This window comes from Oncorhynchus kisutch, unplaced genomic scaffold, assembly GCF_002021735.2.
Source record: "Oncorhynchus kisutch isolate 150728-3 unplaced genomic scaffold, Okis_V2 scaffold1534, whole genome shotgun sequence".
Lineage (NCBI taxonomy): Eukaryota > Metazoa > Chordata > Actinopteri > Salmoniformes > Salmonidae > Oncorhynchus > Oncorhynchus kisutch.
In genome coordinates this window covers 1-53,984 of record NW_022263479.1, presented here as the reverse complement: position 1 = coordinate 53,984, position 53,984 = coordinate 1, and the positions used below count along the sequence as shown (strand labels likewise).

The 53,984-nt window shown below is 41.1% G+C and overlaps 33 non-coding genes across 33 annotated transcripts; all 33 read left to right on the top strand.

Moving 5' to 3' along the window:
- Nucleotides 1-1,649: 1,649 nt before the first annotated feature.
- trnat-ugu (transfer RNA threonine (anticodon UGU)) lies at nucleotides 1,650-1,721 on the top strand. The gene has a single exon. It is a non-coding gene; the product is annotated as a tRNA-Thr (tRNA).
- A 1,373-nt stretch (nucleotides 1,722-3,094) lies between these two features.
- On the top strand, nucleotides 3,095-3,166 carry trnaa-cgc (transfer RNA alanine (anticodon CGC)). Its single transcript has one exon. It is a non-coding gene; the product is annotated as a tRNA-Ala (tRNA).
- Nucleotides 3,167-3,701: 535 nt separating this feature from the next.
- On the top strand, nucleotides 3,702-3,773 carry trnat-ugu (transfer RNA threonine (anticodon UGU)). The gene has a single exon. It is a non-coding gene; the product is annotated as a tRNA-Thr (tRNA).
- A 1,395-nt stretch (nucleotides 3,774-5,168) lies between these two features.
- Nucleotides 5,169-5,240, top strand: trnaa-cgc (transfer RNA alanine (anticodon CGC)). The gene has a single exon. It is a non-coding gene; the product is annotated as a tRNA-Ala (tRNA).
- Nucleotides 5,241-7,250: 2,010 nt separating this feature from the next.
- On the top strand, nucleotides 7,251-7,322 carry trnaa-cgc (transfer RNA alanine (anticodon CGC)). The gene has a single exon. It is a non-coding gene; the product is annotated as a tRNA-Ala (tRNA).
- A 535-nt stretch (nucleotides 7,323-7,857) lies between these two features.
- trnat-ugu (transfer RNA threonine (anticodon UGU)) lies at nucleotides 7,858-7,929 on the top strand. The gene has a single exon. It is a non-coding gene; the product is annotated as a tRNA-Thr (tRNA).
- Nucleotides 7,930-9,336: 1,407 nt separating this feature from the next.
- On the top strand, nucleotides 9,337-9,408 carry trnaa-cgc (transfer RNA alanine (anticodon CGC)). The gene has a single exon. It is a non-coding gene; the product is annotated as a tRNA-Ala (tRNA).
- Nucleotides 9,409-9,943: 535 nt separating this feature from the next.
- On the top strand, nucleotides 9,944-10,015 carry trnat-ugu (transfer RNA threonine (anticodon UGU)). The gene has a single exon. It is a non-coding gene; the product is annotated as a tRNA-Thr (tRNA).
- A 2,013-nt stretch (nucleotides 10,016-12,028) lies between these two features.
- trnat-ugu (transfer RNA threonine (anticodon UGU)) lies at nucleotides 12,029-12,100 on the top strand. Its single transcript has one exon. It is a non-coding gene; the product is annotated as a tRNA-Thr (tRNA).
- A 1,405-nt stretch (nucleotides 12,101-13,505) lies between these two features.
- Nucleotides 13,506-13,577, top strand: trnaa-cgc (transfer RNA alanine (anticodon CGC)). Its single transcript has one exon. It is a non-coding gene; the product is annotated as a tRNA-Ala (tRNA).
- Nucleotides 13,578-14,112: 535 nt separating this feature from the next.
- trnat-ugu (transfer RNA threonine (anticodon UGU)) lies at nucleotides 14,113-14,184 on the top strand. The gene has a single exon. It is a non-coding gene; the product is annotated as a tRNA-Thr (tRNA).
- Nucleotides 14,185-18,907: 4,723 nt separating this feature from the next.
- Nucleotides 18,908-18,979, top strand: trnaa-cgc (transfer RNA alanine (anticodon CGC)). The gene has a single exon. It is a non-coding gene; the product is annotated as a tRNA-Ala (tRNA).
- A 535-nt stretch (nucleotides 18,980-19,514) lies between these two features.
- On the top strand, nucleotides 19,515-19,586 carry trnat-ugu (transfer RNA threonine (anticodon UGU)). The gene has a single exon. It is a non-coding gene; the product is annotated as a tRNA-Thr (tRNA).
- Nucleotides 19,587-23,647: 4,061 nt separating this feature from the next.
- Nucleotides 23,648-23,719, top strand: trnaa-cgc (transfer RNA alanine (anticodon CGC)). The gene has a single exon. It is a non-coding gene; the product is annotated as a tRNA-Ala (tRNA).
- A 535-nt stretch (nucleotides 23,720-24,254) lies between these two features.
- trnat-ugu (transfer RNA threonine (anticodon UGU)) lies at nucleotides 24,255-24,326 on the top strand. Its single transcript has one exon. It is a non-coding gene; the product is annotated as a tRNA-Thr (tRNA).
- Nucleotides 24,327-25,731: 1,405 nt separating this feature from the next.
- trnaa-cgc (transfer RNA alanine (anticodon CGC)) lies at nucleotides 25,732-25,803 on the top strand. Its single transcript has one exon. It is a non-coding gene; the product is annotated as a tRNA-Ala (tRNA).
- A 535-nt stretch (nucleotides 25,804-26,338) lies between these two features.
- Nucleotides 26,339-26,411, top strand: trnat-ugu (transfer RNA threonine (anticodon UGU)). The gene has a single exon. It is a non-coding gene; the product is annotated as a tRNA-Thr (tRNA).
- Nucleotides 26,412-27,815: 1,404 nt separating this feature from the next.
- Nucleotides 27,816-27,887, top strand: trnaa-cgc (transfer RNA alanine (anticodon CGC)). The gene has a single exon. It is a non-coding gene; the product is annotated as a tRNA-Ala (tRNA).
- Nucleotides 27,888-28,423: 536 nt separating this feature from the next.
- Nucleotides 28,424-28,496, top strand: trnat-ugu (transfer RNA threonine (anticodon UGU)). The gene has a single exon. It is a non-coding gene; the product is annotated as a tRNA-Thr (tRNA).
- A 1,405-nt stretch (nucleotides 28,497-29,901) lies between these two features.
- trnaa-ugc (transfer RNA alanine (anticodon UGC)) lies at nucleotides 29,902-29,973 on the top strand. Its single transcript has one exon. It is a non-coding gene; the product is annotated as a tRNA-Ala (tRNA).
- Nucleotides 29,974-30,509: 536 nt separating this feature from the next.
- trnat-ugu (transfer RNA threonine (anticodon UGU)) lies at nucleotides 30,510-30,581 on the top strand. The gene has a single exon. It is a non-coding gene; the product is annotated as a tRNA-Thr (tRNA).
- A 1,403-nt stretch (nucleotides 30,582-31,984) lies between these two features.
- Nucleotides 31,985-32,056, top strand: trnaa-cgc (transfer RNA alanine (anticodon CGC)). Its single transcript has one exon. It is a non-coding gene; the product is annotated as a tRNA-Ala (tRNA).
- Nucleotides 32,057-32,593: 537 nt separating this feature from the next.
- trnat-ugu (transfer RNA threonine (anticodon UGU)) lies at nucleotides 32,594-32,665 on the top strand. The gene has a single exon. It is a non-coding gene; the product is annotated as a tRNA-Thr (tRNA).
- A 1,404-nt stretch (nucleotides 32,666-34,069) lies between these two features.
- On the top strand, nucleotides 34,070-34,141 carry trnaa-cgc (transfer RNA alanine (anticodon CGC)). Its single transcript has one exon. It is a non-coding gene; the product is annotated as a tRNA-Ala (tRNA).
- A 537-nt stretch (nucleotides 34,142-34,678) lies between these two features.
- On the top strand, nucleotides 34,679-34,750 carry trnat-ugu (transfer RNA threonine (anticodon UGU)). The gene has a single exon. It is a non-coding gene; the product is annotated as a tRNA-Thr (tRNA).
- A 1,405-nt stretch (nucleotides 34,751-36,155) lies between these two features.
- On the top strand, nucleotides 36,156-36,227 carry trnaa-cgc (transfer RNA alanine (anticodon CGC)). The gene has a single exon. It is a non-coding gene; the product is annotated as a tRNA-Ala (tRNA).
- Nucleotides 36,228-36,763: 536 nt separating this feature from the next.
- On the top strand, nucleotides 36,764-36,836 carry trnat-ugu (transfer RNA threonine (anticodon UGU)). Its single transcript has one exon. It is a non-coding gene; the product is annotated as a tRNA-Thr (tRNA).
- A 6,187-nt stretch (nucleotides 36,837-43,023) lies between these two features.
- Nucleotides 43,024-43,095, top strand: trnat-ugu (transfer RNA threonine (anticodon UGU)). Its single transcript has one exon. It is a non-coding gene; the product is annotated as a tRNA-Thr (tRNA).
- A 1,398-nt stretch (nucleotides 43,096-44,493) lies between these two features.
- trnaa-cgc (transfer RNA alanine (anticodon CGC)) lies at nucleotides 44,494-44,565 on the top strand. The gene has a single exon. It is a non-coding gene; the product is annotated as a tRNA-Ala (tRNA).
- A 482-nt stretch (nucleotides 44,566-45,047) lies between these two features.
- Nucleotides 45,048-45,118, top strand: trnat-ugu (transfer RNA threonine (anticodon UGU)). The gene has a single exon. It is a non-coding gene; the product is annotated as a tRNA-Thr (tRNA).
- A 5,682-nt stretch (nucleotides 45,119-50,800) lies between these two features.
- trnaa-cgc (transfer RNA alanine (anticodon CGC)) lies at nucleotides 50,801-50,872 on the top strand. The gene has a single exon. It is a non-coding gene; the product is annotated as a tRNA-Ala (tRNA).
- A 534-nt stretch (nucleotides 50,873-51,406) lies between these two features.
- On the top strand, nucleotides 51,407-51,478 carry trnat-ugu (transfer RNA threonine (anticodon UGU)). The gene has a single exon. It is a non-coding gene; the product is annotated as a tRNA-Thr (tRNA).
- A 1,401-nt stretch (nucleotides 51,479-52,879) lies between these two features.
- trnaa-ugc (transfer RNA alanine (anticodon UGC)) lies at nucleotides 52,880-52,955 on the top strand. The gene has a single exon. It is a non-coding gene; the product is annotated as a tRNA-Ala (tRNA).
- The last annotated feature ends 1,029 nt before the right edge of the window (nucleotides 52,956-53,984 follow it).

The window sequence follows — 53,984 nt, the reverse complement described above, 5'->3', positions numbered from 1 at the left end:
TAGAACAGCGTAAAGAAAGGTCATTGTATGATATGGCCACTAGACCTGTATGCTCTAGTCGGCTGGCCCTCGCTACATATTCGTCGCCAGACCCACTGGTTCCAGGTCATCTTTTTAGTCTATGCTAGGTAAAGCTCCGCCTTATCTCAGCTCACTGGTCACGATAACAACACCCACCCGTAGCACGCGTTCCAGCAGGTATATCTCACTGTTCATCATCCCCAAAGCCAACACCTCCTTGGCCGCCTTTCCTTCCAGTTCTCTGCTGACAATGACTGGAACGAATTGCAAAAATCGCTGAAGCTGGAGACATATTTCCCTCACTAACTTTCAGTGTTGCCAACTTAGCGACTTAGTCGCTGTATTTAGCAAGTATTCAGACCCTCTGAATACTTGCAGACATTTTCATTTTACTCACTTTTTGTCTCTTCCACAATGTTATTCCTCACTCCTACAGTGTCCATCACAATTACATGCACATGGACAATTATGCAAATTAGGTGATGACATCATTTAGCAACTTCTAGTGACTTTTAGGACAGCCAATAGCTACTTTCCTTACTGAGGTGTTGGCAACACTGCTAACTTTAAACATCGGCTATCTGAGCAGCTAACTGATCGCTGCAGCTGTACAAAGCCCATCTGTAAATAGCCCACCCAATCTACCTACCTCATCCCCATATTGTTTTAATATACTTTCTGCTCTTGCACACCAGTATTTCTACTTGCACATCATCATCTGCTCATCTATCACTCCAGTGTTAATTTGCTAAATTGTAAATACTTCGCTACTATGGCCTATTTCTTGCCTTACCTCCATTTGCACGCACTGTATATAGACTTTCTTTTTTTTCTTCTATTGTGTTATTGACTGTACGCTTGTTTATTCCATCTGTAACTCTGTGTTGTTGTTTGTGTTGCGCTGCTTTGCTTATCTTGGCCAGGTCGCAGTTTGAATATGAAAACTTGTTCTCAACTAGCTTACCTGATTAATTATAGGTGAAATTTAAAAAAATAAGAAAAAACCATTTCTTTCCCAGAAAGGGGATGTAGCTCAGTGTAGAGCGCATGCTTCGCATGTATGAGGTCCTGGGTTCAATCCCCAGCTTCTACTTTCAAATTTTTGCAGTGGCCCATCTCCTACTTTCCAGAATGTTGAATTCTCAGCGGAAACGAAGACATGCTAAATAATTTGCTCTTGTAATCTGAAGAACATGTGTTCAATCCCTGTTCGTACATTTATGTAACAGAAGTGGCATGGGTTGCCAACTTCAATTGCATCATTTTCAAAACTGAAGTTCATGGGTTAGATGACTGTCCATACTTGCGTGTATTTAGAATTGCTGCTATCATTTCATTGTAGTTTCAATGGAGTGGTGTATATATAAAAGTACATTGTATTAATATTGCATTTTATCTGCAAATAAAATTGGATCGAAGCTCAGAGGGGGAGTGCATGCTATTTTAGTACTTGGTTCAATCCCAAGGTTCTCCACTGAGTATTTGTGTGCCAAATTCACATTACACAACTCCTACTTTCCAGAATGTTGAAATTCTCACAGGAAACAGAGATGTTATTTGTGTGCCAAATTCACATTACACAACTACTTACTTTCCAGAATATTGATAAATATCTTTCAGTATAGAGTGGCATGGTGGCCAAGCGGTAAGGCGTCGGTCTTGTAAACCGAAGATCATGGGTTCAAATCCCATCTGTGCCTTACTGAAGATAGCTGGTACCATGGGAAGGTTCTTTCACTGGAGGACTTTGAAGAAAAAAAAGTTCTCAAAATGGCAACCCTGCTATTATATAGTAAGGGGATGTACCTCTACGGTAGAGCTAATACTTGAAATGCATGCTCTCTGAAGTTAATCCCCAAATTTTCTGATGAGTATATTTAGTTGTGAAATTAGCTTTTGCACAACTCTACTTTCCAGAATGTTGACATTTTAAGAAGGAAATAGATGTGCTAAGTCATCTGTTTTTGTAAACTGAAGCACATGGGTTCGATCCTGGGTTCAAGCCTTGTTCGACGTTTATGGAAGCTAGATGATATTATGGAAATGTACTTTCATTAGAACAGTGTAAAGAAAGGGTCAATTGTATTGATATGGCCACTACGACCTGTATGCTCTAGTCGGCTGGCCCTCGCTACATATTCGTCGCCAGACCCACTGGTTCCAGGTCATCTTTCTAGTCTATGCTAGGTAAAGCTCCGCCTTATCTCAGCTCACTGGTCACGATAACAACACCCACCCGTAGCACGCGTTCCAGCAGGTATATCTCACTGGTCATCCCCAAAGCCAACACCTCCTTTGGCCGCCTTTCCTTCCAGTTCTCTGCTGACAATGACTGGAACGAATTGCAAAAATCGCTGAAGCTGGAGACATATTTCCCTCACTAACTTTCAGTGTTTAGCAAGTATTCAGACCCCTCTGAATACTTGCAGACATTTTCATTTTACTCACTTTTTGTCTCTTCCACAATGTTATTCCTCACTCCTACAGTGTCCATCACAATTACATGCACATGGACAATTATGCAAATTAGGTGATGACATCATTTAGCAACTTCTAGTGACTTTTAGGACAGCCAATAGCTACTTTCCTTACTGAGGTGTTGGCAACACTGCTAACTTTAAACATCGGCTATCTGAGCAGCTAACTGATCGCTGCAGCTGTACAAAGCCCATCTGTAAATAGCCCACCAATCTACCTACCTCATCCCCATATTGTTTTAATATACTTTCTGCTCTTTGCACACCAGTATTTCTACTTGCACATCATCATCTGCTCATCTATCACTCCAGTGTTAATTTGCTAAATTGTAAATACTTCGCTACTATGGCCTATTTCTTGCCTTACCTCCATTTGCACGCACTGTATATAGACTTTCTTTTTTTTCTTCTATTGTGTAATTGACTGTACGCTTGTTTATTCCATCTGTAACTCTGTGTTGTTGTTTGTGTTGCGCTGCTTTGCTTTATCTTGGCCAGGTCGCAGTTGAATATGAAAACTTGTTCTCAACTAGCTTACCTGATTAATTATAGGTGAAATTTTAAAAAATAAGAAAAAACCATTTCTTTCCCAGAAAGGGGATGTAGCTCAGTGGTAGAGTGCATGCTTCGCATGTATGAGGTCCTGGGTTCAATCCCCAGCTTCTCCATTCAAATTTTTGCAGTGGCCCATCTCCTACTTTCCAGAATGTTGAAATTCTCAGCAGGAAACAGAGACATGCTAAATAATTTGCTCTTGTAATCTGAAGAACATGTGTTCAATCCCTGTTCGTACATTTATGTAACAGAAGTGGCATGGTTGCCAACTTCAATTGCATCATTTTCAAAAACTGAAGTTCATGGGTTAGATGACTGTCCATACTTGCGTGTATTTAGAATTGCTGCTATCATTTCATTGTAGTTTCAATGGAGTGGTGTATATAAAAAGTACATTGTATTAATATTGCATTTTATCTGCAAATAAAATTGGATCGAAGCTCAGAGGGGGAGTGCATGCTATTTTAGTACTTGGTTCAATCCCAAGGTTCTCCACTGAGTATTTGTGTGCCAAATTCACATTACACAACTCCTACTTTCCAGAATGTTGAAATTCTCACAGGAAACAGAGATGTTATTTGTGTGCCAAATTCACATTACACAACTACTACTTTCCAGAATATTGATAAATATCTTTCAGTATAGAGTGGCATGGTGGCCAAGCGGTAAGGCGTCGGTCTTGTAAACAGAAGATCATGGGTTCAAATCCCATCTGTGCCTTACTGAAAGATAGCTGGTACCATGGGAAGGTTCTTTCACTGGAGGACTTTGAAGAAAAAAAAGTTCTCAAAATGGCAACCCTGCTATTATATAGTAAGGGGATGTACCTCTACGGTAGAGCTAATACTTGAAATGCATGCGCTCTGAAGTTAATTTTCTGATGAGTATATTTAGTTGTGAAATGAGCTTTTGCACAACTCTACTTTCCAGAATGTTGACATTTTAAGAAGGAAATAGATGTGCTAAGTCATCTGTTTTTGTAAACTGAAGCACATGGGTTCGATCCTGGGTTCAAGCCTTGTTCGACGTTTATGGAAGCTAGATGATATTATGGAAATGTACTTTCATTAGAACAGTGTAAAGAAAGGGTCAATTGTATTGATATGGCCACTACGACCTGTATGCTCTAGTCGGCTGGCCCTCGCTACATATTCGTCGCCAGACCCACTGGTTCCAGGTCATCTTTCTAGTCTATGCTAGGTAAAGCTCCGCCTTATCTCAGCTCACTGGTCACGATAACAACACCCACCCGTAGCACGCGTTCCAGCAGGTATATCTCACTGGTCATCCCCAAAGCCAACACCTCCTTTGGCCGCCTTTCCTTCCAGTTCTCTGCTGACAATGACTGGAACGAATTGCAAAAATCGCTGAAGCTGGAGACATATTTCCCTCACTAACTTTCAGTGTTGCCAACTTAGCGACTTAGTCGCTGTATTTAGCAAGTATTCAGACCCCTCTGAATACTTGCAGACATTTTCATTTTACTCACTTTTTGTCTCTTCCACAATGTTATTCCTCACTCCTACAGTGTCCATCACAATTACATGCACATGGACAATTATGCAAATTAGGTGATGACATCATTTAGCAACTTCTAGTGACTTTTAGGACAGCCAATAGCTACTTTCCTTACTGAGGTGTTGGCAACACTGCTAACTTTAAACATCGGCTATCTGAGCAGCTAACTGATCGCTGCAGCTGTACAAAGCCCATCTGTAAATAGCCCACCCAATCTACCTACCTCATCCCCATATTGTTTTAATATACTTTCTGCTCTTTGCACACCAGTATTTCTACTTGCACATCATCATCTGCTCATCTATCACTCCAGTGTTAATTTGCTAAATTGTAAATACTTCGCTACTATGGCCTATTTCTTGCCTTACCTCCATTTGCACGCACTGTATATAGACTTTCTTTTTTTTCTTCTATTGTGTTATTGACTGTACGCTTGTTTATTCCATCTGTAACTCTGTGTTGTTGTTTGTGTTGCGCTGCTTTGCTTTATCTTGGCCAGGTCGCAGTTGAATATGAAAACTTGTTCTCAACTAGCTTACCTGATTAATTATAGGTGAAATTTTAAAAAATAAGAAAAAACCATTTCTTTCCCAGAAAGGGGATGTAGCTCAGTGGTAGAGTGCATGCTTCGCATGTATGAGGTCCTGGGTTCAATCCCCAGCTTCTCCATTCAAATTTTTGCAGTGGCCCATCTCCTACTTTCCAGAATGTTGAAATTCTCAGCAGGAAACAGAGACATGCTAAATAATTTGCTCTTGTAATCTGAAGAACATGTGTTCAATCCCTGTTCGTACATTTATGTAACAGAAGTGGCATGGTTGCCAACTTCAATTGCATCATTTTCAAAAACTGAAGTTCATGGGTTAGATGACTGTCCATACTTGCGTGTATTTAGAATTGCTGCTATCATTTCATTGTAGTTTCAATGGAGTAGTGTATATAAAAAGTACATTGTATTAATATTGCATTTTATCTGCAAATAAAATTGGATCGAAGCTCAGAGGGGGAGTGCATGCTATTTTAGTACTTGGTTCAATCCCAAGGTTCTCCACTGAGTATTTGTGTGCCAAATTCACATTACACAACTCCTACTTTCCAGAATGTTGAAATTCTCACAGGAAACAGAGATGTTATTTGTGTGCCAAATTCACATTACACAACTACTATTTTCCAGAATATTGATAAATATCTTTCAGTATAGAGTGGCATGGGGTCCAAGCGGTAACGTGTCGGTCTTGTAAACCGAAGATCATTGGTTCAAATCCCATCTGTGCCTTACTGAAAGATAGCTGGTACCATGGGAAGGTTCTTTCACTGGAGGACTTTGAAGAAAAAAAACTTCTCAAAATGGCAACCCTGCTATTATATAGTAAGGGGATGTACCTCTACGGTAGAGCTAATACTTGAAATGCATGCGCTCTGAAGTTAATCCCCAAATTTTCTGATGAGTATATTTAGTTGTGAAATGAGCTTTTGCACAACTCTACTTTCCAGAATGTTGACATTTTAAGAAGGAAATAGATGTGCTAAGTCATCTGTTTTTGTAAACTGAAGCACATGGGTTCGATCCTGGGTTCAAGCCTTGTTCGACGTTTATGGAAGCTAGATGATATTATGGAAATGTACTTTCATTAGAACAGTGTAAAGAAAGGGTCAATTGTATTGATATGGCCACTACGACCTGTATGCTCTAGTCGGCTGGCCCTCGCTACATATTCGTCGCCAGACCCACTGGTTCCAGGTCATCTTTCTAGTCTATGCTAGGTAAAGCTCCGCCTTATCTCAGCTCACTGGTCACGATAACAACACCCACCCGTAGCACGCGTTCCAGCAGGTATATCTCACTGGTCATCCCCAAAGCCAACACCTCCTTTGGCCGCCTTTCCTTCCAGTTCTCTGCTGATAATGACTGGAACGAATTGCAAAAATCGCTGAAGCTGGAGACATATTTCCCTCACTAACTTTCAGTGTTGCCAACTTAGCGACTTAGTCGCTGTATTTAGCAAGTATTCAGACCCCTCTGAATACTTGCAGACATTTTCATTTTACTCACTTTTTGTCTCTTCCACAATGTTATTCCTCACTCCTACAGTGTCCATCACAATTACATGCACATGGACAATTATGCAAATTAGGTGATGACATCATTTAGCAACTTCTAGTGACTTTTAGGACAGCCAATAGCTACTTTCCTTACTGAGGTGTTGGCAACACTGCTAACTTTAAACATCGGCTATCTGAGCAGCTAACTGATCGCTGCAGCTGTACAAAGCCCATCTGTAAATAGCCCACCCAATCTACCTACCTCATCCCCATATTGTTTTAATATACTTTCTGCTCTTTGCACACCAGTATTTCTACTTGCACATCATCATCTGCTCATCTATCACTCCAGTGTTAATTTGCTAAATTGTAAATACTTCGCTACTATGGCCTATTTCTTGCCTTACCTCCATTTGCACGCACTGTATATAGACTTTCTTTTTTTTCTTCTATTGTGTTATTGACTGTACGCTTGTTTATTCCATCTGTAACTCTGTGTTGTTGTTTGTGTTGCGCTGCTTTGCTTTATCTTGGCCAGGTCGCAGTTGAATATGAAAACTTGTTCTCAACTAGCTTACCTGATTAATTATAGGTGAAATTTTAAAAAATAAGAAAAAACCATTTCTTTCCCAGAAAGGGGATGTAGCTCAGTGGTAGAGTGCATGCTTCGCATGTATGAGGTCCTGGGTTCAATCCCCAGCTTCTCCATTCAAATTTTTGCAGTGGCCCATCTCCTACTTTCCAGAATGTTGAAATTCTCAGCAGGAAACAGAGACATGCTAAATAATTTGCTCTTGTAATCTGAAGAACATGTGTTCAATCCCTGTTCGTACATTTATGTAACAGAAGTGGCATGGTTGCCAACTTCAATTGCATCATTTTCAAAAACTGAAGTTCATGGGTTAGATGACTGTCCATACTTGCGTGTATTTAGAATTGCTGCTATCATTTCATTGTAGTTTCAATGGAGTGGTGTATATAAAAAGTACATTGTATTAATATTGCATTTTATCTGCAAATAAAATTGGATCGAAGCTCAGAGGGGGAGTGCATGCTATTTTAGTACTTGGTTCAATCCCAAGGTTCTCCACTGAGTATTTGTATGCCAAATTGACATTACACAACTCCTACTTTCCAGAATGTTGAAATTCTCACAGGAAACAGAGATGTTATTTGTGTGCCAAATTCACATTACACAACTACTACTTTCCAGAATATTGATAAATATCTTGCAGCATAGAGTGGCATGGTGGCCAAGCGGTAAGGCGTCGGTCTTGTAAACCGAAGATCATGGGTTCAAATCCCATCCGTGCCTTACTGAAAGATAGCTGGTACCATGGGAAGGTTCTTTCACTGGAGGACTTTGAAGAAGAAAAAAAAAGTTCTCAAAATGGCAACCCTGCTATTATATAGTAAGGGGATGTACCTCTACGGTAGAGCTAATACTTGAAATGCATGCGCTCTGAAGTTAATCACCAAATTTTCTGATGAGTATATTTAGTTGTGAAATGAGTTTTTGCACAACTCTACTTTCCAGAATGTTGACATTTTAAGAAGGAAATAGATGTGCTAAGTCATCTGTTTTTGTAAACTGAAGCACATGGGTTCAATCCTGGGTTCAAGCCTTGTTCGACGTTTATGGAAGCTAGATGATATTATGGAAATGTACTTTCATTAGAACAGTGTAAAGAAAGGGTCAATTGTATTGATATGGCCACTACGACCTGTATGCTCTAGTCGGCTGGCCCTCGCTACATATTCGTCGCCAGACCCACTGGTTCCAGGTCATCTTTTTAGTCTATGCTAGGTAAAGCTCCGCCTTATCTCAGCTCACTGGTCACGATAACAACACCCACCCGTAGCACGCGTTCCAGCAGGTATATCTCACTGGTCATCCCCAAAGCCAACACCTCCTTTGGCCGCCTTTCCTTCCAGTTCTCTGCTGACAATGACTGGAACGAATTGCAAAAATCGCTGAAGCTGGAGACATATTTCCCTCACTGACTTTCAGTGTTGCCAACTTAGCGACTTAGTCGCTGTATTTAGCAAGTATTCAGACCCCTCTGAATACTTGCAGACATTTTCATTTTACTCACTTTTTGTCTCTTCCACAATGTTATTCCTCACTCCTACAGTGTCCATCACAATTACATGCACATGGACAATTATGCAAATTAGGTGATGACATCATTTAGCAACTTCTAGTGACTTTTAGGACAGCCAATAGCTACTTTCCTTACTGAGGTGTTGGCAACACTGCTAACTTTAAACATCGGCTATCTGAGCAGCTAACTGATCGCTGCAGCTGTACAAAGCCCATCTGTAAATAGCCCACCCAATCTACCTACCTCATCCCCATATTGTTTTAATATACTTTCTGCTCTTTGCACACCAGTATTTCTACTTGCACATCATCATCTGCTCATCTATCACTCCAGTGTTAATTTGCTAAATTGTAAATACTTCGCTACTATGGCCTATTTCTTGCCTTACCTCCATTTGCACGCACTGTATATAGACTTTCTTTTTTTCTTCTATTGTGTTATTGACTGTACGCTTGTTTATTCCATCTGTAACTCTGTGTTGTTGTTTGTGTTGCGCTGCTTTGCTTTATCTTGGCCAGGTCGCAGTTGAATATGAAAACTTGTTCTCAACTAGCTTCCCTGATTAATTATAGGTGAAATTTAAAAAAAATAAGAAAAAACCATTTCTTTCCCAGAAAGGGGATTTAGCTCAGTGGTAGAGCGCATGCTTCGCATGTATGAGGTCCTGGGTTCAATCCCCGGCTACTCCATTCAAGTTTTTGCAATGGCCCATCTCCTACTTTCCAGAATGTTGAAATTCTCAGCAGGAAACAGAGACGTGCTAAATAATTTGCTCTTGTAATCTGAAGAACATGTGTTCAATCCCTGTTCGTACATTTATGTAACAGAAGTGGCATGGTTGCCAACTTCAATTGCATCATTTTCAAAAACTGAAGTTCATGGGTTAGATGACTGTCCATACTTGCGTGTATTTAGAATTGCTGCTATCATTTCATTGTAGTTTCAATGGAGTGGTGTATATAAAAAGTACATTGTATTAATATTGCATTTTATCTGCAAATAAAATTGGATCGAAGCTCAGAGGGGGAGTGCATGCTATTTTAGTACTTGGTTCAATCCCAAGGTTCTCCACTGAGTATTTGTGTGCCAAATTCACATTACACAACTCCTACTTTCCAGAATGTTGAAATTCTCACAGGAAACAGAGATGTTATTTGTGTGCCAAATTCACATTACACAACTACTACTTTCCAGAATATTGATAAATATCTTGCAGCATAGAGTGGCATGGTGGCCAAGCGGTAAGGCGTCGGTCTTGTAAACCGAAGATCATGGGTTCAAATCCCATCCGTGCCTTACTGAAAGATAGCTGGTACCATGGGAAGGTTCTTTCACTGGAGGACTTTGAAGAAGAAAAAAAAAGTTCTTAAAATGGCAACCCTGCTATTATATAGTAAGGGGATGTACCTCTACGGTAGAGCTAATACTTGAAATGCATGCGCTCTGAAGTTAATCCCCAAATTTTCTGATGAGTATATTTAGTTGTGAAATGAGCTTTTGCACAACTCTACTTTCCAGAATGTTGACATTTTAAGAAGGAAATAGATGTGCTAAGTCATCTGTTTTTGTAAACTGAAGCACATGGGTTCAATCCTGGGTTCAAGCCTTGTTCGACGTTTATGGAAGCTAGATGATATTATGGAAATGTACTTTCATTAGAACAGTGTAAAGAAAGGGTCAATTGTATTGATATGGCCACTACGACCTGTATGCTCTAGTCGGCTGGCCCTCGCTACATATTCGTCGCCAGACCCACTTGTTCCAGGTCATCTTTTTAGTCTATGCTAGGTAAAGCTCCGCCTTATCTCAGCTCACTGGTCACGATAACAACACCCACCCGTAGCACGCGTTCCAGCAGGTATATCTCACTGGTCATCCCCAAAGCCAACACCTCCTTTGGCCGCCTTTCCTTCCAGTTCTCTGCTGACAATGACTGGAACGAATTGCAAAAATCGCTGAAGCTGGAGACATATTTCCCTCACTGACTTTCAGTGTTGCCAACTTAGCGACTTAGTCGCTGTATTTAGCAAGTATTCAGACCCCTCTGAATACTTGCAGACATTTTCATTTTACTCACTTTTTGTCTCTTCCACAATGTTATTCCTCACTCCTACAGTGTCCATCACAATTACATGCACATGGACAATTATGCAAATTAGGTGATGACATCATTTAGCAACTTCTAGTGACTTTTAGGACAGCCAATAGCTACTTTCCTTACTGAGGTGTTGGCAACACTGCTAACTTTAAACATCGGCTATCTGAGCAGCTAACTGATCGCTGCAGCTGTACAAAGCCCATCTGTAAATAGCCCACCCAATCTACCTACCTCATCCCCATATTGTTTTAATATACTTTCTGCTCTTTGCACACCAGTATTTCTACTTGCACATCATCATCTGCTCATCTATCACTCCAGTGTTAATTTGCTAAATTGTAAATACTTCGCTACTATGGCCTATTTCTTGCCTTACCTCCATTTGCACGCACTGTATATAGACTTTCTTTTTTTTCTTCTATTGTGTTATTGACTGTACGCTTGTTTATTCCATCTGTAACTCTGTGTTGTTGTTTGTGTTGCGCTGCTTTGCTTTATCTTGGCCAGGTCGCAGTTGAATATGAAAACTTGTTCTCAACTAGCTTACCTGATTAATTATAGGTGAAATTTTAAAAAATAAGAAAAAACCATTTCTTTCCCAGAAAGGGGATGTAGCTCATTGGAGAGTGCATGCTTCGCATGTATGAGGTCCTGGGTTCAATCCCCAGCTTCTACTTTCAAATGTTTGCAATGGCCCATCTCCTACTTTCCAGAATGTTGAAATTCTCAGCAGGAAACAGAGACGTGCTAAATAATTTGCTCTTGTAATCTGAAGAACATGTGTTCAATCCATGTTTGTACATTTATGTAACAGAAGTGGCATGGTTGCCAACTTCAATTGCATCATTTTCAAAAACTGAAGTTCATGGGTTAGATGACTGTCCATACTTGCGTGTATTTAGAATTGCTGCTATCATTTCATTGTAGTTTCAATGGAGTGGTGTATATAAAAAGTACATTGTATTAATATTGCATTTTATCTGCAAATAAAATTGGATCGAAGCTCAGAGGGGGAGTGCATGCTATTTTAGTACTTGGTTCAATCCCAAGGTTCTCCACTGAGTATTTGTGTGCCAAATTCACATTACACAACTCCTACTTTCCAGAATGTTGAAATTCTCACAGGAAACAGAGATGTTATTTGTGTGCCAAATTCACATTACACAACTACTACTTTCCAGAATATTGATAAATATCTTGAAGCATAGAGTGGCATGGTGGCCAAGCGGTAAGGCGTCGGTCTTGTAAACCGAAGATCATGGGTTCAAATCCCATCCGTGCCTTACTGAAAGAAAGCTGGTACCATGGGAAGGTTCTTTCACTGGAGGACTTTGAAGAAAAAAAAAAGTTCTCAAAATGGCAACCCTGCTATTATATAGTAAGGGGATGAACCTCTACGGTAGAGCTAACACTTGAAATGCATGCGCTCTGAAGTTAATCCCCAAATTTTCTGATGAGTATATTTAGTTGTGAAATGAGCTTTTGCACAACTCTACTTTCCAGAATGTTGACATTTTAAGAAGGAAATAGATGTGCTAAGTCATCTGTTTTTGTAAACTGAAGCACATGGGTTCAATCCTGGGTTCAAGCCTTGTTCGACGTTTATGGAAGCTAGATGATATTATGGAAATGTACTTTCATTAGAACAGTGTAAAGAAAGGGTCAATTGTATTGATATGGCCACTACGACCTGTATGCTCTAGTCGGCTGGCCCTCGCTACATATTCGTCGCCAGACCCACTGGTTCCAGGTCATCTTTTTAGTCTATGCTAGGTAAAGCTCCGCCTTATCTCAGCTCACTGGTCACGATAACAACACCCACCCGTAGCACGCGTTCCAGCAGGTATATCTCACTGGTCATCCCCAAAGCCAACACCTCCTTTGGCCGCCTTTCCTTCCAGTTCTCTGCTGACAATGACTGGAACGAATTGCAAAAATCGCTGAAGCTGGAGACATATTTCCCTCACTAACTTTCAGTGTTGCCAACTTAGCGACTTAGTCGCTGTATTTAGCAAGTATTCAGACCCCTCTGAATACTTGCAGACATTTTCATTTTACTCACTTTTTGTCTCTTCCACAATGTTATTCCTCACTCCTACAGTGTCCATCACAATTACATGCACATGGACAATTATGCAAATTAGGTGATGACATCATTTAGCAACTTCTAGTGACTTTTAGGACAGCCAATAGCTACTTTCCTTACTGAGGTGTTGGCAACACTGCTAACTTTAAACATCGGCTATCTGAGCAGCTAACTGATCGCTGCAGCTGTACAAAGCCCATCTGTAAATAGCCCACCCAATCTACCTACCTCATCCCCATATTGTTTTAATATACTTTCTGCTCTTTGCACACCAGTATTTCTACTTGCACATCATCATCTGCTCATCTATCACTCCAGTGTTAATTTGCTAAATTGTAAATACTTCGCTACTATGGCCTATTTCTTGCCTTACCTCCATTTGCACGCACTGTATATAGACTTTCTTTTTTTTCTTCTATTGTGTTATTGACTGTACGCTTGTTTATTCCATCTGTAACTCTGTGTTGTTGTTTGTGTTGCGCTGCTTTGTTTTATCTTGGCCAGGTCGCAGTTGAATATGAAAACTTGTTCTCAACTAGCTTCCCTGATTAATTATAGGTGAAATTTAAAAAAATAAGAAAAAAACATTTCTTTCCCAGAAAGGGGATTTAGCTCAGTGGTAGAGCGCATGCTTCGCATGTATGAGGTCCTGGGTTCAATCCCCAGCTACTCCATTCAAATTTTTGCAATGGCCCATCTCCTACTTTCCAGAATGTTGAAATTCTCAGCAGGAAACAGAGACGTGCTAAATAATTTGCTCTTGTAATCTGAAGAACATGTGTTCAATCCCTGTTCGTACATTTATGTAACAGAAGTGGCATGGTTGCCAACTTCAATTGCATCATTTTCAAAAACTGAAGTTCATGGGTTAGATGACTGTCCATACTTGCGTGTATTTAGAATTGCTGCTATCATTTCATTGTAGTTTCAATGGAGTGGTGTATATAAAAAGTACATTGTATTAATATTGCATTTTATCTGCAAATAAAATTGGATCGAAGCTCAGAGGGGGAGTGCATGCTATTTTAGTACTTGGTTCAATCCCAAGGTTCTCCACTGAGTATTTGTGTGCCAAATTCACATTACACAACTCCTACTTTCCAGAATGTTGAAATTCTCACAGGAAACAGAGATGTTATTTGTGTGCCAAATTCACATTACACAACTACTACTTTCCAGAATATTGATAAATATCTTGCAGCATAGAGTGGCATGGTGGCCAAGCGGTAAGGCGTTGGTCTTGTAAACCGAAGATCATGGGTTCAAATCCCATCCGTACCTTACTGAAAGATAGCTGGTACCATGGGAAGGTTCTTTCACTGGAGGACTTTGAAGAAAAAAAAAAGTTCTCAAAATGGCAACCCTGCTATTATATAGTAAGGGGATGTACCTCTACGGTAGAGCTAATACTTGAAATGCATGCGCTCTGAAGTTAATCCCCAAATTTTCTGATGAGTATATTTAGTTGTGAAATTAGCTTTTGCACAACTCTACTTTCCAGAATGTTGACATTTTAAGAAGGAAATAGATGTGCTAAGTCATCTGTTTTTGTAAACTGAAGCACATGGGTTCAATCCTGGGTTCAAGCCTTGTTCGACGTTTATGGAAGCTAGATGATATTATGGAAATGTACTTTCATTAGAACAGTGTAAAGAAAGGGTCAATTGTATTGATATGGCCACTGTTAGTAATTTGATATGTAGACGGACGAGTCGGTCAAGGATCGATTCAGACAAGGTGGTAAATTGTATGACAAGCTACAGTTTATTCAGAGTGAAGATATCTAGAACAGCGTAATTACGGCTCTCCCGCTGGTTCGTACGGAAGCGCAGACGAAGAAGAGGCCGTTACAATCAGTACACCACTATTATATAGAAAAGAAAGTAGGTTGATTCTGGAAGATCGGATCTTTGGATTGGTTCAGCTGGGGTGTAGTCTGTAGTCTTCCGCCATTGGCTCAGTAGTCTGTCCGTCATCGTAGAATCCTCTTCGGGCATTCAACGTTCAGAGACAACGGAGATCATGTGTGTGTGCGCTGGTTTTGGCCATTAGTGTAATGCGGGAGCTATCCTGTAGGGGACCCCACAGGCTCAACTCTGAGTGGTAGCCCCCCCTTAACAATAGTTTGGTCACCTACATAAGAATTAGCATTTCTCTACAAAACCCTCTCTTCACGTCTCACCAGAGACGTGACACAACCTAACTGGATCCAGACACAAAGAGAAACTTCTCCCAATGGGACTATGAAATAAGGCACGGTTTTAAACAGAAATAGATATATATGTATTACATCATGTTCTCCATTCAATCCCACTATGTACTAAGTTGGCTACCAGCCACCTAGGAACTTACAACCCTCATTTAACAGAGCGGAGAACAACAGCTCAAAATAAAAGTAAATGCTTGTCTACATAAGCCAACTTTTTTCCCGCAGGAAAAAGTTGTGATTCCCTCTCTTCACATCTCCAAAGAGATGTGACTTAAACTAGGCAAGTCAGGCGGAATGATCCACTTGCATAACACATACATACATCCCCATAAGGCAACAGCACATATAATGTAAACCTAAATAGGCACTCTCCTCCTCATCCTCGAATTCATGTAGGTCTTTATCCAGCAGAGGAAACATCTGGGAAGGGGAGGAAGGGTCAATGGCTTTAGAGATAACCCTAGTGGCAAGGGAACGGATGCATGGAATGCAACAGCATCCACAGAGAACTAAAATGGCAGCGAACACCGAAATGGATACCAAAATGGAGGACACCAGGGTTTTATATTTACCAAACGCACTCATCCAGGAGTCCCACATCGAGGTATCCATCCCAGAATGAGATTTCATTTTACCATTAAGCGTCCTCAAACCTTCTAGGGCCATGGTCAAGCTACCATCGGAGGCCGTGTTATTAGGGATAAAAGTGCAACACTGTTCACCAAACATAGTACAAGCTCCACCTTTCTCCGCCAGTAGCATATCTACTGCAATGCGATTCTGGAATGTCATAAGAGAAGTTGCAGCCAGGCTCTCATGCTCCATACCGTTATCACGCACCTGGCTCCTGTTATCTAACAACAAAAAACGCTTGTTCTCGCAACCCCACGCTCTGAATGTGCCCTCCCTTCTGTATTTTTCCAGCATGAGAAAGTCCCCTGGCCCTGACACTTTTAACAATGTTTCAAGTCAGCTATGTTGCATAACACTTGCATACATCAACACAAGCCAACAGCAGATAATATTCAATCATATATATGGTAATGGCTATAATGTAAAACACAGGAACCAATAATCCCTCTTTTTCACACCCCCCAGGGTGTGAACAAAAATTCAGCAATGAATCATATAACAGTCACAGAGTTTAAAATACCTTCATGTCAAAAGAGAACAGCTCATTCAAAAACAGAACATAAAAAAAAATTGTGTGAAATTTAAGTCCCCCTTTTGACACCCACAAGGGTGTCACTTAGCAAAAACAGGATAACACTTTATTGTTTATTGACATGTAAGATATAAAACTTTGGTCATGGAAAACAGAGTAAAGCAAAGCAAAGCATTATTATAAACCATCTGGTCCTCTCAGCTACTCCTATCCTGCACCAGTTGGGCTTCATGCCACCCAGGGACTCAAAACCTTAACAACAGGGAGAACAAACATACTGGAAAGAAAACCCATCATAAAGATGTATAACAAGGAACTGTGGTGGTGTAAGATTTATTCTACTACCTCGCCCACAGCATACCATGGGTCATCCTCAGTCAGTCTCATCCTCCCCTGAAAGCATGCTTCAGTATCAGCATCTCCAACTGGAGCATCAAGCAAAGGCATCATCATGCCTGAAGCCTTCACCACATCTGTAACAGACTTCTTAAAACACAGTATGATGCAAGCAGCACAACACGTCAAATAACAAAAATTAGGGTCAGAAATCCAGTAACCACCATTCTAGTGTACTTACCAAAACCAGGCTCCCACTAAAGAGAACAGGCCAGACTCCTCCACCCCCGCCATGGTCCTCATCTCAGCAGATAGTAGTATATCTAAGGCCCTTAGTGGGCTTGATGCACTATCTGGACTGGTGTTATTAGGAATATACGTGCAACATTGTTCACCGAACATCTTGCATACGCCCCCCTGACTGGCAAGAAGCATATCCAAAGCAAGTCTATTCTGTCTGGCAACCCTAGATGTGGCCTCAAACTGTTCAGACATACCAGTGAGTGCATCACGGGGGTAATTAACAAAACGCTGTTGATCATAGTAGATGTAATGAATCCATGCAGTCTGTCTTGCATCCACTATGGCTGGACCTATAATCCATCATTCCTGCCCAAGGCCTGAAGCTCATGAGGAACCCCCACCGGCACTCCCAACAGGTTAGTGTGTATGTCAACTACATCCTCTGTCCATGGAGCACTACTTCTATGTCTCCCATGGGATGGAATGTTTTCCGGTCCCCTGGATACAGAACCCAACAACTGTTCAGCAGTAACATCAACAATGGTCAGTGGAATTATCAAACTGGTCAGAGCACACGTACCTTGCCAGTCTCCTCTAAGAATGAGTCTCAGCACTCTTTTGGGTCCACAGATCCACCACACATCAGCCAGACCACTAGTTTGGTACCATGGGAAGGTTCTTTCACTGGAGGACTTTGAAGAAAAAAAAAAGTTCTCAAAATGGCAACCCTGCTATTATATAGTAAGGGGATGAACCTCTACGGTAGAGCTAACACTTGAAATGCATGCGCTCTGAAGTTAATCCCCAAATTTTCTGATGAGTATATTTAGTTGTGAAATGAGCTTTTGCACAACTCTACTTTCCAGAATGTTGACATTTTAAGAAGGAAATAGATGTGCTAAGTCATCTGTTTTTGTAAACTGAAGCACATGGGTTCAATCCTGGGTTCAAGCCTTGTTCGACGTTTATGGAAGCTAGATGATATTATGGAAATGTACTTTCATTAGAACAGTGTAAAGAAAGGGTCAATTGTATTGATATGGCCACTACGACCTGTATGCTCTAGTCGGCTGGCCCTCGCTACATATTCGTCGCCAGACCCACTGGTTCCAGGTCATCTTTTTAGTCTATGCTAGGTAAAGCTCCGCCTTATCTCAGCTCACTGGTCACGATAACAACACCCACCCGTAGCACGCGTTCCAGCAGGTATATCTCACTGGTCATCCCCAAAGCCAACACCTCCTTTGGCCGCCTTTCCTTCCAGTTCTCTGCTGACAATGACTGGAACGAATTGCAAAAATCGCTGAAGCTGGAGACATATTTCCCTCACTAACTTTCAGTGTTGCCAACTTAGCGACTTAGTCGCTGTATTTAGCAAGTATTCAGACCCCTCTGAATACTTGCAGACATTTTCATTTTACTCACTTTTTGTCTCTTCCACAATGTTATTCCTCACTCCTACAGTGTCCATCACAATTACATGCACATGGACAATTATGCAAATTAGGTGATGACATCATTTAGCAACTTCTAGTGACTTTTAGGACAGCCAATAGCTACTTTCCTTACTGAGGTGTTGGCAACACTGCTAACTTTAAACATCGGCTATCTGAGCAGCTAACTGATCGCTGCAGCTGTACAAAGCCCATCTGTAAATAGCCCACCCAATCTACCTACCTCATCCCCATATTGTTTTAATATACTTTCTGCTCTTTGCACACCAGTATTTCTACTTGCACATCATCATCTGCTCATCTATCACTCCAGTGTTAATTTGCTAAATTGTAAATACTTCGCTACTATGGCCTATTTCTTGCCTTACCTCCATTTGCACGCACTGTATATAGACTTTCTTTTTTTTCTTCTATTGTGTTATTGACTGTACGCTTGTTTATTCCATCTGTAACTCTGTGTTGTTGTTTGTGTTGCGCTGCTTTGTTTTATCTTGGCCAGGTCGCAGTTGAATATGAAAACTTGTTCTCAACTAGCTTCCCTGATTAATTATAGGTGAAATTTAAAAAAATAAGAAAAAAACATTTCTTTCCCAGAAAGGGGATTTAGCTCAGTGGTAGAGCGCATGCTTCGCATGTATGAGGTCCTGGGTTCAATCCCCAGCTACTCCATTCAAATTTTTGCAATGGCCCATCTCCTACTTTCCAGAATGTTGAAATTCTCAGCAGGAAACAGAGACGTGCTAAATAATTTGCTCTTGTAATCTGAAGAACATGTGTTCAATCCCTGTTCGTACATTTATGTAACAGAAGTGGCATGGTTGCCAACTTCAATTGCATCATTTTCAAAAACTGAAGTTCATGGGTTAGATGACTGTCCATACTTGCGTGTATTTAGAATTGCTGCTATCATTTCATTGTAGTTTCAATGGAGTGGTGTATATAAAAAGTACATTGTATTAATATTGCATTTTATCTGCAAATAAAATTGGATCGAAGCTCAGAGGGGGAGTGCATGCTATTTTAGTACTTGGTTCAATCCCAAGGTTCTCCACTGAGTATTTGTGTGCCAAATTCACATTACACAACTCCTACTTTCCAGAATGTTGAAATTCTCACAGGAAACAGAGATGTTATTTGTGTGCCAAATTCACATTACACAACTACTACTTTCCAGAATATTGATAAATATCTTGCAGCATAGAGTGGCATGGTGGCCAAGCGGTAAGGCGTTGGTCTTGTAAACCGAAGATCATGGGTTCAAATCCCATCCGTACCTTACTGAAAGATAGCTGGTACCATGGGAAGGTTCTTTCACTGGAGGACTTTGAAGAAAAAAAAAAGTTCTCAAAATGGCAACCCTGCTATTATATAGTAAGGGGATGTACCTCTACGGTAGAGCTAATACTTGAAATGCATGCGCTCTGAAGTTAATCCCCAAATTTTCTGATGAGTATATTTAGTTGTGAAATTAGCTTTTGCACAACTCTACTTTCCAGAATGTTGACATTTTAAGAAGGAAATAGATGTGCTAAGTCATCTGTTTTTGTAAACTGAAGCACATGGGTTCAATCCTGGGTTCAAGCCTTGTTCGACGTTTATGGAAGCTAGATGATATTATGGAAATGTACTTTCATTAGAACAGTGTAAAGAAAGGGTCAATTGTATTGATATGGCCACTGTTAGTAATTTGATATGTAGACGGACGAGTCGGTCAAGGATCGATTCAGACAAGGTGGTAAATTGTATGACAAGCTACAGTTTATTCAGAGTGAAGATATCTAGAACAGCGTAATTACGGCTCTCCCGCTGGTTCGTACGGAAGCGCAGACGAAGAAGAGGCCGTTACAATCAGTACACCACTATTATATAGAAAAGAAAGTAGGTTGATTCTGGAAGATCGGATCTTTGGATTGGTTCAGCTGGGGTGTAGTCTGTAGTCTTCCGCCATTGGCTCAGTAGTCTGTCCGTCATCGTAGAATCCTCTTCGGGCATTCAACGTTCAGAGACAACGGAGATCATGTGTGTGTGCGCTGGTTTTGGCCATTAGTGTAATGCGGGAGCTATCCTGTAGGGGACCCCACAGGCTCAACTCTGAGTGGTAGCCCCCCCTTAACAATAGTTTGGTCACCTACATAAGAATTAGCATTTCTCTACAAAACCCTCTCTTCACGTCTCACCAGAGACGTGACACAACCTAACTGGATCCAGACACAAAGAGAAACTTCTCCCAATGGGACTATGAAATAAGGCACGGTTTTAAACAGAAATAGATATATATGTATTACATCATGTTCTCCATTCAATCCCACTATGTACTAAGTTGGCTACCAGCCACCTAGGAACTTACAACCCTCATTTTACAGAGCGGAGAACAACAGCTCAAAATAAAAGTAAATGCTTGTCTACATAAGCCAACTTTTTTCCCGCAGGAAGAAGCCTTCACCACATCTGTAACAGACTTCTTAAAACACAGTATGATGCAAGCAGCACAACACGTCAAATAACAAAAATTAGGGTCAGAAATCCAGTAACCACCATTCTAGTGTACTTACCAAAACCAGGCTCCCACTAAAGAGAACAGGCCAGACTCCTCCACCCCCGCCATGGTCCTCATCTCAGCAGATAGTAGTATATCTAAGGCCCTTAGTGGGCTTGATGCACTATCTGGACTGGTGTTATTAGGAATATACGTGCAACATTGTTCACCGAACATCTTGCATACGCCCCCCTGACTGGCAAGAAGCATATCCAAAGCAAGTCTATTCTGTCTGACCCCTAGAAGCCGATCCTTATCAGTTCATTTCTATCAGACTGAGCCGTACCGGACCACAGGATAAAATTACAACTTATCCCCTTCGGCGCCAGATTTGAAGAATAGTAATTAGCTATCCCCTACTGATCTCTATTCCTGATCCCTATCGAGCTGACCCCTATCAGAATTATTACACCTGTCCGACCCCTATCGGTGAATCTCTATCAGACTGAACCACACCGGGTCACGGGTCCCAAAATTACAATTTGTCCCCTCGGCTGCAGATTTAATGAATAGTAATTAGCTATCCCCTACTGATCTCTATTCCCGACCCCTATCGGAACTATCAAAGACAAAACAGTGATCACTCATCATTGAAAGCTAGCAGACTGTGCTGACCGGGTCACGGGTCCCAAAATTACAATTTGTCCCCTCGGCGCCAGAGTTAATGAATAGTAATTAGCTATCCCCTACTGATCTCTATTCCCGACCCCTATCGGAACTATCACACATGTCCGAACCCTATCGGTGAATCTCTATCAGACTGAGCCGTACCGGGCCACAGGATAAAATTACAATTTATCCCCCTCGGCGCCAGATTTGAAGAATAGTAATTAGCTATCCCCTACTGATCTCTATTCCCGACCCCTATCGGAACTATCAAGACAAAACAGTGATCACTCATCATTGAAAGCTAGCAGACTGTGCTGACCGGACTGATATCTCATCAATGATTTAAAATCACACCGGCCGTCGCCGGTTCGTTACTACATATGTTCACATACACTGTTATTTCGACTCGTCAGCAAATTATAAATTTACACAAGAATTCATACTTACTCCGGAAAAACTGATAAAAATTTGGACAGACTATTCGACAATATGCAAAGTTTGATTTAACAGGCTTTTGCTTACCTTATTTTTTTTTTATGGTGCACCTGAAATCAGTTTCCGAGTTGAGCAGAATTGTTGCCCTCCCCCGAAAGTCTTCACCCGTCTTTCTATTTATTTAATGAATCGTCCTTTCCCCAACTCGCCTTCTCCACACCAAATCAACTCACTTCGACTGGATCGTTAGTAAACTATACTCTGCTACCATTTCTGTTAGTAATTGGTTATGTAGACGGACGAGTCGGTCAAGGATCGATTCAGACAAGGTGGTAAATTGTATGACAAGCTACAGTTTAGTCAGAGTGAAGATATCTAGAACAGCGTAATTACGGCTCTCCCGCTGGTTCGTACGGAAGCGCAGACGACGAAGAGGCCGTTACAATCAGTACACCACTATTATATAGAAAGAAGTAGGTTGATTCTGGAAGATCGGATCTTTGGATTGGTTCAGCTGGGGTGTAGTCTGTAGTCTTCCGCCATTGGCTCAGTAGTCTGTCCGTCATCGTAGAATCCTCTTCGGGCATTCAACGTTCAGAGACAACGGAGATCATGTGTGTGTGCGCTGGTTTGGCCATTAGTGTAATGCGGGAGCTATCCTGTAGGGGACCCCACAGGCTCAACTCTGAGTGGTAGCCCCCCCTTAACAATAGTTTGGTCACCTACATAAGAATTAGCATTTCTCTACACCACTACGACCTGTATGCTCTAGTCGGCTGGCCCTCGCTACATATTCGTCGCCAGACCCACTGGTTCCAGGTCATCTTTTTAGTCTATGCTAGGTAAAGCTCCGCCTTATCTCAGCTCACTGGTCACGATAACAACACCCACCCGTAGCACGCGTTCCAGCAGGTATATCTCACTGGTCATCCCCAAAGCCAACACCTCCTTTGGCCGCCTTTCCTTCCAGTTCTCTGCTGACAATGACTGGAACGAATTGCAAAAATCGCTGAAGCTGGAGACATATTTCCCTCACTAACTTTCAGTGTTGCCAACTTAGCGACTTAGTCGCTGTATTTAGCAAGTATTCAGACCCCTCTGAATACTTGCAGACATTTTCATTTTACTCACTTTTTGTCTCTTCCACAATGTTATTCCTCACTCCTACAGTGTCCATCACAATTACATGCACATGGACAATTATGCAAATTAGGTGATGACATCATTTAGCAACTTCTAGTGACTTTTAGGACAGCCAATAGCTACTTTCCTTACTGAGGTGTTGGCAACACTGCTAACTTTAAACATCGGCTATCTGAGCAGCTAACTGATCGCTGCAGCTGTACAAAGCCCATCTGTAAATAGCCCACCCAATCTACCTACCTCATCCCCATATTGTTTTAATATACTTTCTGCTCTTTGCACACCAGTATTTCTACTTGCACATCATCATCTGCTCATCTATCACTCCAGTGTTAATTTGCTAAATTGTAAATACTTCGCTACTATGGCCTATTTCTTGCCTTACCTCCATTTGCACGCACTGTATATAGACTTTCTTTTTTTTCTTCTATTGTGTTATTGACTGTACGCTTGTTTATTCCATCTGTAACTCTGTGTTGTTGTTTGTGTTGCGCTGCTTTGCTTTATCTTGGCCAGGTCGCAGTTGAATATGAAAACTTGTTCTCAACTAGCTTCCCTGATTAATTATAGGTGAAATTTAAAAAAATAAGAAAAAACCATTTCTTTCCCAGAAAGGGGATTTAGCTCAGTGGTAGAGCGCATGCTTCGCATGTATGAGGTCCTGGGTTCAATCCCCAGCTACTCCATTCAAATTTTTGCAATAGCCCATCTCCTACTTTCCAGAATGTTGAAATTCTCAGCAGGAAACAGAGACGTGCTAAATAATTTGCTCTTGTAATCTGAAGAACATGTGTTCAATCCCTGTTCGTACATTTATGTAACAGAAGTGGCATGGTTGCCAACTTCAATTGCATCATTTTCAAAAACTGAAGTTCATGGGTTAGATGACTGTCCATACTTGCGTGTATTTAGAATTGCTGCTATCATTTCATTGTAGTTTCAATGGAGTAGTGTATATAAAAAGTACATTGTATTAATATTGCATTTTATCTGCAAATAAAATTGGATCGAAGCTCAGAGGGGGAGTGCATGCTATTTTAGTACTTGGTTCAATCCCAAGGTTCTCCACTGAGTATTTGTGTGCCAAATTCACATTACACAACTCCTACTTTCCAGAATGTTGAAATTCTCACAGGAAACAGAGATGTTATTTGTGTGCCAAATTCACATTACACAACTACTACTTTCCAGAATATTGATAAATATCTTGCAGCATAGAGTGGCATGGTGGCCAAGCGGTAAGGCGTCGGTCTTGTAAACCGAAGATCATGGGTTCAAATCCCATCCATGCCTTACTGAAAGATAGCTGGTACCATGGGAAGGTTCTTTCACTGTAGGACTTTGAAGAAAAAAAAAAGTTCTCAAATTGGCAACCCTGCTATTATATAGTAAGGGGATGTACCTCTACGGTAGAGCTAATACTTTAAATGCATGCGCTCTGAAGTGAATCCCAAATTTTCTGATGAGTATATTTAGTTGTGAAATGAGCTTTTGCACAACTCTACTTTCCAGAATGTTGACATTTTAAGAAGGAAATAGATGTGCTAAGTCATCTGTTTTTGTAAACTGAAGCACATGGGTTCAATCCTGGGTTCAAGCCTTGTTCGACGTTTATGGAAGCTAGATGATATTATGGAAATGTACTTTCATTAGAACAGTGTAAAGAAAGGGTCAATTGTATTGATATGGCCACTACGACCTGTATGCTCTAGTCGGCTGGCCCTCGCTACATATTCGTCGCCAGACCCACTGGTTCCAGGTCATCTTTTTAGTCTATGCTAGGTAAAGCTCCGCCTTATCTCAGCTCACTGGTCACGATAACAACACCCACCCGTAGCACGCGTTCCAGCAGGTATATCTCACTGGTCATCCCCAAAGCCAACACCTCCTTTGGCCGCCTTTCCTTCCAGTTCTCTGCTGACAATGACTGGAACGAATTGCAAAAATCGCTGAAGCTGGAGACATATTTCCCTCACTAACTTTCAGTGTTGCCAACTTAGCGACTTAGTCGCTGTATTTAGCAAGTATTCAGACCCCTCTGAATACTTGCAGACATTTTCATTTTACTCACTTTTTGTCTCTTCCACAATGTTATTCCTCACTCCTACAGTGTCCATCACAATTACATGCACATGGACAATTATGCAAATTAGGTGATGACATCATTTAGCAACTTCTAGTGACTTTTAGGACAGCCAATAGCTACTTTCCTTACTGAGGTGTTGGCAACACTGCTAACTTTAAACATCGGCTATCTGAGCAGCTAACTGATCGCTGCAGCTGTACAAAGCCCATCTGTAAATAGCCCACCCAATCTACCTACCTCAGTCCCCATATTGTTTTAATATACTTTCTGCTCTTTGCACACCAGTATTTCTACTTGCACATCATCATCTGCTCATCTATCACTCCAGTGTTAATTTGCTAAATTGTAAATACTTCGCTACTATGGCCTATTTATTGCCTTACCTCCATTTGCACGCACTGTATATAGACTTTCTTTTTTTTCTTCTATTGTGTTATTGACTGTACGCTTGTTTATTCCATCTGTAACTCTGTGTTGTTGTTTGTGTTGCGCTGCTTTGCTTTATCTTGGCCAGGTCGCAGTTGAATATGAAAACTTGTTCTCAACTAGCTTACCTGACTAATTATAGGTGAAATTTAAAAATATAAGAAAAAACAATTTCTTTCCCAGAAAGGGGATGTAGCTCAGTGGTAGAGCGCATGCTTCGCATGTATGAGGTCCTTGGTTCAATCCCCAGCTTCTCCATTAAAGCTTTTGCAATGGCCCATCTCCTACTTTCCAGGATATTGAAATTCTCAGCAGGAAACAGAGACGTGCTAAATAATTTGCTCTTGTAATCTGAAGAACATGTGTTCATTCCCTGTTCGTACATTTATGTAACAGAAGTGGCATGGTTGCCAACTTCAATTGCATCATTTTCAAAAACTGAAGTTCATGGGTTAGATGACTGTCCATACTTGCTTGTATTTAGAATTGCTGCTATCATTTCATTGTAGTTTCAATGGAGTGGTGTATATAAAAAGTACATTGTATTAATATTGCATTTTATCTGCAAATAAAATTGTATCGAAGCTCAGAGGGGGAGTGCATGCTATTTTAGTACTTGGTTCAATCCCAAGGTTCTCCACTGAGTATTTGTGTGCCAAATTCACATTACACAACTCCTACTTTCCAGAATGTTGAAATTCTCACAGGAAACAGAGATGTTATTTGTGTGCCAAATTCACATTACACAACTACTACTTTCCAGAATATTGATAAATATCTTGCAGCATAGAGTGGCATGGTGGCCAAGCGGTAAGGTGTCGGTCTTGTAAACCGAAGATCATGGGTTCAAATCCCATCCTGTGCCTTACTGAAAGATAGCTGGTACCATGGGAAGGTTCTTTCACTGGAGGACTTTGAAGAAAAAAAAAGTTCTCAAAATGGCAACCCTGCTATCATATAGTAAGGGGATGTACCTCTACGGTAGAGCTAATACTTGAAATGCATGCGCTCTGAAGTTAATCCCCAAATTTTCTGATGAGTATATTTAGTTGTGAAATTAGCTTTTGCACAACTCTACTTTCCAGAATGTTGACATTTTAAGAAGGAAATAGATGTGCTAAGTCATCTGTTTTTGTAAACTGAAGCACATGGGTTCAATCCTGGGTTCAAGCCTTGTTCGACGTTTATGGAAACTAGATGATATTATGGAAATGTACTTTCATTAGAACAGTGTAAAGAAAGGGTCAATTGTATTGATATGGCCACTACGACCTGTATGCTCTAGTCGGCTGGCCCTCGCTACATATTCGTCGCCAGACCCACTGGTTCCAGGTCATCTTTTTAGTCTATGCTAGGTAAAGCTCCGCCTTATCTCAGCTCACTGGTCACGATAACAACACCCACCCGTAGCACGCGTTCCAGCAGGTATATCTCACTGGTCATCCCCAAAGCCAACACCTCCTTTGGCCGCCTTTCCTTCCAGTTCTCTGCTGACAATGACTGGAACGAATTGCAAAAATCGCTGAAGCTGGAGACATATTTCCCTCACTAACTTTCAGTGTTGCCAACTTAGCGACTTAGTCGCTGTATTTAGCAAGTATTCAGACCCCTCTGAATACTTGCAGACATTTTCATTTTACTCACTTTTTGTCTCTTCCACAATGTTATTCCTCACTCCTACAGTGTCCATCACAATTACATGCACATGGACAATTATGCAAATTAGGTGATGACATCATTTAGCAACTTCTAGTGACTTTTAGGACAGCCAATAGCTACTTTCCTTACTGAGGTGTTGGCAACACTGCTAACTTTAAACATCGGCTATCTGAGCAGCTAACTGATCGCTGCAGCTGTACAAAGCCCATCTGTAAATAGCCCACCCAATCTACCTACCTCGTCCCCATATTGTTTTAATATACTTTCTGCTCTTTGCACACCAGTATTTCTACTTGCACATCATCATCTGCTCATCTATCACTCCAGTGTTAATTTGCTAAATTGTAAATACTTCGCTACTATGGCCTATTTATTGCCTTACCTCCATTTGCACGCACTGTATATAGACTTTCTTTTTTTTCTTCTATTGTGTTATTGACTGTACGCTTGTTTATTCCATCTGTAACTCTGTGTTGTTGTTTGTGTTGCGCTGCTTTGCTTTATCTTGGCCAGGTCGCAGTTGAATATGAAAACTTGTTCTCAACTAGCTTACCTGACTAATTATAGGTGAAATTTAAAAATATAAGAAAAAACAATTTCTTTCCCAGAAAGGGGATGTAGCTCAGTGGTAGAGCGCATGCTTCGCATGTATGAGGTCCTGGGTTCAATCCCCAGCTTCTCCATTAAAGCTTTTGCAATGGCCCATCTCCTACTTTCCAGGATATTGAAATTCTCAGCAGGAAACAGAGACGTGCTAAATAATTTGCTCTTGTAATCTGAAGAACATGTGTTCAATTCCCTGTTCGTACATTTATGTAACAGAAGTGGCATGGTTGCCAACTTCAATTGCATCATTTTCAAAAACTGAAGTTCATGGGTTAGATGACTGTCCATACTTGCTTGTATTTAGAATTGCTGCTATCATTTCATTGTAGTTTCAATGGAGTGGTGTATATAAAAAGTACATTGTATTAATATTGCATTTTATCTGCAAATAAAATTGTATCGAAGCTCAGAGGGGGAGTGCATGCTATTTTAGTACTTGGTTCAATCCCAAGGTTCTCCACTGAGTATTTGTGTGCCAAATTCACATTACACAACTCCTACTTTCCAGAATGTTGAAATTCTCACAGGAAACAGAGATGTTATTTGTGTGCCAAATTCACATTACACAACTACTACTTTCCAGAATATTGATAAATATCTTGCAGCATAGAGTGGCATGGTGGCCAAGCGGTAAGGTGTCGGTCTTGTAAACCGAAGATCATGGGTTCAAATCCCATCATGTGCCTTACTGAAAGATAGCTGGTACCATGGGAAGGTTCTTTCACTGGAGGACTTTGAAGAAAAAAAAAGTTCTCAAAATGGCAACCCTGCTATTATATAGTAAGGGGATGTACCTCTACGGTAGAGCTAATACTTGAAATGCATGCGCCTCTGAAGTTAATCCCCAAATTTTCTGATGAGTATATTTAGTTGTGAAATGAGCTTTTGCACAACTCTACTTTCCAGAATGTTGACATTTTAAGAAGGAAATAGATGTGCTAAGTCATCTGTTTTTGTAAACTGAAGCACATGGGTTCAATCCTGGGTTCAAGCCTTGTTCGACGTTTATGGAAGCTAGATGATATTATGGAAATGTACTTTCATTAGAACAGTGTAAAGAAAGGGTCAATTGTATTGATATGGCCACTACGACCTGTATGCTCTAGTCGGCTGGCCCTCGCTACATATTCGTCGCCAGACCCACTGGTTCCAGGTCATCTTTTTAGTCTATGCTAGGTAAAGCTCCGCCTTATCTCAGCTCACTGGTCACGATAACAACACCCACCCGTAGCACGCGTTCCAGCAGGTATATCTCACTGGTCATCCCCAAAGCCAACACCTCCTTTGGCCGCCTTTCCTTCCAGTTCTCTGCTGACAATGACTGGAACGAATTGCAAAAATCGCTGAAGCTGGAGACATATTTCCCTCACTAACTTTCAGTGTTGCCAACTTAGCGACTTAGTCGCTGTATTTAGCAAGTATTCAGACCCCTCTGAATACTTGCAGACATTTTCATTTTACTCACTTTTTGTCTCTTCCACAATGTTATTCCTCACTCCTACAGTGTCCATCACAATTACATGCACATGGACAATTATGCAAATTAGGTGATGACATCATTTAGCAACTTCTAGTGACTTTTAGGACAGCCAATAGCTACTTTCCTTACTGAGGTGTTGGCAACACTGCTAACTTTAAACATCGGCTATCTGAGCAGCTAACTGATCGCTGCAGCTGTACAAAGCCCATCTGTAAATAGCCCACCCAATCTACCTACCTCATCCCCATATTGTTTTAATATACTTTCTGCTCTTTGCACACCAGTATTTCTACTTGCACATCATCATCTGCTCATCTATCACTCCAGTGTTAATTTGCTAAATTGTAAATACTTCGCTACTATGGCCTATTTATTGCCTTACCTCCATTTGCACGCACTGTATATAGACTTTCTTTTTTTTCTTCTATTGTGTTATTGACTGTACGCTTGTTTATTCCATCTGTAACTCTGTGTTGTTGTTTGTGTTGCGCTGCTTTGCTTTATCTTGGCCAGGTCGCAGTTGAATATGAAAACTTGTTCTCAACTAGCTTACCTGATTAATTATAGGTGAAATTTAAAAAAATAAGAAAAAACAATTTCTTTCCCAGAAAGGGGATTTAGCTCAGTGGTAGAGCGCATGCTTTGCATGTATGAGGTCCTGGGTTCAATCCCCAGCTTACTCCATTCAAATTTTTGCAATGGCCCATCTCCTACTTTCCAGAATGTTGAAATTCTCAGCAGGAAACAGAGACGTGCTAAATAATTTGCTCTTGTAATCTGAAGAACATGTGTTCAATCCCTGTTCGTACATTTATGTAACAGAAGTGGCATGGTTGCCAACTTCAATTGCATCATTTTCAAAAACTGAAGTTCATGGGTTAGATGACTGTCCATACTTGCGTGTATTTAGAATTGCTGCTATCATTTCATTGTAGTTTCAATGGAGTGGTGTATATAAAAAGTACATTGTATTAATATTGCATTTTATCTGCAAATAAAATTGGATCGAAGCTCAGAGGGGGAGTGCATGCTATTTTAGTACTTGGTTCAATCCCAAGGTTCTCCACTGAGTATTTGTGTGCCAAATTCACATTACACAACTCCTACTTTCCAGAATGTTGAAATTCTCACAGGAAACAGAGATGTTATTTGTGTGCCAAATTCACATTACACAACTACTACTTTCCAGAATATTGATAAATATCTTGCAGCATAGAGTGGCATGGTGGCCAAGCGGTAAGGCGTCGGTCTTGTAAACCGAAGATCATGGGTTCAAATCCCATCCGTGCCTTACTGAAAGATAGCTGGTACCATGGGAAGGTTCTTTCACTGGAGGACTTTGAAGAAAAAAAAAGTTCTCAAAATGGCAACCCTGCTATTATATAGTAAGGGGATGTACCTCTACGGTAGAGCTAATACTTGAAATGCATGCGCTCTGAAGTTAATCACCAAATTTTCTGATGAGTATATTTAGTTGTGAAATGAGCTTTTGCACAACTCTACTTTCCAGAATGTTGACATTTTAAGAAGGAAATAGATGTGCTAAGTCATCTGTTTTTGTAAACTGAAGCACATGGGTTCAATCCTGGGTTCAAGCCTTGTTCGACGTTTATGGAAGCTAGATGATATTATGGAAATGTACTTTCATTAGAACAGTGTAAAGAAAGGGTCAATTGTATTGATATGGCCACTACGACCTGTATGCTCTAGTCGGCTGGCCATCGCTACATATTCGTCGCCAGACCCACTGGTTCCAGGTCATCTTTTTAGTCTATGCTAGGTAAAGCTCCGCCTTATCTCAGCTCACTGGTCACGATAACAACACCCACCCGTAGCACGCGTTCCAGCAGGTATATCTCACTGGTCATCCCCAAAGCCAACACCTCCTTTGGCCGCCTTTCCTTCCAGTTCTCTGCTGACAATGACTGGAACGAATTGCAAAAATCGCTGAAGCTGGAGACATATTTCCCTCACTAACTTTCAGTGTTGCCAACTTAGCGACTTAGTCGCTGTATTTAGCAAGTATTCAGACCCCTCTGAATACTTGCAGACATTTTCATTTTACTCACTTTTTGTCTCTTCCACAATGTTATTCCTCACTCCTACAGTGTCCATCACAATTACATGCACATGGACAATTATGCAAATTAGGTGATGACATCATTTAGCAACTTCTAGTGACTTTTAGGACAGCCAATAGCTACTTTCCTTACTGAGGTGTTGGCAACACTGCTAACTTTAAACATCGGCTATCTGAGCAGCTAACTGATCGCTGCAGCTGTACAAAGCCCATCTGTAAATAGCCCACCCAATCTACCTACCTCATCCCCATATTGTTTTAATATACTTTCTGCTCTTTGCACACCAGTATTTCTACTTGCACATCATCATCTGCTCATCTATCACTCCAGTGTTAATTTGCTAAATTGTAAATACTTCGCTACTATGGCCTATTTATTGCCTTACCTCCATTTGCACGCACTGTATATAGACTTTCTTTTTTTTCTTCTATTGTGTTATTGACTGTACGCTTGTTTATTCCATCTGTAACTCTGTGTTGTTGTTTGTGTTGCGCTGCTTTGCTTTATCTTGGCCAGGTCGCAGTTGAATATGAAAACTTGTTCTCAACTAGCTTACCTGATTAATTATAGGTGAAATTTAAAAAATAAGAAAAAACCATTACTTTCCCAGAAAGGGGATGTAGCTCAGTGGTAGAGCGCATGCTTCGCATGTATGAGGTCCTGGGTTCAATCCCCAGCTTCTCCATTCAAAGCTTTTGCAATGGCCCATCTCCTACTTTCCAGAATGTTGAAATTCTCAGCAGGAAACAGAGACGTGCTAAATAATTTGCTCTTGTAATCTGAAGAACATGTGTTCAATTCCCTGTTCGTACATTTATGTAACAGAAGTGGCATGGTTGCCAACTTCAATTGCATCATTTTCAAAAACTGAAGTTCATGGGTTAGATGACTGTCCATACTTGCGTGTATTTAGAATTGCTGCTATCATTTCATTGTAGTTTCAATGGAGTGGTGTATATAAAAAGTACATTGTATTAATATTGCATTTTATCTGCAAATAAAATTGGATCGAAGCTCAGAGGGGGAGTGCATGCTATTTTAGTACTTGGTTCAATCCCAAGGTTCTCCACTGAGTATTTGTGTGCCAAATTCACATTACACAACTCCTACTTTCCAGAATGTTGAAATTCTCACAGGAAACAGAGATGTTATTTGTGTGCCAAATTCACATTACACAACTACTACTTTCCAGAATATTGATAAATATCTTGCAGCATAGAGTGGCATGGTGGCCAAGCGGTAAGGCGTCGGTCTTGTAAACCGAAGATCATGGGTTCAAATCCCATCCGTGCCTTACTGAAAGATAGCTGGTACCATGGGAAGGTTCTTTCACTGGAGGACTTTGAAGAAAAAAAAAGTTCTCAAATTGGCAACCCTGCTATTATATAGTAAGGGGATGTACCTCTACGGTAGAGCTAATACTTTAAATGCATGCGCTCTGAAGTGAATCCCCAAATTTTCTGATGAGTATATTTAGTTGTGAAATGAGCTTTTGCACAACTCTACTTTCCAGAATGTTGACATTTTAAGAAGGAAATAGATGTGCTAAGTCATCTGTTTTTGTAAACTGAAGCACATGGGTTCAATCCTGGGTTCAAGCCTTGTTCGACGTTTATGGAAGCTAGATGATATTATGGAAATGTACTTTCATTAGAACAGTGTAAAGAAAGGGTCAATTGTATTGATATGGCCACTACGACCTGTATGCTCTAGTCGGCTGGCCCTCGCTACATATTCGTCGCCAGACCCACTGGTTCCAGGTCATCTTTTTAGTCTATGCTAGGTAAAGCTCCGCCTTATCTCAGCTCACTGGTCACGATAACAACACCCACCCGTAGCACGCGTTCCAGCAGGTATATCTCACTGGTCATCCCCAAAGCCAACACCTCCTTTGGCCGCCTTTCCTTCCAGTTCTCTGCTGACAATGACTGGAACGAATTGCAAAAATCGCTGAAGCTGGAGACATATTTCCCTCACTAACTTTCAGTGTTGCCAACTTAGCGACTTAGTCGCTGTATTTAGCAAGTATTCAGACCCCTCTGAATACTTGCAGACATTTTCATTTTACTCACTTTTTGTCTCTTCCACAATGTTATTCCTCACTCCTACAGTGTCCATCACAATTACATGCACATGGACAATTATGCAAATTAGGTGATGACATCATTTAGCAACTTCTAGTGACTTTTAGGACAGCCAATAGCTACTTTCCTTACTGAGGTGTTGGCAACACTGCTAACTTTAAACATCGGCTATCTGAGCAGCTAACTGATCGCTGCAGCTGTACAAAGCCCATCTGTAAATAGCCCACCCAATCTACCTACCTCATCCCCATATTGTTTTAATATACTTTCTGCTCTTTGCACACCAGTATTTCTACTTGCACATCATCATCTGCTCATCTATCACTCCAGTGTTAATTTGCTAAATTGTAAATACTTCGCTACTATGGCCTATTTATTGCCTTACCTCCATTTGCACGCACTGTATATAGACTTTCTTTTTTTTCTTCTATTGTGTTATTGACTGTACGCTTGTTTATTCCATCTGTAACTCTGTGTTGTTGTTTGTGTTGCGCTGCTTTGCTTTATCTTGGCCAGGTCGCAGTTGAATATGAAAACTTGTTCTCAACTAGCTTACCTGACTAATTATAGGTGAAATTTAAAAATATAAGAAAAAACAATTTCTTTCCCAGAAAGGGGATGTAGCTCAGTGGTAGAGCGCATGCTTCGCATGTATGAGGTCCTGGGTTCAATCCCCAGCTTCTCCATTCAAAGCTTTTGCAATGGCCCATCTCCTACTTTCCAGGATATTGAAATTCTCAGCAGGAAACAGAGACGTGCTAAATAATTTGCTCTTGTAATCTGAAGAACATGTGTTCAATTCCCTGTTCGTACATTTATGTAACAGAAGTGGCATGGTTGCCAACTTCAATTGCATCATTTTCAAAAACTGAAGTTCATGGGTTAGATGACTGTCCATACTTGCGTGTATTTAGAATTGCTGCTATCATTTCATTGTAGTTTCAATGGAGTGGTGTATATAAAAAGTACATTGTATTAATATTGCATTTTATCTGCAAATAAAATTGGATCGAAGCTCAGAGGGGGAGTGCATGCTATTTTAGTACTTGGTTCAATCCCAAGGTTCTCCACTGAGTATTTGTGTGCCAAATTCACATTACACAACTCCTACTTTCCAGAATGTTGAAATTCTCACAGGAAACAGAGATGTTATTTGTGTGCCAAATTCACATTACACAACTACTACTTTCCAGAATATTGATAAATATCTTGCAGCATAGAGTGGCATGGTGGCCAAGCGGTAAGGCGTCGGTCTTGTAAACCGAAGATCATGGGTTCAAATCCCATCTGTGCCTTACTGAAAGATAGATGGTACCATGGGAAGGTTCTTTCACTGGAGGACTTTGAAGAAAAAAAAAGTTCTCAAAATGGCAACCCTGCTATTATATAGTAAGGGGATGTACCTCTACGGTAGAGCTAATACTTGAAATGCATGCGCTCTGAAGTTAATCCCCAAATTTTCTGATGAGTATATTTAGTTGTGAAATGAGCTTTTGCACAACTCTACTTTCCAGAATGTTGACATTTTAAGAAGGAAATAGATGTGCTAAGTCATCTGTTTTTGTAAACTGAAGCACATGGGTTCAATCCTGGGTTCAAGCCTTGTTCGACGTTTATGGAAGCTAGATGATATTATGGAAATGTACTTTCATTAGAACAGTGTAAAGAAAGGGTCAATTGTATTGATATGGCCACTACGACCTGTATGCTCTAGTCGGCTGGCCCTCGCTACATATTCGTCGCCAGACCCACTGGTTCCAGGTCATCTTTTTAGTCTATGCTAGGTAAAGCTCCGCCTTATCTCAGCTCACTGGTCACGATAACAACACCCACTCGTAGCACGCGTTCCAGCAGGTATATCTCACTGGTCATCCCCAAAGCCAACACCTCCTTTGGCCGCCTTTCCTTCCAGTTCTCTGCTGACAATGACTGGAACGAATTGCAAAAATCGCTGAAGCTGGAGACATATTTCCCTCACTAACTTTCAGTGTTGCCAACTTAGCGACTTAGTCGCTGTATTTAGCAAGTATTCAGACCCCTCTGAATACTTGCAGACATTTTCATTTTACTCACTTTTTGTCTCTTCCACAATGTTATTCCTCACTCCTACAGTGTCCATCACAATTACATGCACATGGACAATTATGCAAATTAGGTGATGACATCATTTAGCAACTTCTAGTGACTTTTAGGACAGCCAATAGCTACTTTCCTTACTGAGGTGTTGGCAACACTGCTAACTTTAAACATCGGCTATCTGAGCAGCTAACTGATCGCTGCAGCTGTACAAAGCCCATCTGTAAATAGCCCACCCAATCTACCTACCTCGTCCCCATATTGTTTTAATATACTTTCTGCTCTTTGCACACCAGTATTTCTACTTGCACATCATCATCTGCTCATCTATCACTCCAGTGTTAATTTGCTAAATTGTAAATACTTCGCTACTATGGCCTATTTATTGCCTTACCTCCATTTGCACGCACTGTATATAGACTTTCTTTTTTTTCTTCTATTGTGTTATTGACTGTACGCTTGTTTATTCCATCTGTAACTCTGTGTTGTTGTTTGTGTTGCGCTGCTTTGCTTTATCTTGGCCAGGTCGCAGTTGAATATGAAAACTTGTTCTCAACTAGCTTACCTGATTAATTATAGGTGAAATGTAAAAAATATAAGAAAAAACCATTTCTTTCCCAGAAAGGGGATGTAGCTCAGTGGTAGAGCGCATGCTTCGCATGTATGAGGTCCTGGGTTCAATCCCCAGCTTCTCTATTCAAATTTTTGCAATGGCCCATCTCCTACTTTCCAGGAATGTTGAAATTCTCAGCAGGAAACAGAGACGTGCTAAATAATTTGCTCTTGTAATCTGAAGAACATGTGTTCAATCCCTGTTCGTACATTTATGTAACAGAAGTGGCATGGTTGCCAACTTCAATTGCATCATTTTCAAAAACTGAAGTTCATGGGTTAGATGACTGTCCATACTTGCGTGTATTTAGAATTGCTGCTATCATTTCATTGTAGTTTCAATGGAGTGGTGTATATAAAAAGTACATTGTATTAATATTGCATTTTATCTGCAAATAAAATTGGATCGAAGCTCAGAGGGGGAGTGCATGCTATTTTAGTACTTGGTTCAATCCCAAGGTTCTCCACTGAGTATTTGTGTGCCAAATTCACATTACACAACTCCTACTTTCCAGAATGTTGAAATTCTCACAGGAAACAGAGATGTTATTTGTGTGCCAAATTCACATTACACAACTACTACTTTCCAGAATATTGATAAATATCTTGAAGCATAGAGTGGCATGGTGGCCAAGCGGTAAGGTCGTCGGTCTTGTAAACCGAAGATCATGGGTTCAAATCCCATCCGTGCCTTACTGAAAGATAGCTGGTACCATGGGAAGTTTCTTTCACTGGAGGACTTTGAAGAAAAAAAAAAGTTCTCAAAATGGCAACCCTGCTATCATATAGTAAGGGGATGTACCTCTACGGTAGAGCTAATACTTGAAATGCATGCTCTCTGAAGTTAATCCCAAATTTTCTGATGAGTATATTTAGTTGTGAAATTAGCTTTTGCACAACTCTACTTTCCAGAATGTTGACATTTTAAGAAGGAAATAGATGTGCTAAGTCATCTGTTTTTGTAAACTGAAGCACATGGGTTCAATCCTGGGTTCAAGCCTTGTTCGACGTTTATGGAAGCTAGATGATATTATGGAAATGTACTTTCATTAGAACAGTGTAAAGAAAGGGTCAATTGTATTGATATGGCCACTACGACCTGTATGCTCTAGTCGGCTGGCCCTCGCTACATATTCGTCGCCAGACCCACTGGTTCCAGGTCATCTTTTTAGTCTATGCTAGGTAAAGCTCCGCCTTATCTCAGCTCACTGGTCACGATAACAACACCCACCCGTAGCACGCGTTCCAGCAGGTATATCTCACTGGTCATCCCCAAAGCCAACACCTCCTTTGGCCGCCTTTCCTTCCAGTTCTCTGCTGACAATGACTGGAACGAATTGCAAAAATCGCTGAAGCTGGAGACATATTTCCCTCACTAACTTTCAGTGTTGCCAACTTAGCGACTTAGTCGCTGTATTTAGCAAGTATTCAGACCCCTCTGAATACTTGCAGACATTTTCATTTTACTCACTTTTTGTCTCTTCCACAATGTTATTCCTCACTCCTACAGTGTCCATCACAATTACATGCACATGGACAATTATGCAAATTAGGTGATGACATCATTTAGCAACTTCTAGTGACTTTTAGGACAGCCAATAGCTACTTTCCTTACTGAGGTGTTGGCAACACTGCTAACTTTAAACATCGGCTATCTGAGCAGCTAACTGATCGCTGCAGCTGTACAAAGCCCATCTGTAAATAGCCCACCCAATCTACCTACCTCATCCCCATATTGTTTTAATATACTTTCTGCTCTTTGCACACCAGTATTTCTACTTGCACATCATCATCTGCTCATCTATCACTCCAGTGTTAATTTGCTAAATTGTAAATACTTCGCTACTATGGCCTATTTCTTGCCTTACCTCCATTTGCACGCACTGTATATAGACTTTCTTTTTTTCTTCTATTGTGTTATTGACTGTACGCTTGTTTATTCCATCTGTAACTCTGTGTTGTTGTTTGTGTTGCGCTGCTTTGCTTTATCTTGGCCAGGTCGCAGTTGAATATGAAAACTTGTTCTCAACTAGCTTACCTGATTAATTATAGGTGAAATTTAAAAAATAAGAAAAAACCATTTCTTTCCCAGAAAGGGGATGTAGCTCAGTGGTAGAGCGCATGCTTGCATGTATGAGGTCCTGGGTTCAATCCCCAGCTTCTCCATTCAAATTTTTGCAATGGCCCATCTCCTACTTTCCAGAATGTTGAAATTCTCAGCAGGAAACAGAGACGTGCTAAATAATTTGCTCTTGTAATCTGAAGAACATGTGTTCAATCCCTGTTCGTACATTTATGTAACAGAAGTGGTGTAGAGAAATGCTATTTCTCATGTAGGTGACCAAACTATTGTTATAAGGGGGGCTACAACTCAGAGTTGAGCCTGTGGGGTCCCCTACAGGATAGCTCCCGCATTACACTAATGGCCAAAACCAGCGCACACACACATGATCTCCGTTGTCTCTGAACGTTGAATGCCCGAAGAGGATTCTACGATGACGGACAGACTACTGAGCCAATGGCGGAAGACTACAGACTACACCCCAGCTGAACCAATCCAAAGATCCGATCTTCCAGAATCAACCTACATTCTTTCTATATAATAGTGGTGTACTGATCGTAACGGCCTCTTCTTCGTCTGCGCTTCCGTACGAACCAGCGGGAGAGCCGTAATTACGCTGTTCTAGATATCTTCACTCTGAATAAACTGTAGCTTGTCATACAATTTACCACCTTGTCTGAATCGATCCTTGACCGACTCGTCCGTCTACATATCCAATTGCTAACAGAAATGGTAGCAGAGTATAGTTTACTAACGATCCAGTCGAAGTGAGTTGATTTGGGTGTGGAGAAGGCGAGTTGGGGAAAGGACGATTCATTAAATAAATAAGAAAGACGGGTGAAGACTTTCGGGGGAGGGCAACAATTCTGCTCAACTCGGAAAACTGATTTCAAGGTGCACCATATAAAAAATAAGGTAAGCAAAAGCCTGTTAAATCAAACTTTGCATATTGTCGAATAGTCTGTCCAAATTTTTATCAGTTTTTCCGAGTAAGTATGAATTCTTGTGTAAATTTATAATTTGCTGACGAGTCGAAATAACAGTGTATGTGAACATATGTAGTAACGAACCGGCGACGGCCGGTGTGATTTAAATCATTGATGAGATATCAGTCCGGTCAGCACAGTCTGCTAGCTTTCAATGATGAGTGATCACTGTTTTGTCTTTGTTAGTTCCGATAGGGGTCGGGAATAGAGATCAGTAGGGGATAGCTAATTACTATTCTTCAAATCTGGCAGCCGAGGGGGATAAATTGTAATTTTATCCTGTGGCCCGGTACGGCTCAGTCTGATAGAGATTCACCGATAGGGGTCGGACATGTGTGTTAGTTCCGATAGGGGTCGGGAATAGAGATCAGTAGGGGATAGCTAATTACTATTCTTCAAATCTGGCACCGAGGGGGATAAATTGTAATTTTATCCTGTGGCCCGGTACGGCTCAGTCTGATAGAGATTCACCGATAGGGGTCGGACATGTGTGTTAGTTCCGATAGGGGTCGGGAATAGAGATCAGTAGGGGATAGCTAATTACTATTCTTCAAATCTGGCACCGAGGGGGATAAATTGTAATTTTATCCTGTGGACCCGGTACGGCTCAGTCTGATAGAGATTCACCGATAGGGGTCGGACATGTGTGATAGTTCCGATAGGGGTCGGGAATAGAGATCAGTAGGGGATAGCTAATTACTATTCTTCAAATCTGGCACCGAGGGGGATAAATTGTAATTTTATCCCGTGACCCGGTACGGCTCAGTCTGATAGAGATTCACCGATAGGGGTCGGACATGTGTAATAATTCTGATAGGGGTCAGCTCGATAGGGATCAGGAATAGAGATCAGTAGGGGATAGCTAATTACTATTCTTCAAATCTGGCGCCGAGGGGGATAAATTGTAATTTTATCCTGTGGCCCGGTACGGCTCAGTCTGATAGAAATTCACTGATAAGGATCGGCTTTCAGGGGTCAGAGATATAACGTGCTGTTTTGTCTTGTTTTGTCTATTTGTAACTGTTTATGTTATGTTATGTTAAAATGCAATGTGGTTGTAATTGTTTCCATTAAGATTGTTGGTGGTTAGATAGAGGGAGAGAGAGAGAATTATAATAAGGGATATTGGATAAATCCGAAACTTCTATATTGTACCCTATGTACCTATGTTAATAGGTACATGTATAAATGTATAATCAGGAATGAAATGACTGATGTATAATTGAAATAATATCTGAATATAATATTTAAATATTGAGACTAAATAGTCGAATAGATCCCTTGGTTGTGCGCTCCATAATGCTATACAAACCCATGCGGTTTTTCTCAACCTGAATATACGAAGGAGAAGCTCTGAGATAAGGCAGAGCACGAGCAATAGTGTCTCTTCGAATACATCGTGGGTACTAATCAACGTCGGGCGAAGTATATGCTAACTATATTCAGATAGAAGGAGAGAATTTCGATTAAAACTACGATTAAATTCCGATTGAATTAAATTAAATTACGTTTAAAGCAAATTCACAATGGCGACTCCCAATACTCCAAAGCTGAGGTTTAATGAGTTCCTAGAACAAAAAATTGAATATAGATCAGGGGGAAAGGAACGATGGACGCCTATAAAGAAAGTTTGGGAGGGATTGAAGTTAAGATGGACACAAGCAGGTTATCTAGGGGGGTGGCCGCCAACAGGGGCCCAGCTGAAAACAATGGAATGTGAGTTGAGAGGGACGTAGCAGGAGGCCAGAGACAAGGAAGTTGAAAGAAATAAAAGCCATGTATTTAAGAACCAAGGGACCAAACAGAGAATGAACAGAAGGCGGGGCCATTGCGTCTCCCACTGGTCTGCTTACTGGCGTAAATGAAGATTTGTAAGAATCAAATCCTGTGCATGAAACACGCTTGATATTCAGTCGGGGACTAATATCGATATGAATGAGGTCGGGGACAAAGCGAGTGTGGTACATGAGGTGTTTCAGTTGGAGCTGGAACCGGTGAGAATGTTGAAAAAGTCGCAGGCTTGCTGATGAGAGTTATATCATAGAATATTGAGGGGGGTGCATCATCATGCCTGAAGCCTTCATAACGGTATGGAGCATGAGAGCCTGGCTGCAACTTCTCTTATGACATTCCAGAATCGCATTGCAGTAGATATGCTACTGGCGGAGAAAGGTGGAGCTTGTACTATGTTTGGTGAACAGTGTTGCACTTTCATCCCTAATAACGCAGCCTCCGATGGTAGCTTGACCATGGCCCTAGAAGGTTTGAGGACGCTCAATGGTAAAATGAAATCTCATTCTGGGATGGATACCTCGATGTGGGACTCCTGGATGAGTGCGTTTGGTAAATATAAAACCCTGGTGTCCTCCATTTGGGTATCCATTTCGGTGTTCGCTGCCATTTTAGTTCTCTGTGGATGCTGTTGCATTCCATGCATCCGTTCCCTTGCCACTAGGGTTATCTCTAAGCCATTGACCTTCCTCCCCTTCCCAGATGTTTCCTCTGCTGGATAAAGACCTACTTGAATTCGAGGATGAGGAGGAGAGTGCCTATTAGATTTACATTATATCTGCTGTTGCCTTATGGGGATGTATGTATGTGTTATGCAAGTGGATCATTCCGCCTGACTTGCCTAGTTTAAGTCACATCTCTTTGGAGATGTGAAGAGAGGGAATCACAACTTTTTCCTGCGGGAAAAAAGTTGGCTTATGTAGACAAGCATTTACTTTTATTTTGAGCTGTTGTTCTCCGCTCTGTAAAATGAGGGTTGTAAGTTCCTAGGTGGCTGGTAGCCAACTTAGTACATAGTGGGATTGAATGGAGAACATGATGTAATACATATATATCTATTTTGGTTTAAAACCGTGCCTTATTTCATAGTCCCCTTGGGAGAAGTTTCTCTTTGTGTCTGGATCCAGTTAGGTTGTGTCACGTCTCTGGTGAGACGTGAAGAGAGGGTTTTGTAGAGAAATGCTATTTCTCATGTAGGTGACCAAACTATTGTTAAGGGGGGGCTACAACTCAGAGTTGAGCCTGTGGGGTCCCCTACAGGATAGCTCCCGCATTACACTAATGGCCAAAACCAGCGCACACACACATGATCTCCGTTGTCTCTGAACGTTGAATGCCCGAAGAGGATTCTACGATGACGGACAGACTACTGAGCCAATGGCGGAAGACTACAGACTACACCCCAGCTGAACCAATCCAAAGATCCGATCTTCCAGAATCAACCTACTTTCTTTTCTATATAATAGTGGTGTACTGATCGTAACGGCCTCTTCTTCGTCTGCGCTCCGTACGAACCAGCGGGAGAGCCGTAATTACGCTGTTCTAGATATCTTCACTCTGAATAAACTGTAGCTTGTCATACAATTTACCACCTTGTCTGAATCGATCCTTGACCGACTCGTCCGTCTACATATCCAATTGCTAACAGTGGCATGGTTGCCAACTTCAATTGCATCATTTTCAAAAACTGAAGTTCATGGGTTAGATGACTGTCCATACTTGCGTGTATTTAGAATTGCTGCTATCATTTCATTGTAGTTTCAATGGAGTGGTGTATATAAAAAGTACATTGTATTAATATTGCATTTTATCTGCAAATAAAATTGGATCGAAGCTCAGAGGGGGAGTGCATGCTATTTTAGTACTTGGTTCAATCCCAAGGTTCTCCACTGAGTATTTGTGTGCCAAATTCACATTACACAACTCCTACTTTCCAGAATGTTGAAATTCTCACAGGAACAGAGATGTTATTTGTGTGCCAAATTCACATTACACAACTACTACTTTCCAGAATATTGATAAATATCTTGCAGCATAGAGTGGCATGGTGGCCAAGCGGTAAGGCGTCGGTCTTGTAAACCGAAGATCATGGGTTCAAATCCCATCCGTTCCTTACTGAAAGATAGCTGGTACCATGGGAAGGTTCTTTCACTGGAGGACTTTGAAGAAAAAAAAAAGTTCTCAAAATGCCAACCCTGCTATTATATAGTAAGGGGATGAACCTCTACGGTATAGCTAATACTTGAAATGCATGCGCTCTGAGTAATCCCCAAATTTTCTGATGAGTATATTAGTTGTGAAATGAGCTTTTGCACAACTCTACTTTCCAGAATGTTGACATTTTAAGAAGGAAATAGATGTGCTAAGTCATCTGTTTTTGTAAACTGAAGCACATGGGTTCAATCCTGGGTTCAAGCCTTGTTCGACGTTTATGGAAGCTAGATGATATTATGGAAATGTACTTTCATTAGAACAGTGTAAAGAAAGGGTCAATTGTATTGATATGGCCACTACGACCTGTATGCTCTAGTCGGCTGGCCCTCGCTACATATTCGTCGCCAGACCCACTGGTTCCAGGTCATCTTTTTAGTCTATGCTAGGTAAAGCTCCGCCTTATCTCAGCTCACTGGTCACGATAACAACACCCACTCGTAGCACGCGTTCCAGCAGGTATATCTCACTGGTCATCCCCAAAGCCAACACCTCCTTTGGCCGCCTTTCCTTCCAGTTCTCTGCTGACAATGACTGGAACGAATTGCAAAAATCGCTGAAGCTGGAGACATATTTCCCTCACTAACTTTCAGTGTTGCCAACTTAGCGACTTAGTCGCTGTATTTAGCAAGTATTCAGACCCCTCTGAATACTTGCAGACATTTTCATTTTACTCACTTTTTGTCTCTTCCACAATGTTATTCCTCACTCCTACAGTGTCCATCACAATTACATGCACATGGACAATTATGCAAATTAGGGTGATGACATCATTTAGCAACTTCTAGTGACTTTTAGGACAGCCAATAGCTACTTTCCTTACTGAGGTGTTGGCACACTGCTAACTTTAAACATCGGCTATCTGAGCAGCTAACTGATCGCTGCAGCTGTACAAAGCCCATCTGTAAATAGCCCACCCAATCTACCTACCTCATCCCATATTGTTTTAATATACTTTCTGCTCTTTGCACACCAGTATTTCTACTTGCACATCATCATCTGCTCATCTATCACTCCAGTGTTAATTTGCTAAATGTAAATACTTCGCTACTATGGCCTATTTCTTGCCTTACCTCCATTTGCACGCACGGTATATAGACTTTCTTTTTTTCTTCTATTGTGTTATTGACTGTACGCTTGTTTATTCCATCTGTAACTCTGGTTGTTGTTTGTGTTGCGCTGCTTTGCTTTATCTTGGCCAGGTCGCAGTTGAATATGAAAACTTGTTCTCAACTAGCTTACCTGATTAATTATAGGTGAAATTTAAAAAAATAAGAAAAAACCATTACTTTCCCAGAAAGGGGATGTAGCTCAGTGGTAGAGTGCATGCTTCGCATGTATGAGGTCCTGGGTTCAATCCCCAGCTTCTCCATCCAAATTTTTGCAATGGCCCATCTCCTACTTTCCAGAATGTTGAAATTCTCAGCAGGAAACAGAGACGTGCTAAATAATTTTGCTCTTGTAATCTGAAGAACTGTGTTCAATCCCTGTTCGTACATTTATGTAACAGAAGTGGCATGGTTGCCAACTTCAATTGCATCATGGGTTAGATGACTGTCCAAACTGCGTGTATTTAGAATTGCTGCTATCATTTCATTGTAGTTTCAAGAGTGTGTATATAAAAGTACATTGTATAATATTGCATTACAATAATGGCCGAAACTCAGAGGGGAGCATGCTATTTTATACTTGGTTCAATCCCAAGGTTCTCCACTGAGTATTTGAGTGCATTCACATTACACAACTCCTACTTTCCAGAATGTTGAAATTCTCACAGGAAACAGAGATGTTATTTGTGTGCCAAATTCACACACAATACTATTTCCAGAATATTGATACTTTCTTGCATAGAGTGGCATGGTGGCCAAGCGGTAAGGCGTCGGTCTTGTAAACCGAAGATCATGGGTTCAAATCCATCCGTGCCTTACTGAAAGATAGCTGGTACCATGGGAAGGTTCTTTCACTGGAGGACTTTGAAGAAAAAAAAAAGTTCTCAAAATTGGCAACCTTGTATTATATAGATAGTAACCTCTACGGTACCTCTACATATCTAATGCTAAAAAATGGTCTGAGAGTATATTTATGATGAGCTTTTAGTTGTGACTTTGATGTTTTGCAGAAGGAATAGTTGTGGAAAGTTGACTGTTTTTGTAAGGAAATGGGCTAATCCTGGGTTGAAGACTTGTTCGGTTTATGGAAGCAATGATATCAATGGAAATGATTTCATTGACCATAAAAAAAAAATGTAAGGTAAGAAAAGCCTGTTATCAACCTGTTGCATATAGTCGGCTGGCCCTGTCCATATTTTTACAGTGGTTCCAGGTCAAGTTTGATTCTATGGTAAAGCTTTATCTCAGCTCACGGTCACGAAACAAACAGTTATGTGAGCATTGTAGTAACGAACTGGCGACCCCGGTAGTGATTTAAATCATTGATGCCTATCATCCGGTCAGCACAGTCTGCTAGCTTTCAATGCTGAGCTGATCACTGTTTTGTCTTTGCATAGTTCCGATAGGGGTCGGGAATAGCAGATCAGTAGGGGATAGCTACTTTCTATTCTTCAAATTCTGGCTCCGACAGTGTTATTGTCAATTTTATCCTGTGGCCCGGTACGGCTCGTCTGATAGAGATTCACCGATAGGGGTCGGACATGTGTGATAGTTCCGATAGGGGTCGGGAATAGAGATCAGTAGGGGATAGCTAATTACTATTCTTCAAATCTGGCACGGAGGGGATAAATTGTATTTTATCCCGTGACCCGGTACGGCTCAGTCTGATAGAGATTCACCGATAGGGGTCGGACATGTGTGATAGTTCCGATAGGGGTCGGGAATAGAGATCAGTAGGGGATAGCTAATTACTATTCTTCAAATCTGGCACCGAGGGATAAATTGTAATTTTATCCCGTGACCCGGTACGGCTCAGTCTGATAGAGATTCACCGATAGGGGTCGGACATGTGTGATAGTTCCGATAGGGGTCGGGAATAGAGATCAGTAGGGATAGCTAATTACTATTCTTCAAATCTGGCACCGAGGGGATAAATTGTAATTTTATCCCGTGACCCGGTACGGCTCAGTCTGATAGAGATTCACCGATAGGGGTCGGACATGTGTAATAATTCTGATAGGGGTCAGCTCGATAGGGATCAGGAATAGAGATCAGTAGGGATAGCTAATTACTATTCTTCAAATCTGGCGCCGAGGGGATAAATTGTAATTTTATCCTGTGGCCCGGTACGGCTCAGTCTGATAGAAATTCACTGATAAGGATCGGCTTTCAGGGGTCAGAGATATAACGTGCTGTTTTGTCTTGTTTTGTCTATTTGTAACTGTTTATGTTATGTTATGTTAAAATGCAATGTGGTTGTAATTGTTTCCATTAAGATTGTTGGTGGTTAGATAGAGGGAGAGAGAGAGAATTATAATAAGGGATATTGGATAAATCCGAAACTTCTATATTGTACCTATGTACCTATGTTAATAGGTACATGTATAAATGTATAATCAGGAATGAAATGACTGATGTATAATTGAAATAATATCTGAATATAATATTTAAATATTGAGACTAAATAGTCGAATAGATCCCTTGGTTGTGCGCTCCATAATGCTATACAAACCCATGCGGTTTTTTCTCAACCTGAATATACGAAGGAGAAGCTCTGAGATAAGGCAGAGCACGAGCAATAGTGTCTCTTCGAATACATCGTGGGTACTAATCAACGTCGGGCGAAGTATATGCTAACTATATTCAGATAGAAGGAGAGAATTTCGATTAAAACTACGATTAAATTCCGATTGAATTAAATTAAATTACGTTTAAAGCAAATTCACAATGGCGACTCCCAATACTCCAAGCTGAGGTTTAATGAGTTCCTAGAACAAAATTGAATATAGATCAGGGGGAAAGGAACGATGGACGCCTATAAAGAAAGTTTGGGAGGGATTGAAGTTAAGATGGACACAAGCAGGTTATCTAGGGGGGTGGCCGCCAACAGGGGCCCAGCTGAAAACAATGGAATGTGAGTTGAGAGGGACGTAGCAGGAGGCCAGAGACAAGGAAGTTGAAAGAAATAAAAGCCATTATTTAAGAACCAAGGGACCAAACAGAGAATGAACAGAAGGCGGGGCCATTGCGTCTCCCACTGGTCTGCTTACTGGCGTAAATGAAGATTTGTAAGAATCAAATCCTGTGCATGAAACACGCTTGATATTCAGTCGGGGACTAATATCGATATGAATGAGGTCGGGGACAAAGCGAGTGTGGTACATGAGGTGTTTCAGTTGGAGCTGGAACCGGTGAGAATGTTGAAAAAGTCGCAGGCTTGCTGATGAGAGTTATATCATAGAATATTGAGGGGGGTGCATCATCATGCCTGAAGCCTTCATAACGGTATGGAGCATGAGAGCCTGGCTGCAACTTCTCTTATGACATTCCAGAATCGCATTGCAGTAGATATGCTACTGGCGGAGAAAGGTGGAGCTTGTACTATGTTTGGTGAACAGTGTTGCACTTTCATCCCTAATAACGCAGCCTCCGATGGTAGCTTGACCATGGCCCTAGAAGGTTTGAGGACGCTCAATGGTAAAATGAAATCTCATTCTGGGATGGATACCTCGATGTGGGACTCCTGGATGAGTGCGTTTGGTAAATATAAAACCCTGGTGTCCTCCATTTGGGTATCCATTTCGGTGTTCGCTGCCATTTTAGTTCTCTGTGGATGCTGTTGCATTCCATGCATCCGTTCCCTTGCCACTAGGGTTATCTCTAAAGCCATTGACCCTTCCTCCCCTTCCCAGATGTTTCCTCTGCTGGATAAAGACCTACTTGAATTCGAGGATGAGGAGGAGAGTGCCTATTAGATTTACATTATATCTGCTGTTGCCTTATGGGGATGTATGTATGTGTTATGCAAGTGGATCATTCCGCCTGACTTGCCTAGTTTAAGTCACATCTCTTTGGAGATGTGAAGAGAGGGAATCACAACTTTTTCCTGCGGGAAAAAAGTTGGCTTATGTAGACAAGCATTTACTTTTATTTTGAGCTGTTGTTCTCCGCTCTGTAAAATGAGGGTTGTAAGTTCCTAGGTGGCTGGTAGCCAACTTAGTACATAGTGGGATTGAATGGAGAACATGATGTAATACATATATATCTATTTTGGTTTAAAACCGTGCCTTATTTCATAGTCCCCTTGGGAGAAGTTTCTCTTTGTGTCTGGATCCAGTTAGGTTGTGTCACGTCTCTGGTGAGACGTGAAGAGAGGGTTTTGTAGAGAAATGCTATTTCTCATGTAGGTGACCAAACTATTGTTAAGGGGGGGCTACAACTCAGAGTTGAGCCTGTGGGGTCCCCTACAGGATAGCTCCCGCATTACACTAATGGCCAAAACCAGCGCACACACACATGATCTCCGTTGTCTCTGAACGTTGAATGCCCGAAGAGGATTCTACGATGACGGACAGACTACTGAGCCAATGGCGGAAGACTACAGACTACACCCCAGCTGAACCAATCCAAAGATCCGATCTTCCAGAATCAACCTACTTTCTTTCTTCTATATAGTGGTGTACTGATCGTAACGGCCTCTTCTTCGTCTGCGCTTCCGTACGAACCAGCGGGAGAGCCGTAATTACGCTGTTCTAGATATCTTCACTCTGAATAAACTGTAGCTTGTCATACAATTTACCACCACCTTGTCTGAATCGATCCTTGACCGACTCGTCCGTCTACATATCCAATTGCTAACAGTGGCATGGTTGCCAACTTCAATTGCATCATTTCAAAACTGAAGTTCATGGGTTAGATGACTGTCCATACTTGCGTGTATTTAGAATTGCTGCTATCATTTCATTGTAGTTTCAATGGAGTGGTGTATATAAAAGTACATTGTATTAATATTGCATTTTATCTGCAAATAAAATTGGATCGAAGCTCAGAGGGGGAGTGCATGCTATTTAGTACTTGGTTCAATCCCAAGGTTCTCCACTGAGTATTTGTGTGCCAAATTCACATTACACAACTCCTACTTTCCAGAATGTTGAAATTCTCACAGGAAACAGAGATGTTATTTGTGTGCCAAATTCACATTACACAACTACTACTTTCCAGAATATTGATAAATATCTTGCAGCATAGAGTGGCATGGTGGCCAAGCGGTAAGGCGTCGGTCTTGTAACCGAAGATCATGGGTTCAAATCCCATCCGTTCCTTACTGAAAGATAGCTGGTACCATGGGAAGGTTCTTTCACTGGAGGACTTTGAAAAAAAAAAAGTTCTCAAAATGCCAACCCTGCTATTATATAGTAAGGGGATGAACCTCTACGGTATAGCTAATACTTGAATGCATGCGCTCTGAAGTTAATCCCCAATTTTCTGATGAGTATATTTAGTTGTGAAATGAGCTTTTGCACAACTCTACTTTCCAGAATGTTGACATTTTAAGAAGGAAATAGATGTGCTAAGTCATCTGTTTTTGTAAACTGAAGCACATGGGTTCAATCCTGGGTTCAAGCCTTGTTCGACGTTTATGGAAGCTAGATGATATTATGGAAATGTACTTTCATTAGAACAGTGTAAAGAAAGGGTCAATTGTATTGATATGGCCACTACGACCTGTATGCTCTAGTCGGCTGGCCCTCGCTACATATTCGTCGCCAGACCCACTGGTTCCAGGTCATCTTTTAGTCTATGCTAGGTAAAGCTCCGCCTTATCTCAGCTCACTGGTCACGATAACAACACCCACTCGTAGCACGCGTTCCAGCAGGTATATCTCACTGGTCATCCCCAAAGCCAACACCTCCTTTGGCCGCCTTTCCTTCCAGTTCTCTGCTGACAATGACTGGAACGAATTGCAAAAATCGCTGAAGCTGGAGACATATTTCCCTCACTAACTTTCAGTGTTGCCAACTTAGCGACTTAGTCGCTGTATTTAGCAAGTATTCAGACCCCTCTGAATACTTGCAGACATTTTCATTTTACTCACTTTTTGTCTCTTCCACAATGTTATTCCTCACTCCTACAGTGTCCATCACAATTACATGCACATGGACAATTATGCAAATTAGGTGATGACATCATTTAGCACTTCTAGTGACTTTTAGGACAGCCAATAGCTACTTTCCTTACTGAGGTGTTGGCAACACTGCTAACTTTAACATCGGCTATCTGAGCAGCTAACTGATCGCTGCAGCTGTACAAAGCCCATCTGTAAATAGCCCACCAATCTACCTACCTCATCCCCATATTGTTTTAATATACTTTCTGCTCTTTGCACACCAGTATTTCTACTTGCACATCATCATCTGCTCATCTATCACTCCAGTGTTAATTTGCTAAATTGTAAATACTTCGCTACTATGGCCTATTTCTTGCCTTACCTCCATTTGCACGCACTGTATATAGACTTTCTTTTTTTCTTCTATTGTGTTATTGACTGTACGCTTGTTTATTCCATCTGTAACTCTGTGTTGTTGTTTGTGTTGCGCTGCTTTGCTTTATCTTGGCCAGGTCGCAGTTGAATATGAAAACTTGTTCTCAACTAGCTTACCTGATTAATTATAGGTGAAATGTTAAAAAAATAAGAAAAACCATTTCTTTCCCAGAAAGGGGATGTAGCTCAGTGGTAGAGCGCATTCTTCGCATGTATGAGGTCCTGGGTTCAATCCCCAGCTTCTCCATTCAAATTTTTGCAATGGCCCATCTCCTACTTTCCAGAATGTTGAAATTCTCAGCAGGAAACAGAGACGTGCTAAATAATTTGCTCTTGTAATCTGAAGAACATGTGTTCAATCCCTGTTCGTACATTTATGTAACAGAAGTGGCATGGTTGCCAACTTCAATTGCATCATTTTCAAAAACTGAAGTTCATGGTTAGATGACTGTCCATACTTGCGTGTATTTAGAATTGCTGCTATCATTTCATTGTAGTTTCAATGGAGTGGTGTATATAAAAAGTACATTGTATTAATATTGCATTTTATCTGCAAATAAAATTGGATCGAAGCTCAGAGGGGGAGTGCATGCTATTTTAGTACTTGGTTCAATCCCAAGGTTCTCCACTGAGTATTTGTGTGCCAAATTCACATTACACAACTCCTACTTTCCAGAATGTTGAAATTCTCACAGGAAACAGAGATGTTATTTGTGTGCCAAATTCACATTACACAACTACTACTTTCCAGAATATTGATAAATATCTTGCAGCATAGAGTGGCATGGTGGCCAAGCGGTAAGGCGTCGGTCTTGTAAACCGAAGATCATGGGTTCAAATCCCATCCGTTCCTTACTGAAAGATAGCTGGTACATGGGAAGGTTCTTTCACTGGAGGACTTTGAAGAAAAAAAAAAGTTCTCAAAATGGCAACCCTGCTATTATATAGTAAGGGGATGTACCTCTACGGTAGAGCTAATACTTGAAATGCATGCTCTCTGAAGTTAATCCCCAAATTTTCTGATGAGTATATTTAGTTGTGAAATGAGCTTTTGCACAACTCTACTTTCCAGAATGTTGACATTTTAAGAAGGAAATAGATGTGCTAAGTCATCTGTTTTTGTAAACTGAAGCACATGGGTTCAATCCTGGGTTCAAGCCTTGTTCGACGTTTATGGAAGCTAGATGATATTATGGAAATGTACTTTCATTAGAACAGTGTAAAGAAAGGGTCAATTGTATTGATATGGCCACTACGACCTGTATGCTCTAGTCGGCTGGCCCTCGCTACATATTCGTCGCCAGACCCACTGGTTCCAGGTCATCTTTTTAGTCTATGCTAGGTAAAGCTCCGCCTTATCTCAGCTCACTGGTCACGATAACAACACCCACCCGCACACGCGTTCCAGCAGGTATATCTCACTGGTCATCCCCAAAGCCAACACCTCCTTTGGCCGCCTTTCCTTCCAGTTCTCTGCTGACAATGACTGGAACGAATTGCAAAATCGCTGAAGCTGGAGACATATTTCCCTCACTAACTTTCAGTGTTGCCAACTTAGCGACTTAGTCGCTGTATTTAGCAAGTATTCAGACCCCTCTGAATACTTGCAGACATTTTCATTTTACTCACTTTTTGTCTCTTCCACAATGTTTATTCCTCACTCCTACAGTGTCCATCACAATTACATGCACATGGACAATTATGCAAATTAGGGGATGACATCATTTAGCAACTTCTAGTGACTTTTAGGACAGCCAATAGCTACTTTCCTACTGAGGTGTTGGCAACACTGCTAACTTTAAACATCGGCTATCTGAGCAGCTAACTGATCGCTGCAGCTGTACAAAAGCCCATCTGTAAATAGCCCACCCAATCTACCTACCCTCATCCCCCATATTTTTTTAATATACTTTCTGCTCTTTGCACACCAGTATTTCTACTTGCACATCATCATCTGCTCATCTATCACTCCAGTGTTAATTTGCTAAATTGTAAATACTTCGCTACTATGGCCTATTTCTTGCCTTACCTCCATTTGCACGCACTGTATATAGACTTTCTTTTTTTCTTCTATTGTGTTATTGACTGTACGCTTGTTTATTCCATCTGTAACTCTGTGTTTGTTTGTGTTGCGCTGCTTTGCTTTATCTTGCCAGGTCGCAGTTGATAATGAAAACTTGTTCTCAACTAGCTTACCTGATTAATTATAGGTGAAATGTAAAAAATAAGAAAAACCATTTCTCTTTCCCAGAAAGGGGATGTAGCTCAGTGGTAGAGCGCATGCTTTGCATGTATGAGGTCCTGGCTGGGTTCAATCCCCAGCTTCTCCATTCAATTTTTGCAATGGCCCATCTCCTACTTTCCAGAATGTTGAAATCTCAGCAGGAAACAGAGACGTGCTAAATAATTTGCTCTTGTAATCTGAAGAACATGTGTTCAATCCCTGTTCGTACATTTATGTAACAGAAGTGGTGTTAGAGAAATGCTATTTCTCATGTAGTGACCAAACTATTGTTAAGGGGGGCTACAACTCAGAGTTGAGCCTGTGGGGTCCCCTACAGGATAGCGCCCGCATTACACTAATGGCCAAAACCAGCGCACACACACATGATCTCCGTTGTCTCTGAACGTTGAATGCCCGAAGAGGATTCTACGATGACGGACAGACTACTGAGCCAATGGCGGAAGACTACAGGACTACACCCCAGCTGAACCAATCCAAAGATCCGATCTTCCAGAATCAACCTACTTTCTTTTCTATATAATAGTGGTGTACTGATCGTAACGGCCTCTTCTTCGTCTGCGCTTCCGTACGAACCAGCGGAGAGCCGTAATTACGCTGTTCTAGATATCTTCACTCTGAATAAACTGTAGCTTGTCATACAATTTACCACCTTGTCTGAATCGATCCTTGACCGACTCGTCCGTCTACATATCCAATTGCTAACAAAATGGTAGCAGAGTAGTTTACTAACGATCCAGTCGAAGTGAGTTGATTTGGGTGTGAGAAGGCGAGTTGGGGAAAGGACGATTCATTAAATAAATAAAAAAGACGGGTGAAGACTTTCGGGGAGGGCAACAATTCTGCTCACTCGGAAAACTGATTTCAAGGTGCACCATAAAAAAAAAAGAAGGAGCAAAAGCCTGTTAAATCAAACTTTGCATATTGTCGAATAGTCTGTCCAAATTTTTAATCAGTTTTTCCGAGTAAGTATGATTCTTGTGTAAATTTAATAATTTCTGAAGATTCCGAGAATAACAGTGTATGTGAACATATGAGTAAGGAACCGGCGACGCCGTGTGATTAAATCATTGATGAGATATCAGTCCGGTCAGCCAGTCTGCTAGCTTTTCAATGA